This window comes from Tiliqua scincoides, chromosome 10, assembly GCF_035046505.1.
Source record: "Tiliqua scincoides isolate rTilSci1 chromosome 10, rTilSci1.hap2, whole genome shotgun sequence".
NCBI lineage: Eukaryota > Metazoa > Chordata > Lepidosauria > Squamata > Scincidae > Tiliqua > Tiliqua scincoides.
In genome coordinates, this window is record NC_089830.1 from 16,390,553 (window position 1) to 16,462,263 (window position 71,711).

General features: G+C 47.9%; 1 protein-coding gene and 1 pseudogene across 1 annotated transcript; one reads left to right on the top strand and one right to left on the bottom strand.

Moving 5' to 3' along the window:
- The first annotated feature begins 20,095 nt into the window (after positions 1 to 20,095).
- On the top strand, positions 20,096 to 20,214 carry LOC136661897 (5S ribosomal RNA; annotated as a pseudogene).
- Positions 20,215 to 43,405: 23,191 nt separating this feature from the next.
- ID3 (inhibitor of DNA binding 3) lies at positions 43,406 to 46,932 on the bottom strand. Its single transcript, XM_066638495.1, has 3 exons — positions 46,520 to 46,932; positions 44,894 to 44,962; positions 43,406 to 44,188 (listed from the first exon to the last, which is right to left on the bottom strand). Exons 1-2 carry the CDS (start codon positions 46,844 to 46,846, stop codon positions 44,906 to 44,908), a joined length of 384 nt encoding a protein of 127 aa, XP_066494592.1. The 5' UTR covers positions 46,847 to 46,932; the 3' UTR covers positions 43,406 to 44,188; positions 44,894 to 44,905.
- Positions 46,933 to 71,711: the final 24,779 nt, after the last annotated feature.

The window sequence follows — 71,711 nt, forward strand, 5'->3', positions numbered from 1 at the left end:
CCCCGTAATCATCTTAGTCATGCATCTTATCCTTGTTTGTGCATACATAGTACCATAGTTTTCCGAGACTGAAGAATGCCAACAAGGCATACAGAGGAAATCAAAGATGGGGGGGGGGTTTCAGGTGCAGTGCAATGAGGGGACCATAGTCTTATGAAGCTGTGGTAACACCAGTACATCATCCAAGGAAATGGGGAGCTATTGGGAAGAAGAACTATTTTATCCAGGCCATGCTAAGCCAGTATAGTGCAGTGTGGCTCAAGTGCTGGTCAGACCAAGGAGATCTGGTTGCATAATCCAGAGTGGACCCAAGACCCCCTTCCTGTGCCTGAGGCAGAGTTGCTGTCCTCCCACTGGACATGTGTTGTTAGCCCTGGACATGTGTACAATCCCCTCCCTTTTTTTCTTTACATAACATAAGAACAGCCCCACTGGCTCAGGCCATAGGCCCATCTAGTCCTGCTTCCTGTATCTCACAGTGGCCCACCAAATGCCCCAGGGAGCACACCAGATAACAAGAAGACCTGCAAGGCCTCCTGGGAATTGTAGTTAAGAACATAAGAGCAGCCCCACTGGATCAGGCCATAGGCCCATCTAGTCCTGCTTCCTGTATCTCACAGCGGCCCACCAAATGCCCCAGGGAGCACTCCAGATAACAAGAGACCTCATCCTGGTCTCTTCCCGGTCTCATCCTGGTCTCTTTCACACCCACCCCACCCCCCTGCTTCCCTGCTTCTCCTCTTCCACTCCCCATTTTAAAAGTGTGTGAAGGAGAGGAGTAGCCACTCTCTTTCTCCCTTTTGACCACAGAGAGTGGGAAGATGCGAGGCCCAGTGGTGGCTGGTGGCAGGCTGGCCAGGCCAGGCCAGGCTGATAGACGGACAAGATGAATGGCAGGGACATCTACCAGATGAGACCCGCTGGCCAGCAGGAATGGGTGGGCAGCAGAGGCAATAAGCAAGTGTAGAGTGAGCACCAAGCATCACCACCACCCATTAATCCATCACCTGTACCAACCACTTTATGGCCTGATTATCAGGAGATTGACACTGTTCATATCTCTGCTCAGACACAAAGCTCACCAGGTGCTTTGGGACAATAGGGTTATTCATTCATATCATGGTATACATGTGCATAAATTACCAATTGGTTGCACAGTCATTCACATATTACATTCAGTGCACATACAGCAGGATGCATGAACTGTCTATATACTCTGCATTTTTGAAGGGACCAGTCCCCAGGTTTACTGGAATGTAGGTATAGTCATTCACCGGCAAACATGTCCACATGTACAGACACTTGCAAGAACAACAGAACTTGCGAGTGGCCCTCCTCTCAGTTTAGCCAACTGCGCACAGTGGTTATGAGGATAAAGATGCACACCATCCTAACTTCTCCAAGAAAGTGTGGGACAAAGCCAGTTATAAATCAATAAGCCTCTCAAGTGCTCCTGCGCTTTTCCATAAGCCAGCTGAGATCAAGCAAGGGACACTCTTTTGCCTCATATATTATACCAGTGTTTCTCAAACTGTGGGTTGGGACCCACCATGACCCAATTTCTGGTGGCTCCCACAGAGGTCCCAATGAAAACACAGGTGATGGAAAGATCAGATAACTAATTGCTTCAAGCCCTGAGGCCATTCCAAAATCAGAGAGCTGCTAACTGTCCTGTAAAGAGCTGAGTTCCTGCAGTTTGCAAGATAGCTGTTAATTGCCCCGCAAGGAGCTGAGCTGCTGCAGTTTGCAAGCTTGTGTAAATATTGGGAGATAAATGTTGGAGCATCTTTTTTTTCTGGTGTCTTTTTCCCCCCAAGTCATCAATGACAGGTAGTGGGAGGCAGGTGAAAGCTGAGTCACATGACTAAGCCCCTCAAGCCTTGGGGCTATTCATTAGGGCTGCCTCATTATGAGAAATGGATCAAGTCTTTTTTTGCAAATGAATGAATGAATGAATGATTTCTTTCTAGATCACTTTTTTTTAAGTCTCCTAAAGCCAGGTGGGTCCCAATGCAGCATCGTTCTAAAAAGTGGGTCCCGGCACTAAAAAGTTTGAGAACCAGTTACCTCCAAACTACGTCTGCCTCCCAAATAACGGAGAAGGAAGATTTAACCAATGTCCTGGTGGATTGGGCTCACGGATGCTCCAATTTGCACGTCCAACTGACCAAAGGCCCTCCGCTGCATTCGGAGTCGAGAAGCCTCCTGTGGGAGAACGGAACTGTCTTGCCAGTTGGGTGGAGTTTTTTGCTGCTCAGTGGAAAATATATATATATATATATTTAAAAAACTGTTTGCAAAGGAACTTTGGAAAGCCTGCTGGAAGATGCAGTCAGCCTGTTAACTTGGGTGGTGCAGTCGCTCTCTGCAGCTGGGACGCCACCCAGGCTTATAATTATCTCTAATTCCTCCCCTGCTGCTGCCACTGTGTTAACGATGCCCGCAGCTGCACGCTGAAGGGGCAATTAATTGCCTGGCCCGCGTCACCGTGGTTACGGGCGCAATGCAGCCGGTGGGTAAAGATGGACGCTGGTTGATTTGAAAGCAGGCACAGAAAGGTCCAACAGTGGAGTTTTAACATTACCCCAGGGAGAGGATCTACAGTCACGAGCAGTCCTGGGCCCACAGTAATTTCTCATGCAGTAAGGCAATTCTAGAGCACCGCCTGGCTCCCTTTTCCTAAGGCGGCAGCATATTCAAGAATAGGGTGGGTGATCTTGAGACCAAGCAAGCTCAGAGCAGACTGACATACATGGACGGGACTGGCCTGGATCAGCTCATCCATGAGGCCAGCGGCAGTGGTCGCAGACTCCATCCACCCACTCCTTGGATGGAGCAGAGGAGAAAGTGTGGAGGAAAAGAGAATCCATCACTCGCTTCTCTTCCGCACTTCCTCACCTCTCCATCTTCTTCCAGTGCAAGGAGTGAGAGGATCAGAGGCTGGCCCATCACCACCAGGCAAGGGGGGCTTCTTGGGGCACATCACCAGTGGTGGAAGGTTTTAGGCCAGCCCCATACAACAGCTTGACAGGCCAAATGCAACTCAGTTTTGACTGCACCAATGTGTTGCCCAGGTTCAAGAGGCACGGCCAAGTTGAAGGCTCTATATAGCAAGGGTCTCCAAACATTTTGGCCAGAGGGCCAAACATCAAATATCTGGCATGGTGTTGAGGGCCGGAAAAAAAATTTAATTATAAAATTTCTATAAATAAATTAGTGATGGAACTTAGATGAGTGAATAAATGAATGAATGGGCTCATTCCTTCAAAATCTCTGGCCCTTAGAACACCCTCCAGACGCAATCAGAGCACAGTTCCAGTCATGTTTGGCCAAGTGGCCAGAGGCTTTCAGGGGACAAGAGGCTGGCCGCAGGCTGGATAGAGGACAGGGTTTGGAGACCCATACTCTATAGCAGGGGTATCCAAACTTTTTGGCAGGAGGGCCACATCATCTCTCTGACACGAAGTTGGGGGCTGGGGGAAAAAGGAGGCTCGTTGGAGACTGGGAGCTCCCCGTGAGCCGGATTGGGAGTCTTTGAGGGCCGCAAGTGGCCCCAGGGCCAGGGTTTGGGCACCCCTGCTCTATAGGGTCAGCTGAAATCCTACAGGTCCCCTATGACAACTGCAGTACCAGCACCACCATCTGGTTGGCTGATATGGTAGCACAACAAGGTGCTGAGTCTGCTTACCATATTATAGGTGAGGGGGAGCCAACGTGCCCATCACAAAGGGGCTGGATGATACAAATAAGGGCCAATCTGATTCTGCACAGTGGCTCCACCCACCTAAAGTGGGTGCCCAAATTGTGCTCCTATGTGCATTGCCCTTTTACACACTTGCTTACTTTTGCATCTATAGAACCACATACTTCCTGCATAATCCACCGTTTTGAGGTGCCACATCACCTGATCCTCATCCACTCTCTTATTCTTTCTCAGCTGAGAAAATTTTCTCCATAGGCCTCCATTCCAGTCTTGTTGGAATGGAAAGGAAGAGGCCAGAGAAGCCTGCACTGGCTTTAAAATCCCTTTAAAATCAGCCTTGACCAGATCTATGCACTGGTTACTAGACCAACCATCTTTTCATGGGCATAGTTTAGTGAACCATACTTTATGGGTACAACTAATACTTATTGTTACCAGTTATTATTATATATAAGTTTACAGTGGCAACTTGTAGGAACACAGGAAGCTGAATGACTAAGACAGATTTAGCATTGTCTATGCTGACTGGTTATGGTGCTCTAGGGTTTCAAGCAGAGAAGGGTCTTTTCCTGGAGGTTGAGAAAGAGCAAGTTCTGCCATAGTCAATCCATGGAGGCTACTGGGCTGTTTGTCACTCTCGTCAACTAGGTGACAAAATGTCAGTGAGTATTAGAGCCTTGATAAAAGTTGGCATCTGGCTTGGAAACACCCCCCTCCCCACAGATTACTAATAATAAACCCGGCCATGCTGAAATATGACCTAGAGACAACTACTTAGTTCATCCACTAGATGGCAGCAAAGAGTTACATGCTGGTAGGTACCAATCCAAGGGGCCCCAAACTAACCCTTGTAGTCAATGGGCCTCGAGAAAGTTGGCCAACTGGTTAATCAAAGCAGAGGACCTTCCCAGAGGGACAAATGAGTGGGATCACAGAGTACTGGATGTCAGCCCTGTCAATGGACATGATGCCCTCCAGGTCTGGATAATGTTGAAAACCCTTCCAAGGAGACAGGGCATTGGTACCACATGAGATTCCTTCACTGCTAATGGTGTCAAGAGCATGTCTGAATGCTTATTTGGGAGACTGGACCCTGCTCTACAGCACATCCAAGCCTTGCTACTGGCACATGCAGGAGGGTGCAACCAGGACCAGCACCCAAGAGGATGGCTGGGACAGTTGGCAAAGCCTGTGAGAAGGGGAGGTACAGAACCTTCCAAGGGTCAACCCACACACACACCTCTCTCAGTGAAAAGAGACAGAGGCATTACTTGCACTCCCAACAGTTAAGGTGTCCTTTGTTTACTCCAGTGGTAAGGTTGGGAGTGAGGAGCGGCTGGGGTGGGAATTCCAGGGTGACAGATGCTGCAAGGTGGCCCCAGAATAGTGGGTTGAAAATAGTGGGTTTGAAAAGACTATCAAAGGAATTGGGAACAACTGTTTGCATTTGTGAATGTTCCCATTCTAAATAAGCATCTGGGTGCAATGCTACTACTCAGGTCTTAGCCAAGACCTCCCAGCACTTGAGGTGACAAACCCCCATTCTGCCCCCATTACCTGGTGACATGCCAATCACTCCTCCTGTTCCCTTCCACTCCCTAGATTCGGCAAGGGAGAATGGCGCAGAAGAGGAAGTGTGGAGGAGAAGAGACTCTCACCTCTTTTCTTCTACACTTCCTCTTCCACTCTGGCCCCTGCTTCCTTTTCAAATCCAGGGAGGAGGAAGAGCTAAGAAGGCAGAAGTAAGTGGGTGCCCTCTGCCAATACACCAGAGAGGTGACCACCTCAGTTGCCCTCACAGGTGGCCAGCCCTGCCTGCTTGGCTAAATGAGCTACAAAATCAAATGAGTCTCTGCTAACTAGGTATGGATGGACGGTTAAGCAGGAGAAGAGGGCTAGAGAACAAGTCCTACCAGGAAAGGTTGAGGAAACTTGGTATGTTCAGCCTGGGGAAGGCTGAGAGGGGATATGACAGCACTCTTCAAAGACCTGAAGGGCTCTCATATGGAAGGAGGGGCAAATTTGTTCTCAGCTGCCTCTGAGAGTAGAATAGATCCAGTGGGTACAAACTGCAAGGAAGAGATTCCGGTTGGACATCAGGAAGATATTCTTGATGGTCAGGGTAGTTTGACAGTGAAACAGATTGCCAAGGGAGGTAGTGGATTCTCCCTCACTGGAGGTCTTCAAGCTGAGGCTTGACAAGCACCTGTTGGAGATACTCTATGAGGATTTGGGGGCTGGACTAGATGACCTTGTAGGTCCCTTCCAATATGATTCTTGGTCCAGGAGTGGCCCAGCCATGAGGCTCACTGAAACACCCGCTTTGAGTGGTGGACTGGAGGAGTAGGAAAACAAATGGGGGCTGCCTCTCACCCACCCACCTCCTGCCATGTGCCCAGTTTCTCTACCCAGCCACTGCCCCAACCTCTTCTCATACACTCTCCTTGGATAGTGTGTGAGAAGAGAATGGGGGGGGGGCTTACTTCCTCCTCTCCTATCCCTCCTCTGCTGTTTTGTAAAGTAGCTGGGTGGGGAGGATTCTGGGAGTGGAGAGGTTGTGCAAGCATTATCATGCTGGTAGCAGGATCTGGGGTGGGTGGTAGACTGGGGTGGTGGTGGGAGTGGGCGACAGAATGTGGTGACATTTTGGGCAGTGGATTATCTTGGGTTGCTCTGAACAGGTCCATCTCTTTCTGATGAGAGTGAATGCAGTTTTTTTGTTTGTTTAAGTTTAACTACTTATCCCTGCAATTTATGACCCTTCCATACTCAGCCAAAAAATATTCCTCTCAGATGAAACCAGCCCTCCCTGGGACAGGCAACTGAGCGGGTGTCTGCAGGTGAGGGAGAGATGCTACCAAAGAAAGAGATTCCAGATTCTGGGGGAGGAGGGGCGAGAAATAAAAAAAAGAGCCAGCAACAGGCTTGGAAATGCATCTGCATCATGGCTAAGGGAATCCCCCAGGGGGGAAAGAGCTTGCAGGGCTGCTCAGGGTGGTCAGCGGATCTGAGCACAGACGAACATAATGAATCTCTGTCTCAGAGGCTAGCAGGCAGCCGCTGCCAAGGGGAAAACGTAGGTGTCGACCTGAAAATCAAATGACTGAGTTCAGATTTCAACATGCTAATTTTGGACCCTAGCTCAAAACACCCCCCTCCTCCCCAATCATTTTCAAACCCCTATGTGTAGAGCCTCAACAGGTCTGGTAGTCATACATCAGGTTTGGAATTCATGGGATTCATTCATTCATTCATTGGGATGAAAATCCAGCATGAAATCTGGACTTGTTCACCGAATGTGGATCGTGGCCTTAAATCTCCGTGACGAGATTCAAGCATGAGCTTGAAATGAAAGTGACATTTCACAGGTGGAGAGCCTGGCTGCAGGAGGCACCTTTTAGAATCCCCTCCGCCCTCAATGCTGAATTTGAGTGTGCTAATTTCATATTTATTTTTCCCATGTTTATATCACTTTTCCTCCAAGGAGCTCACATAGTTGTACATAGTTGCTCCCCTCCTTTTGTCCTCACATAGTACATAGTTGCTCCCCTCCTTTTGTACATAGTTGCTCCCCTCCTTTTGTCCTCACAACAGCCCTGTGAGGTAGGTGAGGCTGAGAGATAGTGACTGGCCCAAGGTCACCCAGGAATCTTCGTGGCTGAGTGGAGATTTGAACCGGGATCTTCCGGGCCTAATCCAACTCCAGAATCATGTGGTATTTCAGCCAATGCCCGGCTCAAGACTCCCTGAGATGGCCCTGCCAGTTGCTACCTCCATTGCTGCTCCTGCATTCTGGAATTGGGGAAAAAAAAGAGGGCAGTACAGTAGAAGAGGACATGTAGAGAAAAGGAGTGTGGTCAGATGCTGTAGCCAACTCCTAACAAGCTCGGGAGAGCTTTCTGTGTGAGCCAGAGAGTCTGTCCTGCACGTGTGATGATGAGACTTCCAGAATGGATCTGGGTGTGGCATGCAGATACCTGCAAATCAAGGCAATATTTAAGAGCTCGATGCCCATCCCATCCTCCTATGCCAATTTGGCCCTTCAAGTCAATAACATGTCTTGTGAAACAGTATTCAAACCCCAGCCAACGTGCCAGCTCCCAGGACTGATGACTGGCTGCAAGAGATTGATCTGGAGAGCCACTAAGATATCATTAGGCATCGACCAGAGAACAACAAGGAAATCCTGCCAGGGCAGCATTTTGCAACATCTGATACTGGGTGCTCTAGGACACCCCCCCCCCAAAAAAAAATCACTCTCACTTTTGGCCCCACCAAATTTTGCCCAAGTTTTGCTTGAAGTTGAGGTTATTGAACTCTTGCGTGGGAATGCTCAGCTCAGTCCCAACCTGGCAAGTGGGTGTGATTCCAGTTTTGACTTCTTGGAACCATCACACGTGCCCATCAATGAGCAGGTTCAAGGAAGAGCTATTCTAAATACTTGTGACATCTCCGCCCCCACAGCCATGATGCCCAGCATTGATCTGATCAGTTCGTTTACCAAATAAATGAACAATGAAAGCAGCTCTAAACTGTGGCTTGCCTGTACCTTTGGGAGCTCAGTCTATGTTCTATGAATATCTGAAGCAACCTTCTACGGGGTAAAACGGACCATCAAGGTCTGCATTTGACGGGCATTGGGACTTGAGCTTCAGACAGGGGTCTTTTCCTAGAGTGTAGTTGAGGGAAAGTGGAGATCCCAGACTTAGCCTACAGCAGGAGCAGCGATATTACTCCTTACTCCCTCCCTATTCCTCATTCTTGCAGACTCGAAAACATGACAGCCTATCCTCAAAGTTCAAGGAAGGGAGAGCTTGTAAAGATTCATATGGCTCTCAAACATCGTTGAAATGGTTGCTCTCCCCATCGCTATTCTTGTAAGACTGAAAGCCAAATAAGAGGAGAGAGATTTTTATGTCCCAGGAGTAGATCCCATTGCGTCAATGGGGCTTACTCTCAAGAAAGTATGCATAGGATTGTAAGTCATTAACTAGAGATGAGGGACAATGGTGATAACGAAATAAAAACATGGAACACCGTCTTCTACACTTCTCATTTTTGTAAAATAAAAAAAAAAAACCTGAAATCTACCCCCCAAAAATGTTTGATTGGGTTTTTATGATTTAATGTGGGGATGCCTGGGTTGACTGTGATCCTGAGCTCTTAGTGCCGATCCAGCACCGATGGGCTTGTGCTGGTGGACCACTGCTGCTCCGCCACTCTGAACCGCTGGGCGATGGAGTGGTAGGTGTGAGCGTGGGGAGAGGTGGGGAGGAGGCATTCTGTGGCAGGAAGTGGCCTGGAAGGAGGCATGCTGGGGGAGGGAGCAGGGCGGGAGGGAGGAGGGACCGGAGGAGCTCTGCCCCTCTGCATCCAGATCCTCTGAGTAGCTCTTGATTCTAAGGGTTGCTACAGAATCGAGTAGCCCCATTGCGGGGCTACTTGCCTTACCTGGGGGAAGGTGACAAAAGTCCCCTTCCCGGAGGAGCTGCTGGCAGCTGCCCTGTTGTGTGCAGGATGCTTTAGCAGCCGTTTCAGTGCCGTGGCAGTCCCAGCGCAACAGGCAGCTCAGGATTGCATCTGCTATAACACTGCACCACCAATATCACTTACCTAATACACTTTTTAAGTGATTATAATGCAAATTTTGAAACAACAACAACAACAACATAACACTGCTTTCTGCACTCCTAATTCTTGGGAAACACCGAAATCTGTAAAAAAAAAAAAAAATACAATTTTCTCCCACTTTTAACCATAACCTCTCTCACCATGTTAGCCTCTCTTAAGGGCCAATTCGATCCAACTTTCCAGCACCGGTGCAGCCGCAACGCAACCCCAAAGTAAGGGAACAAATGTTCTCATACCTCGAGGAGGCCTCTGTGACTGCCTCCCAACCACAGGAAGCAGTGCATGCCCCATTGGCATGACTGCACAGGCACTGGAAAATTGGATAGTTTGGGGGCCTCACCCCTCTCACACGGCACAGAATAGTGCTTGAATTACAGAGGGCCCTCCCCTCTTTTCTTCTGGTCCCCTTAACAAGTCTTCTGAGAAGGTTATGGGGACCATGATACAGTTAAATTGGGGAGAGTCAGGGTGTGTGGCTTGTGGATTCGATTTTGGGCAACCCTCTTCCTATTATTTTGTATCTTCAACACTGCCCTCAAACTGCTATTTACCTTGTTGGAGAAAACACATAAGTACCTGTCCAAGTTTCCCCAACCGCTGCCATGACCATCAGGTGATTGATTCAGGGAGTGGATTGGCAGAGAACACCTGCCTGCCCACTTCTGCTATTTTTTTTTTGTATTGGCAACCTTCAGTCTCGAAAGACTATGGTATCGCGCTCTGAAAGGTGGTTCTGGCACAGCCTGCTCCAGGATTTGAAAAGGGAGATGAGAACAGAGTGGAAGAGCAAATGTGGAGGGGAATGTTGAGATAGATAAGACATTCTAGACATTCTAGCCCACCACTTTCTTCTCTTCCATTCTTCCATACTTCCTCTTCCTCTCTTCCCTTTCAAGCAGACGGAGGAACAGCAGCGGGCAAACTGTGTTGGACACTGTGCTAAGCATCTTTCTACTATGGGCTGGATCTAGAGTCGGTTGCATGAAAAAAAGGCATGTCTGTTTGCACAAGGGAGTATAAGATCTCTGCTGAATCCCCCTTCATCAGCAGCATCTCTCCCCAACTCACTGTGTCATATCACACACTATTCCTAAAGATCCCACAACTCTCAGATCAGCTTCTTCAGTGGGGAATGCGACACAGAGAAAGGTGTAGGAAGGCCTCATTCGGCGAACACAACACCACTGGCAATTCTCTGGCTCCGCCCTTTACATGCGCAGTATCCTTGTTTATTTCAGACCATTTCTATCCCATGTCCTTCTGGTCATAAGGCAGATCAAGGCGGTTCAGACGCACGTCCAGATTTTAAAACAAACTCAGTAAATCAAATTTATAAAAATAAAATGGCAGACCCTGCAGTAGTGAGAAACAAGGTCCAGTAATAATCAAAGGCAGAAGCTATATAGCCAGATAAGCACTGAAGGTGGGGAGACAGCCAAACAGGATTTCTCAAGGCAGCACCAGATCTTTGGGGCCACCACAGGGAAGTCCCAGGCTCTGCTCCCTAACCAATGACAGCTAGCTTATGCGGGAACCTCCACACTGGGCATCTGAAGGCTGAGATGTGGTGCATACCACATGAGTTGACTCTGGAGAAGCAGCTTTTAAACTGGCCTCAGGGGTAGGGGCCTGAGTGCCGTCTCTGCACACTGCAGTGCCCCACATGTGGTGGTGGGGGGAGATTTGTCTGCACGCTGCTCCAGGCCTCAAGATGAAGATGTGTTTATTTGTATAACAAGCCTATATGTTATCAAGTAAGACTTGTATCCTTCCTTTCTAGCCTTTACAGAAGTGACATGGAAGCCAGCAATCATAACAAACATAAGAGCCTGATTGAAGCAGGTCAAAGACCCATGTAGCTGAGCATCCAAGTTCCTGCAGCGGCCCACCAGATGCCTCCAGGAAGCTGGAGCAGGAGGTGAAGATGATAGTCCTCCTCTGTTGTTTTCCTCACCTGCCATGCCAAACTGGGACGCCACAGCATGTGCCTGAACATGGAAGTTCCATTTCATCCTCGTTGTCAACAGGAAGTGACAAACTCTCCTCCACTGATGTTCCTCACCCCCCAGAGGTTCCCAAACTGGGCATCATGAAGCTTCACAAGGCACTCTCTGCGGCAAAGCAGGCCACCCACTTACCGGCAGCAAGACCGCACAGGACACTTGCAAATGACGGTAGGAGGAGTGGCACACAGGCCAGAGGTTCTGTGCGCTCTGAAGGGCTCTCCCACCTGCCCTAAGCTTCTTACCTACATCTGTAGGCCTCCACATGCCTCCAAACTCGGAAGTAACTGGCAAAGATGACATTGCCAGTCACTTCTGGGAGCTGTGCACTGCCTCTGCAGCACGGTGGAGCACTGTTGGCCAGAAGATGTTTTCAGAAGTGCTGCAAGTCACCCCCTTTTCATGCCACCTAAGGGGCAAACTACACATCACAAGGCAGCAGAACTTTGGCCCGTTTTTCTTTTTTTCTTTTTTGTACAGTGGTTCCCAAACTGTGGGTCAGGACCCACTGGTGGGTCCTGACCAGATTTTTGGTGGGCTGCCAGACAGTATTGGAAAGATCAGGTAACTAATTGCCTCAAGCCCTGAGGCTGTTCAAAAATTAAATACTTAGCTGCTAATTACCCTGCAAAGAGCTCAGCTCCTGCAGTTTGCAAGCATGTGCAAATATAGGGAAATAAATGTTTTAGGGCAGGGGTGCTCAATAGGTGGATCGCGATCTACCGGTAGATCGCGAGGCAAAATGAGTAGATCGCGGAGTGCCGACCCCCCCCCCTTCAGGTGCCTCTGGGAGGAAACGCTGGGAGTAAGGCCCATTGTACTCAATGGGGCTTACTCCCAGGTAAGTGTGGCTAGGATTGCAGCCTCACAGCCTAATCCTAGGCATGTCTACTCAGGAGTAAGTCCTGTTATACTCAGTGGGGCTCAAGGTACACCAACATACATTGTACACATAAATGTTATATGTTATGATGGCGCGAACATTGTAAAAAAAACTCTGGTAGATCTCCGGGCCTTGCTGGGTTTCAAAGTAGCTCTCGAGCCAAAAAAGTGTGAGCACCCCTGTTTTAGGGTCTTTTTCAGGTTATTTTTACAGATAAATAAATACTATTCCTTTCTAGATCTCCTTTTTAAAAGTCTGTCCAAGCTATGTGGGTCCCAACAGAGTGTTGTTTTAAAAGTGGGTCTCAGTGCTAAGAAATTCAGGAACCACTGTTTTAGTAGCATTGGGGGGGGGGAAATTATGTAAAACACTGCAAAACGATGATGGGGGTTAAATGGACTTGAACCTACCACAGTTAGTATCTTGATGGCAGGTCATCCCTCCCCGCTCCTGCAACATGCCATTTATAGTAAATGAGCTTAGACTAAAAATGAGTCTTTTTAAAAACTGTAAATAGCATACAGGGATGGGGGGGCTTTGTGCGTGAGATCTGGATAGGAACCACAGCTGGGTCTATACACTAAACCCCTCCAACATACGCCCTTCACAGTTTTGCAGCATTTTACATGCAATTTACTTAAAAGAAAATAAAAACAGGCTATACTTGTGCGATCTTCATTAATGTGTCATTTGGCCTGCAGCCTGTTGTCATCACCCCATCTTGTGGCAGCACATCTCATTAATTAATTTTGCATTGTGCAAAGTACTCTCTTTTTCGTGTCCCGACTTCACTGCCAAACGGTTTCATTGGGTGGCCCCAAGTTGATGAGATAGGGACAAATAAACACTTCTTTTCCTCCACACTCTCCAGAACATCCATGAGTTTAGAAACACTGATCGTATCTCGCCTCGACTGCCTTTCCCCCTAAAAGCCAAACAACCCCAGACACTTTTGACTTTCCAGGTAAGGAACATGTTCCAACACAAATAAGAAAATCCATTAAAACAAAAGGCAATAAAATGTCTGAACGCACTATGTGAGGAAAGCCAGAAGAAAGAGCAGGAATAGACAGATAGAATACAGAGCTCAAGGGATGCCCAGGTCCAACACATGCTGAACAGTCAAGCTTTGACCTATTGCCTACCAGCAGAAAGGGACATCAGCCAAGTCTTTACAATCTGGCTGCCACTACTGAAAAGGTCATGTCTTGTGTGCAGAAGCATACCCAAAGCGTGGTGATGTCATGATGTCACTTGATGCTGTAACCCACTTCCATCTTGCACCACCACCTGGCCCGTGAAAGCAGCCGCCTCGCCCGGCTCCGGTAAGTCTGCTGTGCTGCAGGTGTCGGAATACTGTCAGAGGCTGTGGTGTGTCGGAAAAACAACCTCTCGTGGATCTCCAGCTTGTCGGCCACCCACCTAGGAGTCTCCACTGCGCAGCTGGGACACAAAAGCATCTGACTTTTTCTTTCCTTTCTAAAAAAAATTGCACCCCCTCTTTAGTGTAGCACCTGTGGCAGATGCCCCTCAGGCTCCACCCTTGTTACTCTGCTGCTCAGATGTATTTTCCCACACCCCAAACCTTAGAACTAGAAACATATGAAGCTGCCGAACTGAGCCAGTCCATTCAGTATAGCCAGCACGGACGGGCAGTAGCTCTTCAGGATATCAGATGGATATTCCCACCCCTACTAGGTGATTTCAGGAATTCCTGTAACCTTCTGTAGGCAGCAACTGAGCTCTCCTACTGGACTACTGTCCCTCCTACTGGACTACTACAGAGTAGGACTTGGGGTGGCATGGAGGAAAAACTCCCAATAGATGGGGCAAGTTAGTTGTGATGGTGGTGAATCCACTTGTTTAAATCCAAGGCTGTCCCAGTAAAGTGGGGTCTGATTTTTAAAGCAAAAAGGACACACAGAGGAAGTGTGTATGTGCCTGTGTGGTTCATGCATGTGCTGAACTCTCCCTGCACTGACTGCTTACCTTCCCACAGCCTCTCCCCCCGCCACCCCAGACTGAGCTTCCAATCTTAGAGCTTGGTTAGAGAGAAAAGCTCCTAGGGGGAGGAGTTGAGAAGACTATGGGGCTGAATGCTATGAATGGGGGACAGTTTAGGACCCCCTACTGCCCTGACTCTTGCTGTATCAGTTAGACACACACACCCCCATCCACCCACAATAGACATAATTCTTGAAGGCTGGGATTTAAACCACCAGGTTTATTCTCATCCACAACTCATTTAGCCCTAAACTTCAAACACACAATTTGTGGATCTGAGGAGCCTCCTTCAGTCCTCCATCTGTGAACTGGGAGTCATGCAGGCCTACTTAACAAGGTTGTTGTGGAATGCAAGCCTGCTTTGCTAAGTGAAAGTGCTGTATACATGATAAAGAATAGTTCCATCTGAGAGAGGGTGTCTTTTCTGTGTTCTATGAGCTTCAGAGGCCTTGAGAGTGTCCTCTGTGTGTCAACAGCAACGGCATTCAGAGAGATAAGAGTTCCGGGCAGGGCATGCCAACATCTCCAACTTCTAATGCAGTCTGAGCATCTTCTGGAGTTGACAGAAAACTTTAAAAAAAAATATGAACATACTGTGTACAATACTATTTTTCGTTACAGATGGACAGCTATTTTTTCCTTTTTAATAACAGTGATTCAGTTCTGTTTCACTCAGGTTGCCCTGTCTGGTCTCCAGTTCCTCAAGTGATGGCCTCTGTGCTGTACACAGGGAGAGGTGCAACAGTGGGGAGAATGCCCCAGGTTGAGAGTTCTGCTTATGCAGCTGTGCTAAAGGCACAGGAGCGCTGCCAAGAAAAAAAAAAGTGTTGGCAACCTTCTTTTTACTTAACCCCCCTTTTTGATTTTCTTGGAAATGATTTTAAAAAATCACTTAAGGGCAGGGCTCAGTCACATCCCCCCCCTTTCCTCAAAGCGATTAAACAGATCCTGATGCACGTGGAAAATGGATGCACCCTGAAGTTTTTCCTTCCTCTCTAAAAAGATCTGATGGGAAGGGAAAGGGAAGGGGGGGAAGAGAGACACTTCAATCTGTTCACTTATTTCACACTCACACAATTCCCTTGGCCTGATCAAGAGGAAAAAAATAATAAAAATGGGGGGGGGAAGAGGACCAAAGGGAAGATGGCCCTGCATTCATCCCCCCCCCCATTGCAAAGTGAAAAAAATCAGGCATTTTCTTTCTCTCTCTCTCTCTTTCTTTTTCTCTCTTTCTTTCTCTCTCTCTCTTTTCCTTTCTTTCTTTCTCTCTCTCCCTCTCTTTCTTTCTCTCTCTCTTTCTCTCTTCCTTTCTCTCTCTTTCTCTCACTCTTTCTTTCTCTCTCTCTTTTCCTTTCTCTCTCTTTCTTTCACTCTTTCTCTCTCTCTCTTTCTCTCTTCCTTTCTCTCTCTCTTTTCCTTTCTCTCTCTCTCTTTCTCTCTTTCACTCTCTTTCTTTCTTTCACTTTCTTTCACTCTTTCTCTCTCTCTTTCTCTCTTCCTTCCTCTCTCGCTCTCTCTTTCTTTCACTCTTTCTCTCTTTCTTTCTCTTTTTCTTTCTTTCACTCTTTCTCTCTCTCTCTTTCTTTCACTCTTTCTCTCTCGCTCTTTCTCTCTCTCTCTCTCTCTCTCTCTCTCTCTCTTTCTCTCTTCCTTTCTCTTCTCTCTCTCTCTCTTTCTTTCTTTCACTCTTTCTTTCTTTCTCTCTCTCTCTCTCTCTCTCTTTCTGCATTTCACATTCCAGGAGTCCTGGATGGCCTTTGGAAGGAGGCTCTGCAGTGCTGGAGAGGCTGCCACTCTCTCTCTCTCTCTCTCTTGGCTGCTTGGGGCTTGCTCGCGGCGTGCGAGGGAGAGAGAGAGGGAGAGCTGAATGGACGTGGAAGCGGAGAGGCAGAGATCCAGCCGGCAGGGAGGGGCGGGGGAAGGAGCCGGGACTGGAGCTCAGACAGCCTGGCGCCAGCAGACACCTGCAAGCAGCTCACAGGAACACAATGGCAAACACAGGTGGGGGAGTGCTGTCAAGCCAGGCCTCTCCCCACTGTTAATCACGGCTGATTGCATCAGTTTCCAGAGGCTGCCAAGACCCACCAGCGGCAGCGGCAGCAGCAGCCGGCCAGAGTTGTTCTGTGTCAGGGTTTTTGCTCATTTAAAGCAAGTTTGCATTAATTTCTCTCTCCCCCCCTTTCAGCACAAAAGGGTGGGGGGAAACAGGTGGGGGGAGGCTTCAGCGTAAGAGTCTTCAGGCCTGATCTGGGAGAATAAAAGCCAAGCCAGGCTGCTGGAGCGTTGCACAAACACCCCCCACCCCACAGCCTCGCACCCTCCAGCCTTGCACGGTTCCCCCCCCCAACCCTTTGCTCCCACCCCTGTTTTTCCAGCGCAGTGGATTTGAGGGGGAAATCATCGGCGTGGCAGGAAATGAAGAAGCCTTTTGGCCATGTTTCTTCGGATCGAGGCCCGTCACTCAAAAGCAAAACCTTTTCTGAGATGAGCTGGTGTTTCAGGGTGCCCCCCCCACCCTGGGGTGCTTTGGAAGTTTGTCGGGGCGCCTCAAAGTTTCTTGTGATCAGTGCTGGGCATGGTGCTTTTCCTGAAGGCCCAGTGCCCACCACTTCTGGCCACCTTTCCCTGCAATCGGGAGTCTGCCCTAGACGCCTTAAAAGAGGGATTGGACAGATTTCTGGAGGAAAAGTTCATCACCGCATGTTACAAGCCAGGATACACACAACCTTCTGGCTTGAGAAGTAGGCTACCTCAGAATGCCAATGCCAGCAAGTGGCACAAGGGCCCAGGTCTCTTGTTGTCTTGTGTGCTCCCAGAGGCTTCTGGTGGGCCACTGTGAGATACAGGTAGCTGGACTACGTGGGTCTTTGACCTGATCCAGCAGGGCACTTCTTACGTTCTTACAGCCTTGCCCACCACCTCAGGTCACCGGCTCACCGTTATGTGACCTTCCCTACAACCTGCAGTTGCTGGGGTGTGTTGGTCTGTCTGTTGCTACAGGTTTTCCTTACAATTTGGAATTGCAGGGGAATGTGATCCACTTCAGGTGGTCTTCCCCTAAAATTCAGACATGCAGGAGTGCGTTGGACACGTTCACAACAACCCTCTGAGGTAAGCTGGCACAGATTGGCCCAGGATCACCCAGTGAAGGTTGTGACTGAGCAGGGTGTTGAATCCAACTCCCCAACCACAAGTCCAACGCTCTGACTGTTGCACCACCCATCAGTGAGACATTCTGAATAGTCACCATTCCCTTGTCCTGGGCTCCATCCCCTTTCCCTCCCTCTGTTGTCTCTCTTCTGTTTTTAGCATCCAGACTCACCTAAAAAAGAATTTTCACTTTACCAGCCACTCAAGCCTTTGTGGCTATAGTGGTGATTGGGCAGCAGAGCTCCCCCCACCAGTAGCAGTTTGTTTAACCCTTGATGCACACAGCCGAATCTGCCTTGTCAATTTCATGGCCCACCAAAAATTGGGTCCTGGTTTCAAATATCATGTGAAATGGATGAATCGTAGCCATTTCTTTGACCATGTGTCTACTTCTCTGGCCTGGCCCTGAAATGTGTGGCTGTACCATGTCTCTAGCAAATCAGTGCCCTTGTGAATGTAGCCCACACTAACCGTAGAGGAGAGGCAGCCAAAAAGCTCCATGTGTATCATACTTAGGGACAGAGTGAGCAAGCAAGCAAGCATCTCTTTATTCCATACAGGGTTATGCGCTAGTGAACCATTCTCTGCTCCCAGGGATCCAGTTTCCCAGCTCACTAATGTAGGACATAATCTGCATTCAGAGGTTTGTGAGCTGGAAGTCTTGAAATGGTGCCAGGATACATGCCAAACGGTGTGATCATTTAGAACCCAGCTCCAGGATACAAGTGCATTCGAGAAGAGTTATATGGGATCACAACCATTCTCTCCCCACTGTGGCTGTGTGTGTGTCTTTGTGTCAGTGGAGTCTCCTTCCAGCCAACTGGCAGGAAATGCTAGCCACAAAACATGAGTCATCCATGCACACAAACCCAACTGCTTCACACCATCCTGAGGGACAGAGTAAAACAAAAACAAAAGAACCCACAGTTCTCTGCCACTCCAAATATCTTTGAAATGACACAGTGTGCTGTACGTGACCCCGTTCTAGGAAGATGACCAGTGACCAAAGGGGCACAGGAAAGATCGCAGGCAGGAGAGATAACAGGGGCAAGGGAATGTCATGGGTTCTGTTCTCTAAAGCACTCTGTGTGTGGCAAGCATGGTGACTTTTCAGTGGCTGCAACTGATGAAGATGGTAGTTATAGCAACATGCTAGGTACTCTGGGGAAGGGGGCAGGAGACAGTAGGGCAGGGCTGGTCAATCCATGAGGCCAACTGAAACAATTGCTTCGGGCAGCAGATTGGTGGCGGGTGTGTGTGTGTGCCAGTCTCTGTCTGCCCACTTTGCTCTGCCTTCTCCTTCCACTCCCTAAAATGGAAAAGGGAGAGGAGGAGCAAGGAAGAAAAGGAAATGTGGGGGAGATTGTTGGAGCTAGAGCATTGGAGAGTGGGAGGAGCAGAGGCTGGCACATTGTTGGGTAAGGGGGCAGTGTTTGGCATGCCACCTCAGCCGCCAAGAGATCAGGATATCCCCTCCTGCCCCTGCAGTTGGGCACTGAACTATACAGACAAATGAATCCGGTGTTGCGTGAAGCGGAGAAGAACCTCGAACTGCGGCACTGGGCAGCAGGTCCTCCCCCTTCAACCGCCCAACACCTTAAACCCAAATCTTTCATCCAATGCTTAGCTTATGGGGACTCCCACAGAACCTCATAAATCAGAGTCACTCTCGCCTCCGCTCTCCTGCCCCATGGGCTGTTCTGCTCCCTTGTTTCTCTTGGAATCCCGGGGGCAGGAGGACAAGCAGTGGTGGAAGTGGAACTGGTGACTGGTGCATGACTGGCTAAAAGGGGGCAGCATTTTGCACAGGGCCTCAGATGCCAGGAGGTCTTGGGCTGGCCACGGCCACTTGTACCCACGCCTGTCTTTAAAGTCACACTGTTGTGTATGAAATCAGTCCTGGGGCATTCACGGATTTCTCTTGAAAGTTCTGTGTTTGAGCCAGGTGCTTTCAGGGGAGCGTTTCCGCTGTTTGCCATCAATCATGATCCTCATATTCCGCAATTATGTACATAGGAGCAGGATCAGCTCCTGCCCGGGGGGGGGGAAGGGGGCTTTTGCTGGTGTTTTGCTTCAGTTTCCCAGCCAGTATGACATGCACCCCTGTAGGACTCTCTCTCCCCTGCCAGCCCCACTTAATATCTCCCACATGTTACACTAAACCAGACTGCTTTTCAGTTGGGTAGAGGGGCTTCGAAGCAGACACCTGTATAGATGCATCACTGCCAGGAGCAAAAAGGTTGTGATGATCTGTGAGAATCCCCAGGGGTGCTTCCTGTTATATTTAAAGTGGAAGCTGCTTTGAAGTTGGAGAAGGACCATGGAAGGGGTAATGAGAAAGAAAGGGGGGGGTGTCTGCTGTTGCACTGCTTTGGAACCCCGGCATTTAGGCCATCAAAGCCATAGTGTCAACCCTTGCATGGTCCCCATGTAGAAAAAAGTTCCAGGGGAAGTATTATCCAGGTTTCTTTTGGAAAAGACAGCACTGGAGACATAGCATTCCCCGACCCATCATTTGCTTTATTTTCAAATATGCAAGAAGAAGAAAAAACAAAGGAAGTTCTTTTCTGAGCCAGACCATTGAGCTACCTTGCTCAGCATTGCCTACACTGACTGGCTCTCCCAAGTTTCAGCCAAGGGTCCTTCCTAGCCCTACCTGGATAAGGCAAAGGGCACAATCCTAAGCAGGTCTACTCAGAAGTAAGTCCTGTTGTGTTCAGTGGAACTTACTCTGTTACCCTGCACATGCCCAATCTCATCTGATCTCGGAAGCTAAGCAGGGTCAGGCCTGGTTAGTACTTGGATGGGAGACCGCCTGGGAATACCCGGTGCTGGAGGCTTCTACCATGATCTCGGAAGCTAAGCAGGGTCAGGCCTGGTTAGTACTTGGATGGGAGATCGCTTGGGAATACCCGGTGCTGTAGGCTTCTACCATGATCTCGGAAGCTTAGCAGGGTCAGGCCTGGTTAGTACTTGGATGGGAGACCGCCTGGGAATACCAGGTGCTGTAGGCTTCTACCATGATCTTGGAAGCTAAGCAGGGTCAGGCCTGGTTAGTACTTGGATGGGAGATCGCTTGGGAATACCCGGTGCTGTAGGCTTCTACCATAGTCTTTCGAGACTGAAGGTTGCCAACCAAAAACTCCCAGGAAAGTGAGGTTAGAATTGCAGCCAAAGACTGAACCCTTCTGGGGCCAATGCTGCACCCCCAAGTAAGCATCAGTGATGGCAGGTAGCAGACCTGCTAGCCTGCATCAGGTTTCCAGACAGAGTCCCTGAATGTCTATGGTGCCTTCAGTCAGCACGCAGTTCTCTCTTTCTCTCTCTGTGCCTCTAACTCTGTTGCATGCAAAACTGCTGTTCTATGCACGCACGCGCACATGGATGGGATTAAGAGTTGGCCAGGTTGGGCACTTGGCCAAGGCTCTGCACCTGTCAGCTGGCCTACCCGGCCAGGTCAATCACTGAATCTCTAGTCCTGGTGGCAATAGTTGCACCCAATGTCATTTGAACCTGAGGGTGGGCTCAGTGCAGGACTTTGTTCAAAGGCTTCTGAAGCCTGGTGCCAGTAATGTATGGGCATAAGTGTGCATGGACAGGCAGGCAGGCTTCTGCCCTGTCCCCTTGTTGGGGGTTCACCTTTCCCAATTACTGATGAATATTTCATTCACATAGATTTTACCTCCTACTTGCTCTCACTGGGGAATAATCATCCAACCATATTCGGGCATGAGTATTTGAGATAAGATGCCTACAGCCATCTCACCTACCTGAACTCCTTCTGATATCTCACACTAGAAACTGCTGGAGGAGGAAACGAAACACACTGGAATGACAACTATAACCGTTCGCGCCAACGGTTTAACAAGGAGAAGGCATTATTTTTGTAGGGACAGGTTCCAGAAAACAGGGACTTCCCTGGATAAGCTGGCACACATGCAGTAAGCACTATAAAGCACATTGAGTTGTCCCTGGATTCAAAAAAGAGAAGGGGGAATGGAGTGAAAGCAGAAGTGTGGCAGAAAGGAAAGTGGTGGGCTAGAGCTTCTCCTTTTTGAATTCAAGGTGCAGGAGAAAGAATGGGAGACGCTCTAGCCCACCACTCTCTTCTTATCCACACTTCCTGTTCCGCGCCATCTCTCCTTTTTTGAATTCTGGGAATAGGGAGAAGGGAAAACAGCCAATGGCTAATGTGCCGCAGGGCAAGGGAGCGGCATTTGGCATCCTGCTGCAGACATTGAGAGGTCTTGGGGCTTACCTCTCCGGGTGTATGTCTCAGCTAATAAGAATTCGATTTCAATTAATTGGACCGGTAGTCTTTCCCACTGTGAAATTGCTTTGATGTTCTTTTCCCTCTTGGTCTGTTTTTCATTTTCTTTTTTTTTCTTTGCACCATGACATATCACTGCCTGGTCTTGGGACGCTCCAGGCTGACTTGTGACATCTCTAAAGAGTTGTTTCACAACCAGCACAAGGCAGCTGTACAGCTGGGTGTGTGTAGGTGGCTGAGTGCACACTCCTGCTTGTCTCTGTGAACTTCTGGGAATATGTCTTATTAATCACGCAGGGTTCTTTTACGATCCTTATCTCTGCTTCTCCCCTCAAAGGTAGGTCAATTTGCCCATGTGACAGCGTGAGCCTGAGAGGCAGCGGTTTGCACAAGGCGACCTGGAGAGTTCACAGTCGAAGCTGTTTTAAGCTGAGTCAGACTATTGATCCATCTAGACCTGTCCTGTCTTTGTATTGGCAACCTTCAGTCTCGAAAGACTCTGGTATCGCGCTCTGAAAGGTGGTTCTGGCACAGCGTCTAGTGTGGCTGAAAAGGCCGATTCGGGAGTGACAATCCCTTCCACACCGGGAGCAAGTGCAGTCTGTCCCTGGTCTGTCTCCCTGGCTGTGGGCCTTCCTTTGCCTCTTAGCCTCAGACTGTTGGCCAAGTGTCTCTTCAAACTGGGAAAGGTCATGCTGCACAGCCTGCCTCCAAGCGGGCCGCTCAGAGGCCAGGGTTTCCCACTTGTTGAGGTCCATCCCTAAGGCCTTCAGATCCCTCTTGCAGACGTCCTTGTATCGCAGCTGTGGTCTACCTGTAGGGCGCTTTCCTTGCACGAGTTCTCCATAGAGGAGATCCTTTGGGATCCGGCCATCATCCATTCTCACGACATGACTGAGCCAACGCAGGCGTCTCTGTTTCAGCAGTGAATACATGCTAGGGATTCCAGCACGTTCCAGGACTGTGTTGTTTGGAACTTTGTCCTGCCAGGTGATGCCGAGGATGCGTCGGAGGCAGCGCATGTGGAAAGCGCTGCCTATAACAGAGGTATTAAGCATAAGGCCCGTGGGCTGAATGTGGCCCCCGGAAACCATTTATCCAGCCCCCAATATAACTGGGCTCTCCCAGCATGATAATTGGGCTCTCTCATATCTTGAAAATATGAACAAGATTTGCACCTTTTTCTCTTCTGTCATTTGCAGCTATGAGTTTCTATGCAAGAACAAAGTGCTGATTTCTGGTTTCATCATCTGCTTAATGATGTCACTTCTGGCCCTCAGTAGGGCACCATGAATGCTAACAAGTGTGAAACAAGTTTGACTTCTCTGGTCTACAATAACTGGCAGCAGTGATAGCCCAAGATATTTTTTTCTGCACAGCACCAAATGACACCCCCCTTTTTTAAAATTAAAGTGACACCTTCCCCCCCCCAGTCTGTCGTTCTTTAAAAACACCTGCCCCTTTTCCTTACAGAAAAGGAAGGCAGGGAATGCGCAAAAGCTGCCTGATGCCATTGTACATCTCTTTGGAGCTGTACCAACGGGGTGTGTGCTGCATCCTGCGGTGGTGGTGGGGCAGTCATGGAGGCCTCCCCAAAGTAAGGGAATGTTTTGTTCCATTTTCTCGGGGCTGCATTGTGGAAGCATCAGTGCTAAAAAGTTGGACAGAATTGGGCCCTTCCTATGCTGTTCAGCCCTTTGAGAGCTGGATCACAGTCAGCCCCTCAGACAGCTTGCTCTACTCTCTTGCACAGTGGAGTTGGCCCTGCTCTAGGGTTTCAGAGAGAGGTCTCTCCCAGCCCTACCTGAGAATACCAGGGATCAAACTTGGGACCCTTTACATGCAAAGCAGGAGCTGCCCCACTGAGCTACAGACTCTCCCCTTTGCAATCAAGCGGCAACTTGAACTCAGGCCTCCCAAGGGTCAAACCAGGGTGCCAAGTGCAGTGGGTGTCCAAAAGTGTTTCAGTGATAAAAACCACAGCGTCTGAAGGCTCTGGGCCACCCCAGCTGCCTGCTATACAACAAACACTTGCACAGACACAGAGAAAATGTGCCTGAAAGGAAACTGCTACTCAGGAAAGAAAAAAAAAAAAGAAAAAAGACAAAAGCAAAAACAAAGCACCAACCTCCAAACAAAGCAAAGTAAAACATCAGTGTCTTGTCATCCAGCACAAACAAAGCACATCTCCACTTGCAAATCAATGGGACCTGCATGTGGTTAAGTGCATTAATCACACTGATTTCCTTTGGATTGAAGGACACCATTTCAATGTTCTCTCAACTGCATCTCTCAACTGTGGTGGTCGCTGGAGGCAGAGCCCTCACCTGGCCCACCTGGAGTGGATCCCCCCTATTGGTGAATGGGGGGGGGGGGGAATCTGTGACAGTAGCTGTTTTCTCTCCCGAGGGCAAGAAGAAGAGAAGCCACTGCCACATCTCACTCCTATTGGCGCCTCCTGTTGCTGAAACCTTTAGAGGGGGTAGCTGTTCCTTCTCCTGCTCTCCTTGGTAGCCAATTGATAGCCTATGTTCTTGCAGAGGCTCTGGCAAGAAAACTGACTGGTCAGTGGAAAGGGTGGGAGAAGGAGAAGCTCGCTGGCTCAGGGGAACATCTGCAAGAGCAAGTGGTCCTCATGCTTGTTAGCTACTTTTTGGAATGACAATCTGTCAAGATCCACCAGAAGCAATGTCATTAACCTGGAAGTGATGTCATGACAGGAAGTGACATCATCATCCATTGAGGCTCCAAACCTGAGCCACGATCAGCCAAAGGTCTCGTTACACAGTGCGCTTGTGCTGTTATTTTGCATAGTTTGGCATTCAAACATTCCTGCTTGGGAGTTAAAGAAGAACACAGATTTGGGTCCTTCTCTAACCACACAGCCCTCCCCCCTTTCCAGTGTCCCACCTCCCCACCTATTCAGGGCAAAGAACCATGCCTCTCCCCCACCAGGGAGAGCCCGCCGTGCCCAGGAGCTCTGGACCCTGTCTTTTCAGCTCTATCTTTTCAATGGTGGCTGAACTAGGTGTTACACGACCCACGTGAAATTGGCTCATGATTCAGCTTGTGGGTCCAGTCCCACAGTTTGAGAAACGCTGTGCTAGAGGCTACACAATTAAGAAAGGGACGCTCGTCAACGCTCCTAGCTGTTGATAAGGGTGCTGGGCAGCGGGGCAGCACAGTCTTTCGACCAGCTTGCACCTTGGGGATTCAGGGGGCCAAATTAGGTGGGTGGGCCCTTTGACGGCTGTGGGTCCTTCTTAGTCATTGACCAGCCTGGTGGACTCCAAATGCCACCCTTGAGTTCTATGTATACCAGGCCTATTATCCACACTAGGGTTAAGTCTGATTTGAAGTCTGGTGGAAAGTCTGAGTCTGCCCACAAAAGAATCCAGTCAAGCCAAGGGACCCAGATCAGAAGGGAAAGATAAGGAAGGAGTCCTAAACTCAACCTCCAAAAAACCAGTACCTTTTGCCAAGCTTCATCAATAGGATCCTGTCGAGCAAACCAGTCCTTCGAATGGACATGGGAATGGGAGGTGCCACCTGGAGCTGCAGCTGCGGGTGGTGAAATTGACTGTCAGCTCTTACTCCACACTGCCCTTGAGGGCATTTGGCTCCTGGAATGCTGGGGAAGGGTGAAGGCAAGAGCAGAATGAACTGATGCAGCAACAGGGTGGGTACTTAAGCAGCTCACAAGCTACCATGCAGTGGCATCAAATTATAAAAATAGAAAAATAGAAAAATATGCACAGCCCACCAGAAGTTGATGGCTGGACTTGACCTGTTGAATATTGGGTCCTTCCCTGGGATATTCACAGATATTGTCATAAAATGTATGCTATTCGAATCGTATTGTATTGTATTGGCAACCTTCAGTCTCGAAAGACTATGGTATCGCGCTCTGAAAGGTGGTTCTGGCACAGCGTCTAGTGTGGCTGAAAAGGCCAATCCGGGAGTGACAATCCCTTCCACACCGGGAGCAAGTGCAGTCTGTCCCTGGTCTGTCTCCCTGGCTATGGGCCTTCCTTCCTTGCCTCTTTGCCTCAGACTGTGGGACAAGTGTCTCTTCAAACTGGGAAAGGCCATGCTGCACAGCCTGCCTCCAAGCGGGCCGCTCAGAGGCCAGGGTTTCCCACATTCGAATCACAATCATGATTATCACTGTCATCGTTTTTGGACAACATAGTCTCCCAAGCAGTGTACAGTTAAATTGTACAGGGGTACAATACACCTTTTCTTTCTTTCTTTCTTTCTTTCTTTCTTTCTTTCTTTCTTTCTTTCTTTCTTTCTTCTTTCTTTCTTTCTTTCTTTCTTTCTTTCTTTCTCATATCAAAAACACTGACAGAGGCTACAATCCTATCCACACTTATCTGGAAGTAAGCCCCATTAACTATAATGGCACTTACTTCTGAGTAGACAAGCATAGGCTTGGGCTCACAATGAGCAGTCGGGAGAGATTCTCGGTTCAAGTACTCCCAAAGACCCATCTGAAGAGCCAGGTCTTCCTCAAATACTAGAAGGCATATAATAATGAAGCCATCTAGATCTTGATAGTGAGGGCATTTGAGAGTGCTGGTGCCACAGCACAGAAAAGGTTTTCAATGCGCGCCTATGGAACCTCAGTCAGCAAGGGAGCTTGGGTCAGGATTGTGACCTGGATCAAGCTGGAGTATTTGGGGCCACTCTCATCTGGCTCCCGTTGGTCAGTATTTTTGTCAGGGCTGGCCCAAGACTTCAGAATACTTGAGGTTGCATGCCAAATGCTGCCTCCCTTTCTTGGTGATGTGCCAGCCTCTGACCCTCCTGCTCCATGGATTGGAAAAAGAAGAGGGGGGACAGAGCTTTGACACTGTAGCCCACCACTCTCCTACGCACTTTGTCTTCAGCTCATTCTCCCTCTTCCTTTTCCAATTCAGGAGTGGGAGGAGGGGGAGGAATTGAGGCAATTGGAGGATGGCCAGATCCCAAAGGATCTCCTCTATGGAGAACTCATGCAAGGAAAGCGCCCTACAGGTAGACCACAGCTGCGATACAAGGACATCTGCAAGAGGGATCTGAAGGCCTTAGGAGTGGACCTCAACAGGTGGGAAACCCTGGCCTCCAAGCGGCCCGCTTGGAGGCAGGCTGTGCAGCATGGCCTTTCCCAGTTTGAAGAGACACTTTGCCAACAGTCTGAGGCAAAGAGGCAAGGAAGGAAGGCCCATAGCCAGGGAGACAGGCCAGGGACAGACTGCACTTGCTCCCAGTGTGGAAGGGATTGTCACTCCCGAATCGGCCTTTTCAGCCACACTAGACGCTGTTCCAGAACCACCTTTCAGAGTGCGATACCATAGTCTTTCGAGACTGAAGGTTGCCAACATAGTAGGGCATTCAGAGCTGGGTGTCCCCTGCCAACCTGCTGCCTGAGGCGATTGCCCCAGCTGGCCTCATGGATGGGCCAGTCTTGAATACAGTCAAGGTTCAAACACCTTCCTTCCAGTAGATCTGAAATAGATCTGCAGGAGGAACTGCAGATAGACTCAGGGGCTGGCTAATGGCAAGGATGCCAAACAAGAGAAAAAGCCAGTATGAATCTATGAAGCTGCCTTAGACCATTGGTCCATCAGACCATTGGCCCTTCTAGTTCCGCATTGTTGACCCCCACCTGCAGCAGTTCTCCAGGGTTTCAGACAGGAGACTTCCCCAGCCCTACCTGGAGTTGCCAGGATTAGAATTTACGACCTTTGCACTCACAGGCGCACTACCTCTGAACTGCAACCGTTCCCCCATTGTCAGCGGTGTTATTCGAAATGTCACAAGGTATTCCAAAGGCCTCCAAACAGGAAAGCAAATCAAAGGACACACCCCTCCCCCAGCCAACGCTTTCTCAAATGCATTTTCAAATCTCTTAATTTGCAAGGGGTTGGTGTTGAGGCTTAGCAAGACCTGGGCCCTCAGTCATGCCAGCTCAAATCCTGAGAGAGGATTTAATGCTGTTTTCAACATGCTGGGAAAGGTTTCCTGAAAGCCCCACACGTCTCGAAAGAAGGAAAATACCATTGGAATGCTTGATCCTCAACAAACTTGCATCTCCATTGGCTTGGAACTGTTACCCCTTGTCACATGATGGCAAATGGCATGGCCAGTTTTCTGACTTTTATCCATCCCTTATATGCAGTGCTGAAATCAGGGGGTCAAACCATGAAAGTTTGGGTTCTGCTCCAATCCTGGTTCACCATTTTTTTTCTTTTAACTTTTTGGTTCAAACACTAAGGGTACAACTGTATCTTGCGCTGTTTCCAGTGCAAGATCGGGTTCCACAGTGGCTTAGCTGAAGGTAAGGGAAAACTCTAGGGGAAGGTAAGGTAAGTCACAGCAGCCCCTATGAGTCTCCTCGGACTTGCACCACCTCCTGAAGTCAGAGGAAAGTGGAGCGGCTTGAAGCCCTGTCTCCTGCTCCCCAACCACTTCCCCGCCCACCCCAGAACCTTGCATTGGCCAAGTGTTGCCCTGCAAGCCGCCACGGAAGCTGGATGGTCTCTATGTGCTAGCGTATCTCTGTGTGCTGGCGCGGCTTGCTCCCGAGGAGGCGCAAACGTGCTTTACAGCATGTTCGTGAGCCTCCTAGGCTGGCGCAAGGGACTAAGTCAACCTTAGGATTGCACTATAACTTTGACAACCGGTTCAGATACTTTGAACCAGCATAGATGCATTTCATTCAAAGTAACATCAAACCCTTTCCCTTGCAACCCTTTTCTCCTTAAAATGAGTGCAGCAATAGCAATTTAAGGTGAGAAAAAATACTGAGCCTGCTTAGAAACTCTTTTTAAAGATTCGGGGGAAGGAGGAAGGTTTAACAAGCCAAACCCCTACACCTAAGGCTGCAAATCTGGACTGAAGCTAGTCCTGAAAATTTTTTTCCCCATCGGGACGGTATGGTTTTTGGCTTGGATTCTGGCTTGGTGGCACTTTCTGGCTGAAAAGAATGCTTAAGCTCTAGCAATGTTCCCTCTAAGCTGCACAGCGGAGCTTAGCTCTCAGGGAAGTCCACTGATGACATATGACCTCACTGTGGAGTGTTCGGAGGTGCCACCACACTGCTGTGCAGCCCATGAAAGGGGTCCGTGCAGCAACGCAGACCCCTTAGAGCAGGGGTGCTCACACTTTTTTGGCTCGAGAGCTACTTTGAAACCCAGCAAGGCCCGGAGATCTACCAGAGTTTTTTTTACAATGTTCGCGCCATCATAACATATAACATTTATGTGTACAATGTATGTTGGTGTACTTTGAGCCCCACTGAGTATAACAGGACTTACTCCTGAGTAGACATGCCTAGGATTAGGCTGTGAGGCTGCAATCCTAGCCACACTTACCTGGGAGTAAGCCCCATTGAGTACAATGGGCCTTACTCCCGGCGTTTCCTCCCAGAGGCACCTGAAGGGGGGGTCAGCACTCCGCGATCTACTCATTTTGCCTCGCGATCTACCGGTAGATCACGATCCACCTATTGAGCACCCCTGCCTTAGAGGGAACTGGTGCCCTTTAGATGGCACCTGACTGATTGCCAGGCCAAATTCATCCCAAAACCTGACTGGTTGCCAGGCCAAATGCATAACTATAGTATTTACCTAGTTATGTCACAAGGCATAGCCTGGTGATACAGACTCCCAACCTTTGAAAAATTGGGGAAGCCAACTTTGACTGAAACTAAACTTGAATATGTGTTCTTCCTGGAGATTTGGTGGAAGTGGTGGGGCAGAGGGAAGAAGAAGAAGAAGACTCCCCCCCCCTTTACATGCCTAATGCTCTCATCCACAATCCTCCAGACTTCCTTTTCTACTCTATTCTCCTCTTCCTTTCCACTCCAGGGCCTGGGAGAAGGAACAATGAAAGATGGCAGACAAAGGCAATCCATACACACGCCACCCACATCAACCACCCAGATGGGCTGGCCCTGATTTCATTAAATCCCCCCTACCTTTCCCCACAAAGCACGGAGACCAGGCTTTCTCTGAAACTTAAATCTGTACGCAGGTTCATATGGGCTTAGAGTGGAAAACAAGGGTTCCAATCCTGGTTTACTGGGTTGATCTACACTCAGTCATTCTCTTTCAGCTCGGTCTACATCTCAAGGTTGTTGTAGGAAGAAGGGATGGACATTGTACACTCCCTTGGACGAAACGTGGGGAGTAAATATGTCATGAGTCCTATTGTCATGGACCTCTCCTCACCCTCCCAGCCTGCCTCAGTTCCTTTCTCTGTACAAATGATTTACTGTTGTTCTGGGTTCCCGGCTGCCTCAGAGCAGCAAGATCAAGGTAACCACAGTTCCTGTACCATCCCACTTTCGTTGCCACAACTGCAAAGAGAGGATGTGCATTGTTTTTTGCGTCACTCCCGTTGTCTGACACATGCACGCACATGCCATCCCACGCAGCCCCGTCTCCTCGCTTCAGCTTTGCCTCTTTCCTCTCCCACACTTTGAGTGGCTGTCCTTTGCAAAGACATGCGATGGGGCGAGCTATCATTGCATACACCTAGCACCCCCACCTCCATAGAGAGGTGAAGATGATTTAAGAATCGCAGTGGGTGGTGGATTCAGCTTCTTAGCTAAGGGCAAGTCATTATGTGGGCGGAGGGGACATTCTGGTCCCGGCCCTTCTGGTTCCAGCACAGAGAAGCCAGAAGAATTCAAGGTTCTAGTTCCATCTGGGCACCCAAATCACTGACTCACCTTGATTGAGTCATGTTAATTTGGAAGCTGAAGTTATGCAGAAGAGCCATGGGTGACGTCATTAACTGAAAAGCATGCTTCGAGCATAGAAACCAGCTTCTGAGTCACACCAGCAGATCTCAATTTGTGGGGTAGACCCTGCAACCTTGGAAGATTTGGAGAACCTGAAAGGAGAGTGCACGTTCCAAGGAAGGGATAGGATCCCATGGGAGGATCCTTCTAACCTCTCTTCAGCTAAGGCATGGGCAGGTTAACTACCCTCTGGCAGAGGATTCTCAAGAATTGACATTGGATTTATTTGTGGGTGGGGTGGGAATTTTGGGAGTGACTTCTCTCTGACTTGTCCCATCATTCCAGCCTGAATCAGAATCAGCTGCCCCTTGGTTCTAACTGTGTGTTGGCTTAAGGCAGCGACTTTCAACCTTTTTCATTTCATGGCACCCTGAGAAGGTGCTAAAATTGTCAAGAAACACCATCACTTTTCTGACAATTGACAAAGCACACCGCACTGCTGGCCAGGGGTTCACATCCTCCAATGACCCTACTAATATATGACCTCCCCCAAATTCCCACAACAGACCATTGTGCCACGGCACAGTGGTTGAAAATGGCCCATCAGTGATCAACTGATGTCAGATCGTCTTTGCAACCAACTCTGGTGGAAGCCATTCCTGGAGATTTTTCCCCCCAGCCTATTGCAAGGTTGGAAATTACTGTTTGATCTCCAGGATTCATGTACATTGCTGATGTGGTACTGGTGGACTGCACTGCACAAGCTTTTTGAATCAATTCTCCAGTTCAGTGACGTTCAGATAACACTGGATAGCTGTGTAAGTATGGCCCATCTGCAACGCCAATCTTAATTTAAATGCAAAACACATTGATGAGCATCAGTCCCCTCCTAAAAACTATTAACTTCATCCATGATTTTCAAGAGTTGCTAGGTTTCTCAGGCTGTCCCTCTCTCCCTCATTAATTTTTCAAAGTCCTGTCAATAAGCCAGAGAACAAGCAGAAAGACAGATGGACTTTGTCTCTTGGCCCAGTCAAGATCCACACAAGCCAAGGACCAGAGTCCCTAATGAGGCACGAGCCTCCCTTCAACTTCAACTCCCTTCAACTCCCAAGAGCTGTAGTGTGAGATCCAAAAATACCTTTGTTAGGACCAACCAAAATGGCACAAAATTGTGAGCCACAAGCTCTTTCTGAGGTCTGCAGATCTCTTTGTCAGGCTGGATGGCCTGATGGCCTGATGAAGAAGGTGCTGAGAAAGGAGAGAGAGGAGATGTTATCCAGACTTTAGTTGATGAGCTTCATTAGGCGCCAAACACTGAGCAAAGGAAAAACATTGGTTGTTCCTTGAATGTTAGAAAATATAAAATCTAGCCATTTTAACTCTTGCTGAATAGATCACAGGTCTATCTAGCCCAGCACTCTGGTTCTAGCCCAGCACTCTGGTTTCCACAAACCAATTGTTCTCAAACTTTAGCACCAGGATCCACTTTTTAGAATGAGAATCTGTCAGGACCCACCAAAAGTGATGAAGCAGGAAAATTTTTTAACAATCCTAGGTTGCAATCCTTCCCACACTTACCCAGGAATAAGTTCCATTTACAGTCACTGTTAAAAGCATATACATCGTAGCCTGTTAAAAGTACAGGTGTGTAACAGTCACATAGCATGGCAGCATCAAGTCTAATATATTAAAAATAAAATATTGAAATGAATGGGGACCCACCTGAAATTGGCTCACAACCCACCTAGTGGGTCCCGACCCACAGTTTGAGAAACACTGCCATAGACACCTCCAGGCATGAAGACCACAGCAGGACCCCAATGAGTGTTTTGGAGAATACTGCATTTAGCCATCTGGGAGAGGACAATGATCTTCTATCACCTGAAATTGGTGCTTTTTGCATGCTAAATGCCCACTAGTCACTAGGGAAGATCTACCCATTTGGTTTCTGTTGACTCTGTACCCAGCATGCCATCTAAAATTAATCTCCAGTTTTGCCAGTATTAAAACCACTCTGTTTCTCTTTGCTTCTGTGCTCTGCTTTACAAGGGACTTGTGTGCTCCTAATGGCATTAGAGACAAATCCCAATAGCTGCCATTTGAAACCCCCCCCATCTGCCCATAGGATTGATGGGAGTTCGCTGCTGTTGAAAGGGCCACCCAAGATGCCCTGGTGCCTGAGGCAGAGTGCCAAATGCTGTTCCCCCTTACCCGGTGCAATTTCATGCAGAATGTAATGAAACAAACCGCGCTGAAATATCTCTTTTCGATCAGAAATTATAGCCAAAAAACCAGTGGAGGCGGGGCAATGGTGCATCACCACACCCACCACCTGGAGTGTTGCCACACCCACTACCTGGGAGGAGGTCCATTATGGGAGTGACACGCTGGCCTCCCGCACCAGGTGACGCAAACCCCCTAATGACACCACTGTGTGGAGGAGAGAAGAGTGGCGAGCTAGCCCACCACTCTTCTCTCCTCCATGCTTCATCATCTGCTCTGTCCCTCTCTTCTTTTTCCAATCCAGGAAGTGGGAAGAGAAGGGGCAGAGGTGGTGCGTGTGTGGACAGAGGTGGATGCCTCCCTTCAGCCTCGTGGATGGGTTGGCTCTGCCTTTTGGTATTCAAAATAGCTATATAGCTGCTTATCTCTGTACCTCTGGGCAGGAGGTCTGGTCTAGAGGGTAGAGCCTCCATTTACCTGAAGATAACATCCGCAGGTCACCAGTTCGAGGCCACCGGCACCGTGCGACCTTGAAGCAGCTGACAAGCTGAGCCGAGCTATTCCATCTGCTCTGAGCGGGGGAGGATGGAGGCCAGAATGTGCGACCAGATCAAGAAAGAAACATCTGAATGTTGTGGTTTCTTGAAAGATAGAACCTTCTTTCAAATTGTAAAAATCCCTACGGGGATTTAATTAAGGACTTGAATAAAGTCCGAGGAGAAATCTGAGGACCAAGAAAGGCGGTATAGAAATACCTGCATTATTATCATCATTAAGTTCCAAACAACTTCCAAACATAAAGTTCCAAACATAAAGTCCAAGCATAAAGTTCCAAACAACACAGTCCTGGAACGAGCTGGAATCCCTAGCATGTATGCACTGCTGAAACAGAGATGCCTGCGTTGGCTCGGTCTTGTCGTGAGAATGGATGATGGTCGGATCCCAAAGGATCTCCTCTATGGAGAACTCATGCAGGGAAAGCGCCCTACAGGTAGACCACAGCTGCGATACAAGGACATCTGCAAGAGGGATCTGAAGGCCTTAGGAGTGGACCTCAACAGGTGGGAAACCGTGGCCTCTGAGCAGCCCGCTTGGAGGCAGGCTGTGCAGCATGGCCTTTCCCAGTTTGAAGAGACACTTGGCCAACAGTCTGAGGCTAAGAGGCAAAGAAGGAAGGCCCATAGCCAGGGAGACAGGCCAGGGACAGACTGCACTTGCTCCAGTGTGGAAGGATTGTCACTCCCAAATTGGCCTTTTCAGCCACACTAGACGCTGTTCCAGAACCACCATTCAGAGCGTGATACCATAGTCTTTCGAGACTGAAGGTTGCCAACACTTATTATCATTATTATTACCTGCATTTTTGGGAACTGGTTTCTTTGATGCAGAAGCACAAGTGACTCATGTTTCTCCTGTGAAGTGCAAATTTTGATTTCCCACAAGGGTCATCTGCATACCTTCCAGCTGTCCCTATGTTCAGGGACAGTCCCAGTCCCTGAGAGATCACTGTCCCTATTTTGCCTTTGAGGGGCGCCTCAGTTTTGGATGCACAAGTTTTCCTTCGACCATGCTAATAAATCAACCTTAAAAGGGGAACTCGGTTTACTAAGACACCCTCCTTCAGAACAGCCCAGTGAAGGACAGTCCTTTTTTCAGAGGAAACGACTGAACATTTACAGCTCAGGTCACCAATGTTTCAACTGGACCTTGCAGCTGGACCTTGAGCAGTAATGTATGTGATCTGCAGTTGGTATAACACTGATCTCCATGTTGTGATAAAATACCAGTGAAAAAGCACAACAGCAAGGTCTGTTTCAAAAGTCGGCAACCGCATGAACTGTGGTTCATAATTTCGTTTATAATAGTGGAGAGCTGGGAACCACGTAATCTGTGGTGGGAGAACAAAAAAGTACAGGTCCAACCTTGTTATACACGGATTTTTTATATATGGATTTTACTCAACACTGAAAATGAGAAGGAATGTGCTGATTCATGGAGAAGGGGGGAAAAATCCGTCCCTTTAAAATCACAGTTTAAAAACTGCTTTTCTTACTGCTGAAGAGAGACCGTCATGCAATCGATCGTTCCATTCTTCAGCTGAGCCAGGCAAAGGCAGGGCGTTTGTGTTTCTTTGCGTTTCTAATTGCTGTCTGCCTCTCTACAACAGTAGGAAAAAAAAACTGTTTTAAAATCACAACTGTAAAGTGATGCACTTTTTAATTTTTTTAAACTGCTTTTATTTAACACATTTTATGGTATCAGCAGGGAGTCCCAGAATCAAACCCCTGAGGATGTTGAGGCACGACCTTATTCCATTAGAAGCAACAGAGGGGCAAGAAACCTGGAAATGGGTATATATTTCCACTGTTTTTTTATCCATGGATTTTTTTTTTATCCACTAGGCAGGGGTGCTCAATAGGTGGATCGCGATCTACCGGTAGATCGCGAGGCAAAATGAGTAGATTGCGGAGTGCTGACCGCCCCCCTTCTGGTGCCTCTGGGAGGAAACGCCGGGAGTAAGGCCCATTGTACTCAATGGGGCTTTCTCCCAGGTAAGTGTGGCTAGGATTGCAGCCTCACAGCCTAATCCTAGGCATGTCTACTCAGGAGTAAGTCCTGTTATACTCAGTGGGGCTCAAGGTACACCAACATACATTGTACACATAAATGTTATATGTTATGATGGCGCGAACATTGTAAAAAAAACTCTGGTAGATCTCCGGGCCTTGCTGGTTTCAAAGTAGCTCTCGAGCCAAAAAAGTGTGAGCACCCGTGCACTAGGGTTTTGGAACAGAACCCCTAGTTCTGGTGGATAATGAGGATACAACCTAGTGGATAATGAGGGACAACCTGTATAAGAACATGTCTAGGAGCAGCTAGACCACCATTCTTCTTTCCCTCTTCTTCTCCATTCCCCTATTTCTTTTCATATCTAAGGAGCCAGGAGGAGGAGCAGTGGTGCAGGTAGGCACTGGAAGCTGGGTGAAGGAGGCAGGCTGTGGGTGCCCCCCCAACAGTCCTGAGATGACTGGATTAGCAGGTCCTAATTCTGTGACTCAATTCTGCTGCATGTATAGACCAGATTATTTCATGGTGAAGTAGTAGCTAAATGCTACATTTTCTGGTTCCTCTGCTCTTCCAGACATTAGACCCCTTTCGATCTGCTGATGGCAAGTGTGAGATCTAAACATTTGAAGGAGGGTTCACCCTCTTCCAGTCGGACAGGGAAGAGGACCATGGCCATCTATTTGTTCAAGGCCCTTGCTTTGGAGAAGTGTAGAGAGAGGTTTTCTTCACCAGTTTGAGAAGAGTTTTAGGGCTGGTGTTCCCTTTCCACCTCTGGCAGGCACCTGACTGATGGCAGGAAGGAAGGCAGAGTTCAAAGTTACAAACATCTGTACCTGGGAGACAGGTGACAGTTTTCGTGCACAGATGGGGAGGGGGGAGTGTGGGCAGAACAGACTGTCTGTACTACCAAGTGAGCCACAGTTACTTTGGCTTGTGTTGACCTGAATTCTTTAGGATCTTGTTGCCATGTGAGTCCATAACACATCTGAACTTGAGACAAGCTGGATTGGGGTCATGGAATCCAAGACCCTATTTCCTACAGTGATCAATATGCATCCTCAGGCAACCAGAGGTCTTGGACCAGCTCTGGTTGTCTGTCTGTATTAGGTTGTTGAACCCCCCCCCCCTTCAAGCCAGCACCTGTTACCACCTCTTGCGCCCGCAAATTCCATAAATCTGTCTTGTGTCCTGTAGCTCAGGCGTTTTCTTTTGTCTCGCTGGCCAATATTGAATGTATTTATTTTTGTAAAGTGCTTTGAGATGCTTCAACGACATCCCCGTGAGCACGTGACGGATTTCAGATCTCTCTGAATGGTGGGAAAGAGACCGAGCGAGAGTGAATACGTACTTTATATTGTGCAAAGGGGCCTAACCTGTTGTCAGAAAGCTCTATGGAGGCCTGGCAAGCTTTTCAAGAGAGAAAAGACTGGCAAGCTCATAGAGCAATGGAATGTGAACACATCATTAACCTTGGCTTTGAAAAGGCTGGGGCACTCTGCTCGAAACCGAGAGCCCATCACATGCCATGGAGTTAAAGATCTTATGTCTGTGGCCCAGTGCTTTTGCTTTAATCCAGACATGGGCAAGCCATCTTTGTACTGGACTCTCCCCTTTTCATGACAGGAAGAGGGCAGGACAGGTGTAGTGCTCAGCAGTTAGCATCTGGCACCTACCTGCCTGCATTATCCTTTTAACTGGATGAACTGGGAAGAGGTAGCTTGTTGCCAGCACCCAAAGATGAGGCTTCAGTCAGAGGAAAGCTGCTTGGGGGAACCTCTCTCCCAATAAGACAGAGAGCCTCAAAAGGCAGGATCCCTTAAAACCAGGCAGGAACAGAGCATAGTTCATCTGGGAGACATGAGAATTTGCTCTCTACTGAGAGAACTGAAACCAGGAAGGTTAAAACAGTGCTGCCACCCCACAGAAAGGAGAAGAAAATGTGAGGGGGGAGCAGAGGTTGGCAAGCATGTTCACAGGCAAGCAGCAAATAAAACTGCAACTTTTTGCTGTGGCTTGAAATGCAAGTAATTCTGCAGCTTCTCTGGGTATTTTCCCCTACCTTATTTACTCATCCTGTTCTGTGTTGTTGGCCTTTTTACCCACTCTTAGCAAGATGGTCCTGTTTACAAGCCCCCGTATAGCATCAGATGTGACCAATGTTGGACCTGGGAAAATGCTCAAAGAGGGGTGCGTGATCCCACTTCTTATAACCCATGGACAATATCTAGTTTTTTTTTGGGGGGGGGGGATTGGTAAAAGGGTCATCTGAGCCCCTACATTCCCACTTCTGGACATCAGATGAACCTCAAGGTCGAAATGAGCTGGCTCAAAGCTAAATTCTCTGTTTAGTAGCCAGTTGGGGAAGAAAAAGTAAATAACAACAAAGGAACAATGGCTACTGCATCTGGGTCCGTGGCATCACTAGACATGGTGACACCCAGTGCACCAGTGGTGTAACCGCTATGACCCCCCACCCCTTCCAGTCTCGCTCCAGCCCTATCCTCTTGCAAGAATGGGAACCACCCGCTGCAGCATCTCCGGTGTCACCCTCTCCGGAGTGGTCACTCAGTGTGGTCCACACCCCGTACCTGTCAAGTGACGCCACTCACCTGGGTGACTCAATATCCAAGAGTCTGATGAGACATCACAGCAGCTGATGAAGGGAAAGGTTCAAAAATAGGTGAAAGAATAGGCAAAGCATAGAGGGAAATTGAGGATTCTTGAAACACACAATAATATTTTCCTGGCCTTGGAAGGAATTCAGTGGGAAAACTTTACCAGCTGAATTTTGCACATTTTCACAATGTTACACATAGCACAATTAAAGGCACAGGAGCTCTGCCTAAAGAAAAGGTGGCAACCCTCATCAGCACAGGGTTGTATGTAGCAGAAGGTCTCTTGTATGCAAATATTGACCTTCATTATGCCCCCAAAATAATGCAGATCAAGACTCCTTTGGGACATGGTCTTAGTTACACTGTTTCCTCTGCATCCCTACTGGACTGGGTGGGTCCCTAGCTTTGTGGCAGGACACATACTTTGCATATACAACATCCCAAAGTCAATCACTGGCACCTCCAGTTATTTCAGGTCATAGGGCAAAGAAAGATTCCTGACTCCATGGCCATCCTGCTCAGTCTGTGGCTGGGAACACCATGTACTGGGTCAGGACCTCTGGCTTCCAGGGCCTGCACTCACCCCAAAATGCCCTGCAACCTGAATGCTGCCACTATCTCCTCCCAGGTGGTGGAGTGAATGGTGATGGCCTCTGGCATGCCCTCAGCAGCCACCATGGGGCCAGGTCTCGGTGGACTGTGGAGGACAGGATTCTGGCCATGCCAGGTTAGGCAAAACCAGGACAGTCAGAGTAAACAATATTGGCCTGCACTGTCCAATGGTCTGAGTTAGTATAGAGGAGCTTTGTGTGTGCTGTTCCTGCTAAGAGTGGAAGGTGGCAGCTTTGCCCAGTGATACTCCAGGAATCTTAGTTGAGTGGAGAGCCAAAGCAACAGATCACAGCACAGCCTTACTATCCTGCCTTTGTAATATATTCTGTGGTACCAAGTTACCAAGTTTAAAAACACAGGCTCGATGAAGGGCACCTGTCTCGCAAAGTCAGCCCGTGATAGCAGAGAGCTACGAAACAGGCTTGCCTTTCAGTTGCCAGATTGCTTCACTTGGCATTCCCTTGATTGAAAGTATTACAAATGCAAAGAGCGGCACCCTTTTGTCCAGGCTGTGCTAGGGAGTCAATCAGGCTTGAACTGGCTGATACAAGGCTCTGTGCAATTGTAATAGATCAACACCTGCCTGCTCTTCTCAGCTTCCCTCCTTTCTAACTAGGCATGCATTCCAGCCCTGAGAATCCTGCTAAGCTTTCTGCTGAGACTACAGAAGCATGTTTACTTAGGGGCAAGTCCCACATAGTCCTCGCCCCCACTTGGGCTTACTCCCAAGTAGGCATGCATGCAGCCTCCTCAACAGTTGAAAAGTCAGGTGAAGGGATCGGGTGGAGGATGTATTTTCCCTTTTTGATCTGATCTATCCATCCATCCAAGATATTTTTCTCACCATTCCCAGCTGCTGAGGCCGGGGGTGGGGGGGGGGCTTACAACAATTCAAGTACTGCAACAATACTGCAAATTAAGATTAAGAACTGTTTAAAACAAGTGAAAATAACAATTAATGTGAGCAGGCCAAGAAAGCTGAAAACAGTAACCTGCCATTATAAGTCAAACCCTGCCAGAATAATAAGGTATTTCCTAGATATATATAAAGATCCCAAAGCCTGGGCCTACCTGGAGAGGAATTTCTACAAGTTGGGCACCACCACTGAAAAGGCCCTGCTGCTTGTTCCGCCAATCATTGCTCACTAACGGGTGGGACATGAAGCAAGACCTCAAAAGCTGCCTGAAATAGTTTTCATTATCCGCTAGGGTTCAGTATCTGGAAAACCTAGTGGATATTGAATTAGCAGATACTGAATCATTGAGCCTATGGGGAAAAGGGGGTTAGTTTAAGGAGACTCTCATACACTGTATGAACTTTATGAACCTGTTGAATCTAAACCTAACTTATGAACCGAACCTGAACCTAGGTCTATGGGTGATAGTGAGGGCTTCTTGGCATCTCCAATAGCTGATACTTCCTCCTCTGTATTGGATATGCCTTGATGCATTGAAGGTTGTGATGATGGTGATGGCAATTTCTCCATGCTGACTATCCCTCAACTCCTTGAAGGTTGCTGACCCAATAATGAGGCCTCAGAGATCAGCAGTGGGGAGGGGGTTGTTCCACCTGTCCTCCTCCTCCACCTGTCTCTTAGCTCTCTCCTTTGGCTTGCCCCAGCCCCAGAGCAGCCCTCCAGTAGCCTCTCATCATCTGCTTCTGATCATCACAAGGGTTGTGGAGGTTCAGCTGGAATCCCCAAGATGGTGGCGGAAATCTGCGAGTGAACACAAATGTGTCAGATGATTTTCCACGGGCCAGTACCAATGCCCGTTTGATGTGGCACTGGCACAGTATTTGTGGATAAGGAGAGGTAGGTGGCAATTCTCCCCCTTCCTGGTAGATACCAAATTCATATAGAAAGAGAACTGACTGCATATGCAGATACATGTTGGGGGGGTGGGAGGGAGAGACAGTCCTGCAGGTATTGTGCATAATATCTTGAACTCCCATTTCCTCCAAAGCAGGAATAGTATTAGCAAAGAAACCAAACTGGCTCTCTAAGTTTAAAAATAAAAAAGGTTTACTTCCTGGACTATCTACTTTTCAGCTCACCAACTGATGCGGGAGTTCTGTCTATGCTTTTGGAAGCCTGCCCAGCATTGGCTCCAAACGTTTCATTGCCCCAAGCATCAGTGCCACAACCCATGATGCACAATGCTAGGATTTCTTGCAAGGCTGCATCTCACTTGGAATACATACCACTTGGTTCCTGCACCCCTAAAATATTGGTGCCCCAAGCATCTATCTGGGTTGCTTGTGCCATCGGGCCGGTCCTGAATCTTATCACAACTCCATGCAGCGTAATTAGAACTGCAGCCACAGGTACTCCTACCACACCTATACCAGATTCCTAGATACTCCGGTTGTAGGCTTGAAGATTTCCACTCAGCCTTGTTCTCCATGCCCAGCCCCTTCAAAGTTACTACATCACCAACACAGCTTGTGGTTGAATGATAAGCAGTTTATAGCTCATATAGTCCATTTGCAGGAAACCCACAAAGTACCAGGAGAGGCAGTGGTTGATGCTTTCCTTCAAGGCTTCAGCCACCAAACAAAAGTTTTATTTAGCCAGTGTTTATCTCATTTTTCCTATGAAGACCTACATGTAAATACAGAACATCTGGGGTTCCCCTTCCAAAAAACATAGCAACAGCCCAATCTAGTGGAGTTGTAGCTCAGTGGTTGTTCACCTGCTGTCCATGCAGAAGCTCCTGGCTTCTATTCTAGAACCAGATAGGGCTGGAATTGACCCTCTCCCACTCTAAGAGAGTGTGCCAGCCAGCCAACACAGGCAATGCTGAGTTACTTGGCCTAAGGTAGGTTTCCATGTTCATGGTGATTTTCAGCCTGACCCAAGAGATGAAATGAAGTGCAAGAGGGATGTATCTTGAACGGTAGAAGTAATTGTGTTGTGCAAGATGTTGTGGCATTGTGTACGAAGCCCAGGGCTGAAACCTATACACGCAATCAGTTGCTTGAAGCAAGCCACTATCCTCGACCATTCTATCCGTCAACACTACAAAAAAAAAAAAAATACTGTGCTACCTTACAAAACTGTTGTAAGGACTTCCACAACAAATGTGTTGAGATACTCAGAAATTCTCAGTACATGTTTCTGGCACAGAATAATATCCAATGGCCAAGAGCTGTTATACTTTTAGCAGTGCAATCCTATTGTTGCGCTGCGTTCAGCTGTGAGACGGCTGCACCAACCTAGGGTGTGGCAAACATGCTATAAAGCACCCAGCAATACCAGACAACAAGCACAGATGGCAGAGAGGCCCTGTGCTATCCTGCTGGCGCCAAATCCCGAGGAATGTGCACTAAGCAAGTAAGACCTGCTCAGGGGCATGGGGTGCAGGTGGGGGTGTAACAGGTCAGGGGAAAGACAGGATCAGTGGCACCAGCATACATTGAATCCTAGTCCCCGCCCTAGGCCTTAAAGCCCAACACAGAGTATCTCGGACTTCCGCCTGCAGATTTACTTGGCATAGCTCCAAGTAGCCCCATTGCACAGGCTGGGGCTTTACCTGGGTTAAGGGGACAAACATCCCCTTACCTTGAGACCTCCAGCCTACTCTTAGCCAGCATAGGATACAGCATGGGCCACACAGCTTCACTACTGGTTAGGACTGGACTGTAGGGTAGGGAAGGCAGGTCGTTGAAATGCCATTGCCCAACAGCTCTACAGTTTGCAGTATGTATTTAACTCCATCAGTTAACAAGTATTTGTTAACACAGCTCCTCTCTATCCCATCATCCAAGGGTAAATTTTATTCTTATTTAGCCATGGTCTCAACTCTGAATAGGTCATTCAGTTCTTGTGATCACCAATATCTTCCCAATGTATGTAACCATGTTTTGGAAACTTCCGTTTGCTACTTTGCTAGTTTCCTTATTCAGAAACTTGAAATATTATCTCAACAAAAAGTTAACTAGGGGAAAAAAAGTCCTAGCACCTTAAATTGGTTAATCTTTAGCATTATGAGATTTGGTTGAGTTTACATCCAGTAATTAAGTTCTAAGCAGACACAAGCCTTGAGGAAGCTCCTTGTTTGACTAGAATTCTTAGATTCAGGTGCAAATGAGTCAGGTGAAAAAAAAAATTTGAGGATCAGACAAACTTATTTAAGAAATGGGGGCTGAGCACATGCTCAGCCCAGAAACTTGGTCTTAATACCAGAACTTGAGTTGAGTCCTTGCATACACTTATACTATACACTCCTGGTTTCCAGCTCTTCCCAGTTTTTATTAATTTCAGCAACTTAATTTTTGAGAGAATGGAGGGAACGCTTGCAGTTATCACTATTGCAGGGGGTGGTGTAGTGCTTTGGGAGGTGGACTTAGAACTTAGACTTAGACCCCCCTTAGCCACAAAGCTTCCTGGGTGACCTTGGGCCAGTCACTTTCTCAGTCTCACCTACCTCACAGGGGTTATTGTGAGGACAAAAAGAGGGGAGCAGCTGTGTACAGTATGAAAATGGTGAAATATTGTTAAGTAACTGGATATCAGAAACCATTGCAGAATGACCACAAATCATTCAGAAGTCTACTGGTAAGAGTCTGATCTACCTTTTGCTTTAATGTCTTGTATAGCACAATTCTAGGTTTGCTTACTCCAAAGTTACCCATCATTTTCAGTGGGGCTTGCAAGTTAGTGTATAGGAATGCAGCTATAATTGTACACTTTATAACAACCTTTTATAAAGGCTGAGCATGCAAGGACTGTAAGACAACTAGATTTTATTTTTAAAGCAATTCTGCAATTTTAGTATCCAGTCCAGGGAAACGGTCAGATAAGGAGATCTTCCATGATTGTGAAAGTTGTGATTTTTTCAGATCTCTTTAAAAAGTAGATAACTACTTGTGCAATCCTTACACTGCACTATTGAACAGTTTGTACTGTATTGTGAATAGGCTCCCAAATGAAGCAGCGACTATCAAGATGGTGATTTACAAAGAACAGGTTCCCCCCCAAAATATAAAAAAAACACAACAGCTTAAATTTATTTATGTAAGAAACTTTTATAAAAAGTTTTTTTAAAAAAGTAAGTTCAATCATGAATGCAGAATTCACCTTCCTGCAAAAAAGTACATGTGTTATCTCTATTATAGAGTTCAACAATAAAAACCATGAGGCAGCAGCCCCAAGACAGTTCAGTTTCATATCCTTGAATGTCCCATCCCTTCCCCCGCCCAAACACTGATGTTAAAAAAAAACTATAATCCAATATATACACACACAAGCTGCATCTCAGCAAGTTTTGTTTGCCTTTTTTAAAAAAGAGCAAAATAACAGATCTGTCCACATTTTTTCCAGAACTGATTGCAAGATTGGACATTTGCAATTTTGCCAGAGATCTCCCCGCTGGAACAATATGCAGTACAAATCTGATGGCTCGGAGGGGTTCCCCCCCATTCAAAATAAAAAAGCCTTAAACCAGTTTCATCTCCTTGTGCAATGTGCGATGAGTGGATAAAGGTGGACTACCCCCCATGCCAGAGTTTTGCTTTCATGGAAGATTTAAAAAAAACAACACAAATGAAACTGCTATTGGAAGACCTAGACAAGGCATCGGAAATAGCCTCCTGTGACCATGTTCCACAGACAGTTTATCTAGAAGATAAAAACAGAGGTCTCTCCGGTACTGGATGCAAGAGGGTTAAACATCTGATCCTTTCTCCAGTCAAGGTCTTGTCTTTCTTCTCTCTTCTTTCTTTCTTTCCTTCTCTCTCCCTCTCTCTCCCATTGGAGAAAACCAAGTGTTAGGATCCCCACACCTGCAGTCTGAATAGGAGGGAAGGGGGAGGAGTGGAGAGAAAGGCATGTCAGTTTCAGGAGCAGATCAGAGGCAGGTCTGCAGACATCCTGGCGCCAGAGAGGAAACTTCTATTTACCACCAGCTGATAAGGAATCAGGAGCCAACACTCAAGCTGGAGGTTTGCTAATTGGCACAAAAAACCAAAAACAAAACAAAAACCCCAAAGGCGGTGGGGAGAAGGGGGGCAAAGCAACAGAGAAATGGACCCTTCTGTTTTCTAACTCTCTGCAGATGGATGTAAAATTACAGATTCTGAGAGAGGAACAAATGTTTAGCAGTGCCTTCCTGACTAAAGGGGGGGGCACACACAGAGAGAAGAGTGCCTCTTGATTCACTGATTTCAACAGAGCTGTTTAAGCAGCTGCAGAGACTTAACGCTATAAAAAGAATGACATTGTAAAAAATAATGACTCCATTTACAGGCAAAAGGAAAAAGGCATCAGAGACTGCTGCCTTATTGGCAGCGGGGACAAGGGCTCCAACATTCTCTTACAGGGAGGAAGCCCAATGGGGCTACTCTGTCAAAGCAGTGGCTCTATTGCAAACCTGCTATGTTTCTAAACAGATGGTAGCTTTGGGTTTTGTTTTTTTTAAACGAGCCAATTTTAGGCCTGCCTGGCAAAGAATGGAGTTGGGGATGATACAGAAGTTGGGCGTTTGATTGACCTTACCCATTTAAGATGTTAGTGGCACAAGTTGATCTCCTCTTTTGAGCAGAATTCTGAAGCTAATTCCGCTGCCTGCAGAAAGGGGGGAAAAGCAAAGAGTTAAGGAGCTCTTGAGGTAAATTTCAATGAAAAAGACAACATAATGGGGGAAAAAAAGGTTCTTGGGATTGCAAAAGGTTTCTCAGAATGAAGCCCTGCACTGGAAAGCAAACTAGTACCAGAATTCCAAACAGGTCTACTTAGGAGCCAGTCCCACTGAAATAACTGGTGCCTTCTGAGTATTTTTTATTTATAAAGATCTCTACATGGTAAGATCCACAAATCAGAATGTGTTTCTTAAATAAGCATTGTACCATAGAGCCCAAACCAATCCTCCTCTTAGACTGACTTACTTGCAAGCAAGCCTCTGTCCATTTTCAGGTTTACTTCCAAGTAAGGCTATAGGCACTCCCAGCTTAGTCATCTGTCCTCAGAAGTCAGTTCCATTTTCAATGGGTCTTCTGTTTACAGTTTTACACAAGATTAAGAACCTCAACCCATTTCCCCCTCTGAAGTCTTAAGTGATCAAGATGGCTAAAGACTTCAGTGGGTTGTGGATCAAAATTTTTTTTTTCCAGAAAACCTTCCCATACTATGAAACTTTTCAGTGAACTAAACAACAACCAGCTGCAAACCCATGTACGTTTTCTGGGGAGTAAGCACCATTCACCTCAATGGGACTTATTTTGAGTGAGCGTGTCCAGGATCGCCCAGTTACAGCACAATCATATGCACAATCCAGAAATAAGTCTCACCAAGTAACTGGGACAGAGGATTGCAGCTTTCCAAACCTGACTCCAGTACAGGCTCAAAAAGAGATCCTAACTTTACTTATGTGAAAGTTTTTAAAATCCTCTGTTCTATAGACCTTCCTTCAGAGTAAACACCTACCTAGGATCATTATTGGGGGGGAGAAGGGGGCTACAACTAGATCACCGAGGCTGCAATCTATCCACATTTTTCAGAGAGTAAGCCCCACTGAATATAATGGGACTTACTTCCGAGTAGACCTGCATAGGATTGGACTCTAACATAGCCAGAAGAGTTTTTAAAAGGGCTTCCACCCAACCAAGTGTGGGGGGGTCGACTCGTTTCTAAGCGTATTCAGACGTGCGCTGTTACTCCAGAGTAAATCACAATGAAGGCAACTCCAGCAATCATGCCACACAGCCCAATCCTAGCCACACTTTCTTGACTCTAGCCACCCACCAACTCTAATGAAACATATTTCCGAGTAGACACGCATAGGATTGGGCTCACAGACGTCACGGAAAAGCGCTCTAGAGCCCAATCCTAAGCATGTCTACTCAGAAGTAAGTCCCATAATAACCAATAGGATTTACTCCCAGGAAAGTGAGGACAGGATTGCAGCCCTAGAGACGCAGCGGCATCTATGGCTTAAAACGTTATCAGAATGGACAGAGATCCCTCATTCCCACGACGAGTATTTCTCCCATGCTGCAATTCACGTGTCACGCAAGACAGACGTGCCGCGGTTCTCCCGTTGACTCGACGGCACATCTCAAGTAGCACGGGTGCCCCCTCCCCACATTTCTCGCCCACCCCCACTTTTAAAAGAGACCTCCTTACTTTTAAGGAGAGCAGCGAGGTGGTGTCCGCCGTGGGATCCTGCCCCTCCTTCGCCTGCTCCTCCAGCACGATCTGGAGATCGAAGATGTAATCTATGACGTGCTGCAGGATCTCCACCTGGCTGACTTTGCTGCCCTGCGGGATCCCCGGCACCAGCTCCCGCAGCTTGGAGTAGCAGTCGTTCATGTCGTAGAGGAGGTTCATGGGGTCTTCCAGCGCCGGGCTCTTGTTGCTGCTCCCCCGGGCGATGGCCAGGCTCTGATCTGACAGGCAGCAGACGGCTTCGTAGCAGCTTCTCACGGATCTCACCGGACTGATGGCTTTCATGGCTGGGGAGAGACGCTACACCCGCTTTACTCTATGGCGCCCCTTTTGGACCTGCAGCAGCGCTTTCCTCCTTGCAGCAGCGACCGCTGTCACGCGCGCCCGGGGCTTAAGTAGCACAGTCCAGGCTAGCGTTCTATCCCCGCCCCTTTATGCAAATCGATGACAGCGATGGAACGTTCGCAAGATGGTTAGGCTGCCAGACGCGTTCCAATTGGCTGCCGGCTGACACCAAGTAGCAAGACATCAAAGGAATGAGGAAGCCTTGTTACAAAGAGGGCGGGGCCAAGTAGTCAAGCTGGGTGCTCGTCTCCTCCTCTTCCCCCTGCTCTCTGCTTCTTCCCATTCAGTTCAATGTAGGACCCAATCCTATTCAGTTTTCCCAGAGCCAAAGGGGTGTGCACTCTGGTGGGGAGGCAGTCACAGACGCCTCCCCATTCAGTTCGATTCAGGCCCCAATCCTATCCAGTTTTCCCAGTGCCAATGGGTGTGCACTCTGGTGGGGAGGCAGTCACAGACGCCTCCCCATTCAGTTCAATTCAGGCCCCAATCCTATCCAGTTTTCCCAGTGCCAATGGGGTGAATGCTGCATCCTTTGGTGGGGGAAGGCAGCTCCTCAAGTTAAGATAGGGAGCATTTTTTCCTTGACTTTGGGGCTACATTGCATCTGTTGCATTGGCGCTGTAAAGTTGGTTAGGATTGGGCCCTAAATTGAATTAAATGCAAAAAATACAAGCGTCCTTCCGTACCCTTTTCCCCCTTTTCATTTTAACTTGGTTATGATTATGTGGAAGAAAACAAGGCTAGAGAAATAGAGAAACTCCCATCACTCAGCAAAACCCCCCCCCCCCCCCCAGTCCATAAGTCATAAATCCTATCAGGGCAAAGAAATTTCCCAAGGTTTTAAGATTTTTCCCCTCTTCTTCTTTTCCAGGGTTGGGGGAGGGAAACTTGTAAGGACTTAGTGCTGCCTTGTTCCTCAATTTGCTACTCATATGACCTCCAGACTTTCTGGCGTCAGGAATTATCTTGTGACCAAGTTTAAAAAAAAAAAAAAGAGGAAGAAAAAAATTAATTGCGGAAAAGCTGAAGTTACAATGGAGAAAACAGATTGGGGCCAGTAATAGTGTAGTAGAGAGGGGTGTGTGCGTGGAATGAATGGGGGCGAGGGTGGGAATAAAAAAAAGGAGTGTTTTAATTGATACATCAAAATAAAAAAAATAAAAATGAGCAGGAAAATGCAGGGAGATTTTGGGCAATGGGATTATTGTGGAAAGGCATAAGGCAAAGTAAAAAAACATTGGCTCACACATGTCCTGGTGGTTGAACAACATGTACATGTGGCAAAGAAGTTGTGGACAATCTAGATCCTGGGCATTTAGATCACCTGCGCTTGTGAACATACTGTGGTATGAATACATTGTTTCATGATCACATAAAAAAACTGCAAGTTGTGAAGAGGCCCTTAAAGCAAAGGCCTCCAACCATTACTGGATGTTGTACAAGAGCAGAAATGGCGCTATGTTCTTATCAAACAGGTCAACCATAGATTCAGGGCACAGTCCTAACCAGGTCTACTCAGAAGTAAGTTCTATTTTGTTCAATGGGGCTTATTCTCAGGAAAGTGCGGTTAGGATTGTAGCCTCAGCTGTGTCCAACCACCCCTGCATGGCTAGTCCTGATGGCTTCAATGGGATCCACTTGATCTCAGGATTGATTTGAAGAACTTGGTTTACTGGGGTAAGTGCTAATGTTTTGGTATGGTTAGGGCATTGGATCAAGTGTGAGGAGATTCAGATTTAAAGTTCTCTTTGATCATGACGCTTACTAGACCAGTCACTGTCTTTCACCTTTTGTGGTTTGGGTGTTTGTCTGTGGTGACGAAAACAACCACAAATCTTGTGTCGCCTTGAAGACTGATAAAACTTATGGGAGCATAAGCTTGTGGATGGCTATTTTAATAGGGGAATCTATTCATACAAACCATAATCCTTCAATCACGTGTACTATTGAGGGTTACTAGAGTAACTAAGATCTCCCAGCCTTAATTCCAACCACATGCAACCTCTGTCTATTAAATGGGACATATAAATAGGAATTATGGGACATCATCATTTATTCTGGATCTCATATGAAAGCCAGACCACACGTTTACCGGTTTAGTAAATGTCATGATCAAAGAGAGCTTTGAATTTGAATCTCCTCGCGCCTGATCCAATGCCCTAACCATACCATAACATTTGCCCATAGGTCTTGCTTTCTCCCACCATGGCTCATTTAGGGGACTGGAATCTGAATGGGAGACAAAATTGAGGGCAGGGGTAAACGTGGCAGTCAAGGAAGGTTCAGCACCCTCTTGGCCCTTTAAATTACACTCACTACCCCAGCTTTACATGAGAATGGTGTGGAAACTTGTGCATGTCCGGCCCTTCATGAGGCCGATTGAGGCAATAGTTTCAGGCGTATGGATTTGCAGCAGGAGTCACTTCTGTCTGCCCACCCTCCTTAACCAATCCTCTTCCTTTTCCCTAAATTTGAAAAGGAAGAGGGGAATGGAGCAGAAGAGGAAGTGTGGAGGAGAGGAGAATGGTAGACTGGAGTGTTTCCAGTGCTAGTCTAGCCCATCACAGTTTTCTCTGACACATTTTGTTTTCCATTCCTTCTCCTTTTTGAATCCAGGAAGCAGGAGGAGGAGGAGCTCAGGAGGTGGCAGCTGATGTTTTGCTGGGTAAGGTGTTCAGCATTTGGTGCACACAGCTTCAGGTACTGGGAGGTCTTGGGGCATCTATTGCCCTTTGTAGAGCTTTTCCTAAAGCAAAAGAAGAGAAGGTACAAGAAACAGAAAAGTAACTCAGAGCTCTGGCAATGTACAGTTGTGTTCACTCTCATTATGATATAAATGATGCACCCCAAAGTGACGGTGATTGCCCCAAGTACTTATTTTTATTTATTAGTGTGGGGATTTTCAATTTTTTCTGTCTCATGGTATGCTGCCAAGGCACTAAAATTGTCAAGCCCCCCCCCCCCCCGCTGCTGGTGGGAGCTCACATTGGGAGCTCACATCTCCCAATGGCTATACCAATAAATGACCCTCCCCCAACTCCTCTGGCACGCCAATGGGTGAGAAATGCGTTATTCATGTTTGGTTTATGTGGGAAAGCAGCAGCTAACATGGACATTGCTACTTTACTTTATGGCCTTTCTCTTGCCTTCATTTATGCCATGTCATTTCACTGCTAGTTGGCTGTCTGTTCTTGAACTCCACTGCCCATTCTTTGAGACTGTGTGTGTATATATGCATATATATATATATATACACACACACACCACTTTAGAAAGTATGTCATTTGGGGGATGGGTAGGAAGGTGCACCTGGAATAAGTTATGCCTGCCCACAAGTACAGTGTATGCCAGAGCTACCTAAACTCAACTAGAGTTTCCTAACTCCCCTCCCACGCCACCACTAATTTTGTTTAACCAAAGCTGGTTTGGGGGGGGGGATTTTAAAAAATCATCCGCCTGCGTATTCTTTCCCTCTGACTTTTAGCTAGGCTTGGAAACGGCACACATGTACCCACATTGTGTATACAATTAATCATGGTCAATTTCCATGTTTTGGACCTTGTTTACATTTCACAATATTCCAAAATTACGCTGTACTTTGTGGGTGCAACGGGGGGAAATCTGTTTAAATTATTCTGGTCCACACTAAAAAGGATGTTCAAGTTGTTAAGATTGTTACGCAGAATTTTGAAAGGCTTGGGGTGACCCAGTATTTCCTCCTTTCTCTTTCCTTAGACCTTGCCGGTTTTCACTCCTAAGCAAAGAGACAACCTAATTCTAGACTGATATCAATGTGTCCTCCATTCTTCCAGGGAAAAGAAGCTTCTGTGTTTGTGAACTTGCACCTTGCTTGTTAACTATGAACAGAATTCAGATCTACAGCTCTTGAGAACAAATATAGGACTTTAAAGCCCAATCCAATGCATGTCTACATGGAAGTAAATCCCACTGTGTTCAATAGGACTTACTCCCAGAAAAGTGTGTACTGTATAGGATTGCAGCCTTGTGTCCCCTAGTCCTTTTCCAAAAGAAAGCAGCTTAAAAACATACCCAAACTGGATAGGACAATACCAAATTACTGTGTGTGGATCTATATACTGTACAAATTACATCAAATCTACGTATAAAATTGCAGCCCCACTTGTATGGATGTTCACTCAGAAGTCTCACTGTGTTCTTCGTCCCATGAAAGTGCGCACAGATCCTGGGCATGTTGACTCCTGAGTATATCTCACCGCTGTGTTCAATGGGGATTATTCTCACAGATCCTGTGCATATTTTCCTGGGAGTAAGAGGCCAGTCAGGAGTAAGCCAGTTTCCTGACCAAGTCCCACTGAGCACTGTGGGACTTGCTTCTGAGTAAACACATGTGGGCTAATAGGGGTAATTTTTAACCTCACTTTGCTGCTATGGGTGATGGGGCTGCCCTCCCCCAGATTAATTCGTGGTGAATGCTCATCTTCACCCAATATATGCAAACATTTTCTGAGTTCCCAGAACATTTCCAAATCCCCTCCTTTGGCTCCCAGGCCCCCTTTTGATGATGTACCCCAGATACCCTGCCCCCCCCTCTTGTGGGCCATGGTAATATATGATCCCAGGAAATTTTGGGCCCCTTCCTTGGTTCCTGGGCCCTCTTTTTGACCCTGGGTCTGGGTACAGTTTACAAGTGCGCACACATGCAATTTCTCTCCCTTTCTTCCCGAGTCATCTCTGAGTGTGTGTCTCTGTACGAGTGTGTGGGAGCACATCTCAGCTTGGCTGTTTAGCAAGGCAGCTCCTGCGCATCCCTTGAACTTTCTGTTCCCACTCCCTGCTCCCTTTTCCCCCAGTCCTCCTGCTTGCATTTTTTTTTTTTTATGAAAGGATGTCATTAAGGCTTTTGTTTGAACTGTTTTTGTTTAAGAACTTTTCTCACAATCCTATTTTTTGTTGAGGAATCTGCTCCCTTTGCCCAGCTGTGTCCCTGTCCCTCCAGCTGTGTTGATCTAACTCGCAGCTCCAGACAGCCTGGCGCCAGCCTTGCGAACGTCATGCATTCACACAGAGATGCGTGGCCAAGGCAACCTTTTCCGCCGACACAGCCACTGAGCCTCCAACCTCTATGGGAAGCCAATGAGAAGAGGCCGGGGCGGGGCCTGGAGTTTGGGAGGAGGTGTGGCTTTGCCAGGGAGAACTGGATCTTGTCTTGCACATTTCAGATGCAAGCCTGGGAATGCTGGAGCATAGGTCGCAGATGGTCGTCCCTTTCTGGTTCAGGGGGCTTTCGCTCAATGCGTGTGTTTGTTTAAATCAGACAATGTGTTAGAGCCATAAAAAATCATTTCTGGGCCTTTTTTTCTGGGAAGCTGGTCATCTCCAGAGCCTACAACAGAAATACAAATATCATTTTTCACCCCCCCCCCCAAAAAAAAACAGACCAGTTGGTATGCCACGAACTTGGCTTTCAACCTAGTGATACCAAGTGGGCCCCCCCAACTCCATTTAACCCCCCAGGGCGCAATGATTGAATAGTGAGGATGGTTCATACCAAACATGCCTGTTGTTTTTTAATTGCTTTAAAATCTGCATTTCTTCCTGAAAGCAGTTTTGGACAAGCCTGCTTTTTATTCACTCCATCCCACTCAACTCAAATCCCCCCCCCCCGTCATTCCTGCCAGTTCTGTGAACTGCTTCTCTATGGGAATGATAAATACTGTACATACAGTCATACAGTGTCATTTTGAAAATTGACCATCTGGGCTCTCTCTATAACAACACAGATTTTCAAGAGCGGCCTGTCCACACCCTCCGCTAAAAGGTTAAAAGCAAAGTTGCAGAGGTGGCAGTTTATTAATGCATTCAGGACAGTTGTATTCCGAATGCAATAATGCACCACTCCCCCCCCCACCCCTGCCCAGCAGCTTTTCAGATAGTGAGTTTGGAAAGCATGGTTGGAGTGGAAGGAAGACAATAAGATAGGCAGCAAAGTGGGAGTACATAATTTCAGCAGATGCTGAGCATACCAGGCTAACCTCAGCTTCTTGGAAAGGGACGCCGGCTTTGGAGGGGGTGAAGATTTCTCAAGGTTCCAGAATCTGACGATTCCTGGCAGTGGCGCAAGCAAAGAACCCATGCTAAATACAAGGGAGAAACGGGTTCAGCTTCCTTCTCCAGAGTCATCTGGATTAACTTTTTGTCTCTATTACAGCATCAAATGAAGGGCTTGACTTTGGGGGAAGCTGATGACAACTTCTAACTGCCAACATTATTTGTTTGCTGATCTGAGGTGTAAGCCTCCTGACCAAACAATCTCTGATATTTTTTGCTTCTTAAAAAAATAGTGTAATTCCCATTTAAGCATGTGAGGGACTTGAATCTTTTTTTAATGCACTGACATAGTTAACAAGGAAAGACTTGATATTTTTGAAAACACCAACCACCACCAAACAGTAACAGACCTGCCTCTTGATGCACTTGGGGCAAAGGTCTTGCAATAGCTGAAGGCCTATGAAAGACCTTACACAAAGCAAGCTCAACCTTCCCTTTGCTGCTGCTGCTGCTGCATTACAGACATGAAACAGCAAGCAGTGGAGGAAGCCCTTGTCCCACAGCTCATGCGAGAAGTCCAACAATTGCCCTCAAACTGAGAACAGTTGTATCGGGCCAGCATGGGCTCCAGCAAATCTCCGGAGAGCCAGAGGCTCATTGGAGACTGGGGGCTCTCCGCAGGCCCGATTGGGAGTCCTCAAGGGCCGCAGGTGGCCCGGGGGCTGGGGTTTGGGCACCCCTGTTCTAGAGCAAGGATATCAAACATAAGGCCCAAGGGTTGGATCCAGTCCAAGGAAATTCTTTATCTGGCCCTTGGGCTCTCCCAGCATCACCATCAACTACTCTCAGCTGCTGAGCTGTTCTGAGGTGTCACTGCTGAAAGGGTGACCTGCGTGATCATTGTGGTCTCCCATATCTTGAAACTATGATCCAGATTTGTGTATTTTATCATCTGTCATTTGCCGATAATCAGTTAAGTAGAACAAGTGCTTATTTCTGCTCATGACCTGCTTAATGACATCACCTTCTGCTTAATGACATCACTTCCAGTCCTCAGCAGGCATCATGAATACTGTTTGGCCTGTATGAAATGAGTTGGACATCACTGTTCTAGAGTGTGGCACCCCATCTCTCCACTGGTCCACTCACCTGGTCACGGCCAAGGGGAGGTAAAGGGGGCTGGCATCAAGTTTCTCCCGCTCTGAGTAACCCAGCAAAGGGATAAGATTGGAGCCAGAAATTGTTCCCAAAAAGAGTTAACTGCTTTGAAAGAAGGCCCATCTTTGTTCAAGCACTGACAAATTCAACTACACATCAATGACCATCCCTCCAACTCCCCCGGAGATGAATGAGGACATGCCATCTAAAGGAAACCCTTTCTAGGCATCCTTTGTCTTTAGACAAGTTGTTTCAGGTTTTTATTTTTGTCTCCATCTTGAGCCTGTTAAAATTGCAAGTGCCTGATTTGGCTGGCACAACCCTTTCTCCTTTTTGTTATTAGCTTTTCTTATTATTTTTACAAGATGCACACCCAGTTTTCTGTCCTGAGCCAAGAGCCATCTCTCCTCATCCGGAATGGCATAAGAACATAAGAACATAAGAACAGCCCCACTGGATCAGGCCATAGGCCCATCTAGTCCAGCTTCCTGTATCTCACAGCAGCCCACCAAATGCCCCAGGGAGCACACCAGATAACAAGAGACCTCATCCTGGTGCCCTCCCCTACATCTGGCATTCTGACTTAACCCATTCCTAAAATCAGGTTGCGCATACACATCATGGCTTGTACCCCATAATGGATTTTTCCTCCAGAAACTCGTCCAATCCCCTTTTAAAGGTGTCTAGGCTAGACGCCAGCACCACATCCTGTGGCAAGGAGTTCCTGAGACTGGCATCTCAGGAATAACCCCACTGAGGGTCAACGTGATAGCTAGGGAGTCTGGTTTCACCTGATAGTTGGTTCCCCTGATCACTCTTATAGCCAGCAGTTTCCATGCTGAGGGAACCCTGGTTTTCTGGTGAATGCAGATGGGGGGGGGGAAGGGACTACTGTTTGATTTTATCCTTGTTTGGGAAGGGCCAACTACCTTTCTGGTGGCAGTGAATCTATCCAGTATATGTGTTAAGGTGTGTGGATCTGGGAAAGGTTAGAATCAGGAACTGTGTGCCTCTCTCTTTGCCTGCCCATTTGCCCAGCGGGCTATGACGTCACACTGGACCACCACCATCTGATTTATTATGACAAATCAAGGGTATATATGTTTGTGTGAATGAGTCCTGACTGAACTGTCATACACTATACTTCCATATCATCTCATGTTACCTTACACAGAAGACCAACTAAGGATGCAATCCTGACTGTACCCTAGGCTAGCGCAAGTCCCTTGTGCTGGCCTCCCGATGTCACAAAAGTGCTGTTAGGCACTTCTGTGACAACTCGGGATCAGGCTGTGCCGGCTGAAGGATGCGCACCTGCCTGCTCCTGCTGGATCTAGCCCTGGACCTGGTTGGTAAACACCAATCTGGAAAGGCTGATGCAGGCGCTTGGGGGCTTGGGTGCAGAATGGAGGTGATCTGGGGCAGGCAGTGGGCGGGCTGGGGCAGAGCAGGGGATGGGCCAGGATTTGGCACTTAGGCTGGATCCTGATCCCACTCCCAGGTGACCTGGTTCAGCTCTGGGCTGCTCAGATCTGCACCACCTCTTTAGGTGGCTCAGATCTGAGTAGCCCCACTGGGACTGCTGCAGTGTTACCTGGGATAAGTGGAATACATTCCCTTTGCCGCAAGCTTTATCTGCAGGCAGCCCCAACCCCGCGCTGGATACGGGGCAAGCCAGCTAGCCTCCCCATTCCAGCACTGGTTAGGATTGGGCTGCAGCACATTCAAGTATGAGCAGTCTCTTTAAACCTGCTAACTAGACAAAAAGGTCCCTATTAAAGTGGTGACCTTAGCAGGGAAGAGAAAGTGTCTGTCCCTATTCACCCCACCACACCGTCTTTCTCAGTGTCTGTTTGCTGGTGTCTCTCTTTGCCTCATGTTTAGATGGTGAACTCTTTTGGGACAGGAAACCATCTTTTCATGTATCTTGTTATGTTGCTTCATCAACTTGGGGTTCTGTTTTTGGAAGTGCGGCATATAAATATTCATAATCCTAACCACACCCCTTTTAGGAAGAAATTTAAAGGCAATGAAAAACCATGGAATTAACATTTAACAAGAGAAATCGTTCCCTGGGTGCCTGGGGGTGGAGGAGATAAAGTTTTAAAAGGGCAGTAGTTAATCTGAAGCGTGATAGGGATGGAGGGATTCATGTCCAAGTCAGTGAGGTACATCAATGGAGGAGTGAAGATGAGGAGTTACTAGTGGTATAGCTAGAGAGGGTGCAAAGCAGTAGGTTTTGCAGGGAGCCTCACCGCAGAATGCAAGTGGCCCCTCTCCTTCCAAACCATTCCAGGTGGTGGAAGCAACAGGGAGGCGTGAAACATGACTACATCAGAAATGCATGCACCTGCTCCTCAAGGGAGTGATGTATGTAGTATTATTATTAAGAATATTTATATACTACATTTCAACAGGAGTAGTTCACAAAGCTCACACTGTAAAATAAATCAATAAATGGCTCCCTGTCTTCAAAGTGCTCATAGTCCAAAAGAGGTACAGGAGAGACAACAGCACCAGCCATTAGAAATGATGCCATGCTGTGATGAAGAGGAACAGTTGCTCTCCCCCTGCAAAATATCAGAGGGCACCACTTTGAGATGTGCCTCTTTGCCCAGTTAGCGAGGGTATATTGGCTTTAGAAACAAGACAACCCAGTGTGCGGTGGCTGTGAATAGAGCCAATTCCATGCTTGGGATCATTAATAAAGGGTTTGAGAATAAAACAGTCAATATTATAATGCCATTGTACAAATCAATGGTAAGGCCACACCTGGAATATTGTGTACAGTTCTGGTCACCACATCTCAGAAAGGATTTCGTGGAACTGGAAAAGGTGCAGAAGACAGTGACCAAAATGATTATGTGGCTGGTGCACGTCCTTTATGAGGAAAGGCTACAACCTTCAGTCTGGTTGTGGAGCTCTTCAGTCTGGAAAAAAGTCACCTGATGGGGGACATGATTGAGATGCATAAAATTACAGTATGCACCGGATGGATAGACTGGATACAGGGACATTTTTGCCCCTCTCACACAGCACCAGAATTGGGGGACATCCACTAGAACTGAGTGTCAGAAGAGTTAGAACAGACAAAAGAAAATATTTATTTACCCAGAGTGTAATTTGTGAAACTCCTTGCCACAGGATGTGGTGGTGACATCTGATCCAGATACCTTTAAAGAGGAGTTGGACAATTTTATGGAGGAAAAAATGCAGTAACAAGTTACAAGCCATGATGGGTATACGCAACCTCCTGGTTTTAGAAGTAGGCTACCTCAGAATACCAGGTGCAAGGGAGGGTGCCAGGATGCAGGCATCTCGAATGCTCTCTGAGGCATCTGGTGAGCAACTGCAAGATCCAGGAAGCTGGACTAGATGCGCCTTTGGCTTGATCCAGCAGGGCTCTTCTTATGTTCTTAACTATGCTTCAGAATAAAGGAACTTGCAGAGGTACTTGCAGAGCCTCTGTCAGTTATCTTTGAAAAATCTTGGAGGACTGGAGAGGTGCTACTAGACTGGAAGCGGGCTAATGTGGACCCAATCTTTAAAAAGGGGGAAAAAGAAGACCCAGGAAATTACAGACCTGTCAGTCTGACCTCAGTACCAGGGAAGATATTAGAACAAATCATAAAACACACAGTTTGCCCACATCTAGACAACAACTCAGTGATCAATAGAACGCAACACGGATTTGTCAAATATAAATCTTGCCAGACAAATCTCATCTCCTTTTTTGATCGGGTTACTAGCTTACTGGACTGTGGGAATGCGATAGATGTACTATATCTTGACTTCAGTAAAGCATTTGACAAGGTCCCACATGACTTCCTAATCAGTAAGTTGGTAAAATACAGGTTTGATTATGCAATTGTTAGATGGATTCGCAACTGGTTGGACAGCTGTACACAGAGGGTGTTTGTCAATGGCTCTGTGTTAACCTGTCAACTAATCTGGAGGGTGGTTTTGAGTGGGGTACCCAAGGGATCTGTCTTCAACCCGGTTCTCTTTAATATCTTCAACAATGACTTGGATAAGGGGATGCAAGGGAGCCTCATCAAATTTGCGGATGATACCAAACTGGGAGGAATAGCAAACACAATAGAAGACAACAGAAGCCTTCAGGAAGACCTGGACAAAATGGAATACTGGGCTGAAATGAATAGGATGAAGTTCAACAGGCAAAAATGCAAAGTTCTGCACTTGGGCAAAAACAACCAAAGATGCATGTATAAAATGGGAGACACATGGCTTGGCAGCACTACATGTGAGCGGGATCTTGGAGTTGCAGTGGATCACAGGATGAGCATGAGTCAGCAGTGTGATGTGGCTGCAAAGAAGGCAAATGCAACTTTAGCCTGCATTAACAGAACCGTAGCTTCCAAGGCACAAGAAGTTGTGGTTCTGCTTTACTCTGCACTGGTTAGACCTCACCTGCAGTATTGTGTCCAATTCCGGGCACCCCACTTGAAGAAAGATGCAGCCAAACTGGAGCAGGTTCAGCAGAGAGCAACGAGGATGATCAGGGGGCTGGAGGACAAGCCCTGTGAGGAAAGGTTGCGGGAACTGGGCATGTTCAGCCTGGAGAAGAAAAGCCTGAGAGGGGATAGGATAGCTGCCTTCAAATTCCTAAAGGGTTGTCGTAAGGATGAAGGGAATAATTCTCAGCTGTCTGAAAGTAGAACTAGAACCAGTGGGTACAAACTGCAAGAGAGGAGATTACAGTTAGACATCAGAAAAAAATTCCTGATGGTCAGAGTGGTTCGGCAGTGGAACAGATTGCCGAAAGAGGTGGTGGACTCTCCCTCACTAGAGATATTCAAGCAGAGGCTCAACAAGCACCTGTTGGAGATGCTCTAAGAAGATTTCCTGCCTAAGGCAGGGGGTTGGACTAGATGACCTGTTAGGTCCCTTCCAACTCTATAATCCTATGAAAATAATCAGAGCAGGACACGCATATAGAATCTCCACTCTCCATGCTATATCACACACAAAAATTCATCTCCATGTGATAATGGAGATAAATGAAGTAGCACCAACCTTCGTATATTCACAAGTTCTTCACTCAAATTAATTTTGCCTTCGGGAAGCTAACAAAATATTTGTTAGCAAAAAACAGTTGGATGCACTGATGGAAATTCCAACCTTCCAACCTGTGACCTTCCCATCCTCAAAAGGAGGTTTCCGTCATGGATCGTGACCACATTTGCTCAATCTGCTCTTGAAGATGGGAGCATCAATGTGAAATACACCACAATTTTTCTTTCAGAAATCTAACACATGGCACCAAGCTTGCTCCCTGAAATACACTGTGCCCTCCCCCAGTGCACCAAATGCATATCTTTTTTTCTGGTGCTGCCACTTAATGCCCTTGTTAGTCTTATCCAGGTTGGCTCGGCGACATATGCCCTGCTACACACTTCTTCTGTCTCCCCAGGGAATGGAAGTAGGAGGAAGAGAAGTAAAGACATCCAGAGGCACCTGAGACGACTATCTCATTTGACCTCATGGATGGGCCGGCCCTGAAGATATATACTGAATGTGAATTACCCCATTATTGCTCCCCTTTTGCTCTCCCAAACTAGTTTTGCGAAAGTCATCCATGCACAGTTGCCTCTCCCTAAAACTTTGGGAAACTAAGGCATGAGCAGGTGTATCCCATTCCCAGAAATGTTCCTAATTACAGCCTCATTCTCATGCTTCCTCATGTTTTTTTTCATATGGGAAAATTCTTAATGTCTCTGTTCATTTCAGTGTCAATTGCCCCTTACATCAAAGCAAATGGCAAACCCTTCTTTAGGAAGCTTGGGGTGTTTACAATCATGTGTAGTATAGCAGTGTTCCCCCAGAGCAAGTGTACTCAAAAGTTATTGGTCATGTATGCCATCTTGTTCCCCTGATCACACTTGGTGAAAGTCTTTTCTTCTGGTTTATGCGGAAGGGGCTACATGCTTACTAAGCTGGTTGGTTGGCCTGTCTTGCCAACAAGGGAACCTGCTTTCTCTGGGCAGAATTTAAAATACAGGTGCATCACTTAACAACCATCCACTTAACGACAGACTGCATATACAACTGTGGCCAAAGCACAACAAAGAAGCTCTTAATGAGGCAGTCTGGTCTCCCATAGCCTGTATCACAGTGTCTGTTTACACAACAAAGAGGGTCTTAATGCAAAGTAGAGGCAATCTATCTCCTATAGCTTGTGCAAGGAGTGTCTGTTTACACAACAAAGGCACTAGTTTGGTCTGAATGTTCATTTAACAGCCTATTCACATAACATTTTTTTAAAGTGTCAGATAAATGTTTGAGCAGATAAACATGCAACGGAGTTGGGGTGGGGATGGAGAAACACCAGCACATAGGCAGCTCAACTGAAGCAAGGAGGAAGAGTGAGCCGGAAGGGGTCATCATGATTCAGCTGATAGGCTGAACATGTGCCGGTTGAGGAGAGAGGGGTTGTTGTTGTTGTTTTGCCACAAAATATTGTGCAATTTCCTTTTTTTAAAAGAATCCAGTCTGGAGAGGGTGCACTGAGGCTCCCGCAATCCTACTTTTGCTTCCCTTCTAGTCCATTTCACTCGGATGGCCTGTAATTTACACATCCCCACCTCAATTCCTGAAATGCCAAGGCAACATTCAGAGGCTTGTGCTTTTGGGTGTGCATGTGTTTTCTTTGGTTTTGTTCTGTTTTGACACTAGTGGCGGCCAATTGTTTCGGCACTGCAGTGGAACAACAAGCAAGCACAAAATTGACTGAGGTCATAATTTTTATGTTACAAAAAGTGCCACAGATTTTCAGTATACAGGAAAATGCAACAAATTGTTCAGTATTCGGGGAAATGCATGTTTGTACTGCAAGGAGGGGGAGCTGTGTTCTTTCTTGCAGTGGCGTCTTTAGGGAGTGCGGGGGCTGTGGGCCGCACCAGCTAAAGCGCATGGGGGGCGATGACACCACTATTGGCCAAAATTTTCAAAATTTTGGTATTTTCAAATAATGCTGTCATGTTATAAGTCATTCGATGTGTAGTTTCATGCAGAATGCAACGAAGCAAATCACATTGAAATATCTCGATTCTATCAAAAGTTACAGCCAAAAAAAGCCAGCAGGTGTGGGGTGATGGTACATCACCATTCCTACCGCCCGGGGCATTGCCCTGCCCACTGCATGGGAGGAGGTCCATCATGGGGGTGATGCACAGGCCTCCCACACCGGATGGCACAAACTTGAGTGTTACCACTGGATTGTTGTCTACAATGTCACAGGCACTGTTGAATAGGTGTCTGTGACACTGTAGTGCTGACATAATTCAGGTGCACTCTCTCTCTCTCTCTCTCTCTCTCTCTCTCTCTCTCTCTCTATGTGTGGGTGTGGTGGTAGGGAGATATCCCATTTTTTTCCCAGCAACAAGATATTGTGATCTGAATTGTGGTTTTCTTTTTAATCTTCTGCCTAGGAAATTTGGATGCTGTTTTGTAGTCCAGTTTCTTTCCAGAACAGTCAGATCACAAGGGATACCTGCAGGGTTAGTCTGGCATCACCTGGCAGGACAAAGTTCCAAACAACACAGTCCTGGAACGTGCTGGAATCCCTAGCATGTATTCACTGCTGAAACAGAGACGCCTGCGTTGGCTTGGTCATGTCGTGAGAATGGATGATGGCCGGATCCCAAAGGATCTCCTCTATGGAGAACTCGTGCAAGGAAAGCGCCCTACAGGCAGACCACAGCTGCGATACAAGGACATCTGCAAGAGGGATCTGAAGGCCTTAGGGATGGACCTCAACAAGTGGGAAACCCTGGCCTCTGAGCGGCCCGCTTGGAGGCAGGCTGTGCAGCATGGCCTTTCCCAGTTTGAAGAGACACTTTGCCAACAGTCTGAGGCTAAGAGGCAAAGAAGGAAGGCCCATAGTCAGGGAGACAGACCAGGGACAGACTGCACTTGCTCCCGGTGTGGAAGGGATTGTCACTCCCGGATTGGCCTTTTCAGCCACACTAGACGCTGTGCCAGAACCACCATTCAGAGCGCGATACCATAGTCTTTCGAGACTGAAGGTTGCCAATACAAAAGTCTTAGGAGCTGCAGGATCCACATGCTTTTGAGGGGCCCCTCTAATTTTGCAGGGCCTCCTCTGCTAATTTTTTTAGCTCTTAGATGGAGCCAGATCAAGGGAAAAAAACCAAAAACACAAAACTGTTACATAAGAACAGCCCCACTGGCTCAGGCCATAGGCCCATCTAGTCCAGCTTCCTGTATCTCACAGCGGCCCACCAAATGTCCCAGGGAGCACACCAGATAACAAGAGACCTACAAGGCTTCCTGGGAATTGTAGTTAAGAACATAAGAACAGCCCCACTGGATCAGGCCATAGGCCCATCTAGTCCAGCTTCCTGTATCTCACAGCGGCCCACCAAATGCTCCAGGGAGCACACCAGATAACAAGAGACCTGCAAGGCTTCCTGGGAATTGTAGTTAAGAACATAAGAACAGCCCCACTGGATCAGGCCATAGGCCCATCTAGTCCAGCTTCCTGTATCTCACAGCGGCCCACCAAATGCTCCAGGGAGCACACCAGATAACAAGAGACCTGCAAGGCTTCCTGGGAATTGTAGTTAAGAACATAAGAACAGCCCCACTGGATCAGGCCATAGGCCCATCTAGTCCAGCTTCCTGTATCTCACAGCGGCCCACCAAATGCTCCAGGGAGCACACCAGATAACAAGAGACCTCATCCTGGTGCCCTCCCTTGCATCTGGCATTCTGACATAACCCATTTCTAAAATCAGGAGGTTGCGCATACACATCATGGCTTGTACCCCATAATGGATTTTTCCTCCAGAAACTTGTCCAATCCCCTTTTAAAGGCGTCCAGGCTAGACGCCAGCACCACATCCTGTGGCAAGGAGTTCCACAGACCGACCACGCGCTGAGTAAAGAAATATTTTCTTTTGTCTGTTCTAACTCTCCCAACACTCAATTTTAGTGGATGTCCTCTGGTTCTGGTGTTATGTGAGAGTTTAAAGAGCATCTCCCTATCCACTCTGTCCATCCCCTGCATAATTTACTTCTGTGCAGGTGGATAGGACGCCTGTACCTTTAGTGGTGAATAGGTACCTGGGAGGTTGGCCGGAGGGAGGGAGGGAGCACACACCCAACACGCAGTGCTCCCCAAATCTCACCCGTTACTGCCCCCAGCGCGAGATGGGTAGAGGATGGTGCTGGGAGATGTGAGGGGAGGAAAAGAGAGGTGTGCATGCTGCTGCCCACATGGCACCAATTTTGGGCCAACTGGAAGCAGCGGTGGGTGGGGATGAGGAAGGGCAGTGCAGGGTCCCCACCATGAGCGGGGGCCCAATTGGGCAAAATTGCCCCAATTGACTAAAAGCCGGCCCTGGACACCTGCATTAGCTGTGCGACACTGCTCTGTCCCTACTTTGCTTGAAAAAGCTCAGATCCTCCACTCCATAAGTCCCGATCAAAAGTTGCTAAAAGTGAGACAACTGGAGACAAACAACTTTGAAGGAAGGGAACACAATGGTGCCTCCCAGTGTAGTATTGGAAGAGGAGATGGCTGGTCGCGCCATCATAAAACAAGGCCTGAGGACAGAGTCTTGTACTGTCTGGACAAGGCTAATGCATCCATTGTTTTGGGACGATTAGGGCTATTTCTCCCAGTATTGCTCCTTGTGTTGGATCTAAGCAGGGAGCGCAGCTGAGCTTCCCCTTCACTGTTAGTTTCGTGGTTACTACAATGGTCTCTCGCAACTCTTTAGACACAGCTGCAAGCAAATTGCAAAGAATTCAGGCCGGTTAGAGGGGCAGCTGGTGAGCCATGGACCTTGCAAGGCAAATAAGGAACAGAGGGAGAAGTTTAAAGAACAGAATGGGCCCAAATCAGAGACGTCACTGACAATCCAGGGGCACTCAAGAGATAAGGCAGTGGCTTCCTATTTGGGTTGAAGCACGTCTCTGAAACTACAGAGACTTCCTCTCTGGGCACTCTACGGAGAAAGGTGATCTCACCTCCCAAAGAATGTGTGTGATCTCAGTGTCCATTTTCTCCAGGAAGGGTCCCCATATTTTTGATAGTGGGTTGTTGGGGTGAGGCAGATCTTTGACTTATAAGCTGAACCTGCCTCCCCGAGTGGCCTACGGGTTGCAAACTTCAGATCGTCTTTCTTCCCTTCTTTGGGATTAAGGGAACCAAGAAGTAGAGAGAATAGGGAAGGGCAGAGGGGGTAGGTCAGACAGCTTGTGCCTTGACAGAGGGCAAGGTGACCAGATGTCATAACTGCACAAGAAGACAAGGCATCCCAAAATGTAGCACAGCCAAGAAAAATGTAGGACATGACAAAATAAAAGCTAAAAATACTTGTCTATTGATTTCACGTGGTTAGTTTAAACACTATATTACTTAGTATTAAATTTAAAACTATTACATATAATTTATTAATTACAAGAAGGCTATGTGCTGCCTGCAGGGGCCTGCTCACAGGGAAAAGGGAAATATTGAAGTTATTTTTCAGGACACAAGGCTAAAGAAATAGGACATGTCCTGGGAAAAAAAGGACATCTAGTCACCCTAGCAGAAGGCTAGGGGATAAGAATAGGTACTCAGTTTGGCTGTACTTGTCGTAAGAGGCGACTAAACAGCCACCGGGTAGATGGGACTCGTCAGCCTGGGAAGGCAGCTCATCTGAGAGAAGGAAAACTCTGATCCCAAACCTCCACTGCCTTGTGGCTACATCCAATTAAGGAAAAGGCTTCAGGAGTCAACCTCAAGGCAAAATCCGGAGCCGGAGTCCCTGAGGCAGTTCATGGCTGAACACAGTCACGTTCTGGCAACTCCTGCGACGCCGCTGGAACCAACCGTATTGGCCTCTGCCTTTCCATTGGACCATTTCAGCGACGTGGAGAGGGAGGATTTGCTGCATGGGAAACAGTCTATCCTCCATATCTACTTTACCCAGGCTTCACGCACTGGAGAGGACACTCTATTCCAGAACCACCATTCAGAGCGCGATACCATAGTCTTCTGAAAATGAAGGATGCCAACAACAGCAGAAGGCCTATGGTCATCATAGCTCCAGTTTGGCCAGGGCAATCCTTGACCCATCAGAACTGGTGGCAGTGGTAGTGCTTAATAAGACATCAAGGGTAGGATGGAGAGTGCCATGGTGACCCCAGTGCAGTCTTTCACCACTGCCCCCAGCAGCCTGGTGCCAGGAATGGGGAGAGGGATAAGAAAGGGACGGAGCAGTTGCTATGACGTTACTGTGGAAGATGAATAAGAATCCTTCCCTGAAGCCATGGCAGGAGGGGTGATGTGTACCAGAACACCACCTCAGGCTGTCTTCTTGGGTCTGCTGCCTCTGGACTACACCCCCCCCCCCAAAAAAAAATCCTTACTGTGTTGGTTGGACGCTGTTGTCAACGATCTTCTAGCTCCAGCAAGCAGGAAGCAAATCACTGTGGCTTGCCATTGATATGGAAAGGACATTTTTTTCAGACTGGGGATCACTCTGTCCAGGAGTCCCCCCTCAGTTGGTTGCCTCAGTTGGAGGCCTCAGTTGGTTGCCTCAGGCAGTGGTGGGGGGCTGCAGACCTCCATCCACCTCCCCACCTCGACCACTCCTCTTCCTAGCCCTGCCACAGTCTGGATTCCAAAATGAGGAGGGAAATGGAGCAGAAGAGGAAGTGTGGAGTGCCAGAGATGCTCCAGACCACCATACTCCTCTACACTTCCACTCTGTTCCCCTCTTTTCAAATACAGGTAGCAATGAAGGCAGTGGCTGGTATATAATAAGGGAAGTAATAGGGGAGTGGCATTTGGTGCACTGCTTCATGTTCAGGGGCGGGGGGGGGGGTCTTAGGCCACCCCTGTCTACCCTTCACAAAGCAGGACTTATGAAGATACCCAGAATGGAACTCGGGTGCCAACCCTCCAGGACTGGCCTGGAATCAGTCTGCCATTGAAAAGCAGTCCTGCCATTAAAAGCAGTCCTGGAGATTGTAACCAGACAGACCTCCTTGGCTTAGGGCACAATCCTAACCAATTTTCTAGCACTGACAGAGCTGTGCCAATGTGGCATGCACTGAATCCTGCAGTGGGGAGGCAGTCAAGGGGGCCTCCTCAAAGTAAGGGCATGTTTGTTACCTTACCTTGGGACTGCATTGTGGCTAAGTCAGTGCTCAATACTTGGTTAGGATTGTGCCCTTAGACTCAGAGCCCAATCTTACCTCACTGTACAGCAGCATCTTACCTGCTGCAGTGGGTTGTTTGGGAGCTTCCGGCGCCCCCATAGAGCCTCCAGCCATTTGCGCCAGTGACACTGAATCACACGGTGGTGGTGGTGGTGGTGGTGGTGGTGCAGCTTTTGTGCCACCGGAATGTGGCTTATGGTCGTGGATCATGAGATTTGCTGCCATAGGCCCTTAAGAGATTTGGGTTGTTGTTGACACTGTGCTGGGAAAGAAATAAAACTGTCCTAGTCATATGCCAAGTTATGCAACTTCAATCATCAATCAATCAATCAATCAATCAATCAATCAATCAATCAATCAATCAATCAATCAATTGATGCAAATGGGACAGCCTTGCCCTGGATAGGCGCTGAGCCATGCAAACACGCCTAACAGAAGCCCTTGTAAGAGACAAAGCAGAGCCAACCCTTCTGCTGTTGATGTTGACAGTGACACCCGTGTCCATGGGAAATGCACCACTATGCAAACAGGAGTCAATAATGCCACTGTCATTTCCTGGTTCTCTTTGGACGAAGCTGTCAAATATTGTCTGCCTGAGCCTTAGCTCTGTTTCGTGCAACACGCCCATTGTTCTCTCAGAGGACACTCTCCAAGCCCAGTTCTTCTTGTGCATTCCCTGGCACGTCTCCATCACCTCGGTGTTGTTCTTCCTGCTCGATGCCACCCTGACCAGAAAGGGCATCAGGGATCATTTTGACACTCTTTTTATGACTGATGATCCTCCATTAAGCCCTTCCTGTCTTTGCCTCTGTCACCACTCTCAGGACTGAACCGCCTGCCCAGTCAGTTTCCTTGTCATCAGACAACATGTGGACTTCACAGACAAGGGAATAAGCAAACAAATGAGAGAGCTAGGCCAATGGGACAGGGATCAAGAGCTCAGGTACCTGATTTTCAGGTGGATCCTCACCCATTACCTGTGCAGTGCAAATAAACCATAGCACCAGCAGTGTTTGGATGTTTGGACAGGGGGATCCTTGACAAGGAACTTTTCCACTGGTGTGCACCTGGCTCTGGTTGCTGGGAAGATCTCAACTGGGCATTGCTGCTCTAGAGGCCTTAAGGGGAAAAGGAATAATTTAGGGCCCAATCCTATCCAACTTTCCAGCACTGATGCGTTCATGCCAACGGGGCATGCACAGCATTGTGCGGGGGGGGGGGGGAGTCACAGAGGCCTCCTGAAGATAAGGGAACCTTTGTGTCAATGAACCTCAGGGCTTCATTGACACTGGAAAGTTGGATAGGATTGGGCTAATGCCATGGTAGCCTGTTGCAGTAGAAACCACCAGGAGTCCTGCAGCATCTTAAAGATGGAACTATTTACTTCGACAGATTCATGCTGCAGCTTGGGATGAACACTGGTTGTGTGTCACTCTGAAATCCTCACACCTGAGCAGCACACTGAACGCCTCCTCCTGCTTTATGAGACAGTGCACCTCCACTGCTTCTCTTCCAGCTCTTCCTCCAAAGCAGGGGTGTCCAAACGTTTTGGCAGAAGGGCCACATCATCTCTCTGACACTGTGTCAGGGGCCAGTAAAAAAAGAAAATGTATATTTCAAATTTGATTAAATTTACATAAATGAGATGGAGATTAAAATGAGATGGAAATTTACATATTAGAGATGGAACTTATATGAATGAATGAAGGTCTTGCAAAAGCTCAAGGCCTATAAAAGGCCTTGCACAAAGCAAGGCCGGCCTTTCCTTCACTGCCAATGCTGCTTTACACAAGTGAAACAGCAAGCAGTGGAGGGAGCCCTTGGCCCACAGCTCACGCAAGAGGTCGAACAGTCACCCTCACGCTGAGAGCAGTTGCGTCAGGCCAGCACAGGCTCCAGCAAGTCTCCAGTGAGCCTGGAGCGGGGGCTCCCTGTGGGTCAGATTGGGAGTCCCCAAGGGCCACAAATGGCCCCCGGGTTGGGGTTTGGGCACCCCTGCTCCAAAGGAAAGTGTGAAGGCTGCCACTCTCTTGTCCTCTATGCTTGTTCCCTTCTTCCTTGTCAAGGAGGAGTGGGATGAAGAAGAGAAGTAGAGGTGGCATTCCTTGACAGTTGCCTTAGGCAATTGTCTCAGTCAGCTCCTGGATGAGCCAGCCCTGCTGTTACTCAAATGGCCCAGGCCAACGGGCCTTTAGCGCAAGCCACTGCAGCTGATACCGCCCCCTTCCTGGCCTCAACCCATCTCCTCCCTGCCCCAGTTTTTGTCCAGTTCCTTTCTTCCCTGCCCCATTTCGCCCACCCCTGCCTCACTCCCACGCTTCTACCACTGCTTGGGTCACTGCGAGGTTGCTGGCACATGGCTGTGGTGTGACCATTTGCTACTTGTGGCAGCAGTCTAGCCCCTCGCAGTTTGCTTCAGCCATAAAGGACCTTGTACTGCCAGAACGCTAGTTCCAGTAGCACAAGGCCTCACTAGGATTGGGGCCAAAGTGGGATATCCAAATGGCAGCTACCAGTGCAGCCTCCATCTGTGTCGCGCATTGTCCTGGAATGACAATTATGGCACTGGGAGTCTAGTGTTTTATGAGCTCTTTTATGCTCCGTTATGGGATTGTTGCTTTTGTGGATCTGTGCTGCTTGGATTGGCTCTTTTAAATATTTTGTCGCCATCCTTTTCCCTTCAAATTTATTGTTTAATTTTTTGTTCTAGTCAGGGCCTAGGAGAGGGGGGTAAAGGGGGTAATTTGTACCCAGGCCCAGGGTCAAAAAGGGGGCCCAGGAGCCAAAGCAGGGGCCCCAGAAATTTCTTGGGATCTTACATTTTCCTATTGACTTAAACTTGTTGCCAGCACTTGTTGCCTGCCGGTGCCAAATGAGTGGGTAGACTGGACTCCAAAAACTTTTCCAGCTGTCTCCATCCTCCCCCCACCCTGTTTTACCCCTCCCTGCCCCATTGTGCTCACCCATTCGCCACCCTTGCCTGGTTTGTTTCACCCCTTTCCCTTTACCAAGGGGCCCAAAGAACTTTGTACCCCCTGATAAAATTCCTCTCAGAGGCCCTGGTTCTAGTGTTTTTATATGATTGTTAACTGTTTTTCTGCTGTCAGTAGGGGGGGGGAAAAACAGGATATAAGCATTTCAAATAAATCCGTTCATAAAGTCAGAGGCATTGTGGGAAAAACATGGCTGTCAAGAGGAGCAAAAAATCCACTCTTGGTTACCAAAGGAGCAAAAAAATCCATCATAACTCTCGGCATAACTCTTGGCAAAGCCCTCCAATAGCCTTAAAAAAAAAACACTTCATTGAGTTTTACACACTCACATAAATATGAGGAACAAAAAATGTAAATATATAGTGACTCAAAATTACTGAAGAAGTGCATAGACTTTAGGAAACAGAGGTGCATGCGGGGGGGGGGGGAGGTCAGCCTGATTGATCATGGACTTCCACCCATCGGAGGTCTTGGCGGCAGCAGCAGGACTGTCAATGCAATGCAAGGGAGGGCACCAGGATGAGGTCTCTTGTTGTGCTCCCTGGGGCATTTGGTGGGCCGCTGTGAGATACGGGAAGCTGGACTAGATGGGCCTATGGCCTGAGCCAGTGGGGCTGTTCTTATGTTCTTAACTACAATTCCCAGAATGCCTTGCAGGTCTCTTGTTATCAGGTGTGCTCCCTGGGGCATTTGGTGGGCCGCTGTGAGATACGGGAAGCTGGACTAGATGGGCCTATGGCCTGAGCCAGTGGGGCTGTTCTTATGTTCTTAACTACAATTCCCAGGAGGCCTTGCAGGTCTCTTGTTATCTGGTGTGCTCCCTGGGGCATTTGGTGGGCCGCTGTGAGATACAGGAAGCTGGACTAGATGGGCCTATGGCCTGAGCCAGTGGGGCTGTTCTTATGTTCTTAACTACAATTCCCAGAATGCCTTGCAGGTCTCTTGTTATCTGGTGTGCTCCCTGGGGCATTTGGTGGGCCGCTGTGAGATACAGGAAGCTGGACTAGATGGGCCTATGGCCTGAGCCAGTGGGGCTGTTCTTATGTTCTTATGTTCAATGTGCCATCAGGGATGGGCAGGGGGCCATGTCCCCAGAGCCCCCTGCAACCTGGCGCTGTCACTCTTGTGAAGCCCATCCATGTAGGAGACGGGGCTCCCAGAGGGCATACCCTATCCCGGAGCAGAATGCACACAGCTTCCCCAGTCAGCCCAAAGATGCCTTTCCAGTCATTCTTTGCAAGCCTCCAAGGGAGGGGATGCAGCTCCTTTTAGAACTCCATCACAGGACAATGATTGCCAAGAGCTGTTAGCCCCCCCCTTTCCCATAAATGTGGAGCCAGAATCTGGGAGTCCAGTTCCCATCAGTTGTTGCCTGCGCGGCTCCGAGCTGGCAAGCTCCTCCGACATCCAAAGGCCGCCTAGGCATTGGTCCAGAGCTGCTACTCTCCTCTCGGCGTTAGGGGTGGTCCAGCAGTGCTCTTTGTGACGGGCCTCCTCTATTCCCATCCCTGTCGCACAGCTGCATCCACTCTCCTTATTATCTCCCCTGGGCCCGAAAGATGGCCAAGGCTGCCCTGTCTCTGGGAAACCCAGAGCCAGCCTTGGGGAATGTCAAACCTTTTCCCAGAGAGAGTTTGCAGGCAACTTGTTTGGAGAGGGGATTAACCCTTCACCAAACACTTGTGGAAATCCTGGAATTGTGCAGGCGTGGTCGGAGGCACAAATGCTGGGGGACTCTGGATTCCCTTGCTTCTCCCCCCCCCCTCCCCACCCCAGAGGATAACCTTGCTCAGAATAGGCTTAGAGACAGTTTTTTGGGCCGGCACGATTCAAATGAGATACAGTGCTGACCCTGGACCTGGCAGGAACACTCCAAGACCCTGGACATGGGTCAGGAGATCACGTTCCTTGGAGCATAGAGTTCACAAGGGCTAAGTCTGTTTACATACTCACTTCTGCACCAGCTAGTTCTCTTGCTGTTTGTTGATGTTCTTTTAGAGTTTCTTACATCAGCTGCTAGCCCTCGTATTCTCCTGCTTCTTTATTTTCCCCTATCTGCTCAGTGATCCCTGGAACAAGAGGGGAATGAAGCTGGGACTGGAAATGCAGGAGGACGAGATAGGAGTTGGTAGAATATAGGGGTTATAGAAAGGATGGTGCCATTTCGAACTGCCAGAAGATGAATCACAATTTCTTGTGTTCTTTATGATGTCACCTCTCTGCAAGTAGAAATCTAGAAATCAGCAGGGAAGAGGATGGTCAAAAAAGATGGTTAACAGGATGGCTAGAACAGGAGCGTCAAACATAAGGCCCGCAGGCCAGAAGTGGCCCCCCCCCCGGAAGCAATTTCTCTGGCCCCCATTATAATTGGGCTCTCCCCGTGTGATAATTGGGCTCTTTCAAACAAGATTTGCGCATTTTCACTT

Excerpts from the sequence above, each read along its gene's own strand:
- ID3 (XM_066638495.1), bottom strand. The coding sequence starts at position 46,846 with ATGAAAGCCATCAGTCCGGTGAGATCCGTGAGAAGCTGCTACGAAGCC. Across the intron at positions 44,963-46,519 it reads CCTCGCTGCTCTCCTTAAAA|GCAGCGGAATTAGCTTCAGA; the intron begins GTAAGGAGGTCT and ends CCCTTTCTGCAG.